This window comes from Phyllobates terribilis, unplaced genomic scaffold (genome assembly GCF_046119375.1).
Source record: "Phyllobates terribilis strain yellow unplaced genomic scaffold, ASM4611937v1 Scaffold_36__1_contigs__length_13169755, whole genome shotgun sequence".
In the NCBI taxonomy this organism is placed as follows: Eukaryota; Metazoa; Chordata; class Amphibia; order Anura; family Dendrobatidae; genus Phyllobates; species Phyllobates terribilis.
In genome coordinates, this window is record NW_027362796.1 from 7,876,512 (window position 1) to 7,948,600 (window position 72,089).

The 72,089-nt window shown below is 48.5% G+C and overlaps 1 protein-coding gene across 1 annotated transcript; it reads right to left on the reverse strand.

Moving 5' to 3' along the window:
* Window positions 1-15,241: 15,241 nt before the first annotated feature.
* On the reverse strand, window positions 15,242-52,485 carry LOC141182820 (uncharacterized). The gene is made up of 11 exons (XM_073660942.1): window positions 52,430-52,485; window positions 27,566-27,715; window positions 27,257-27,436; window positions 27,051-27,174; window positions 26,871-26,968; window positions 24,379-24,528; window positions 24,070-24,249; window positions 23,863-23,986; window positions 23,682-23,779; window positions 22,028-22,118; window positions 15,242-16,576 (listed from the first exon to the last, which is right to left on the reverse strand). Exons 2-11 carry the CDS (start codon window positions 27,641-27,643, stop codon window positions 15,300-15,302), a joined length of 2,400 nt encoding a protein of 799 aa, XP_073517043.1. The 5' UTR covers window positions 27,644-27,715; window positions 52,430-52,485; the 3' UTR covers window positions 15,242-15,299.
* Window positions 52,486-72,089: the final 19,604 nt, after the last annotated feature.

The following is a 72,089-nucleotide window of genomic DNA, read 5'->3' on the forward strand; positions in this document are numbered from 1 at the left end:
GCGGACACCACAGAGCTGAGGGGTTAGATGGAGAACGGAAGAAGGAAAGAGGGCGAGGGAGGTAAGGGAGTACGGTGGAAGGCCGACCTGAGCAGGCAGTTAGTATACTCTCTATGATGTGGGGGGCACAGGGAGGCAGATCGTTCACATCCATGGAGGGCCTCGACGCGCGTTTCGCGTCGGCTTTATCAAGAGGCCCTCCGTGGATGTGAACGATCTGCCTCCCTCTGCCCCCCACATCATAGAGAGTATACTAACTGCCTGGGTGAGTTTGTCTAATGATTTACTGAATAGTACTATTTCTTTACTTGTGACAATGGCTCACTCGCCTTGGCTGCACTGACATTTGGTATTCTCCCTATGTCCCCATTTTTCCTACGGATTTATGTCTTCCCTCTTCCTCTCTTTTTCTTCCCTTAACCTTTAACTCTTTATGAATTGTATCTGTATCCATTTTGGATTGGAAGGTATATCTATGAGGGGTTTCAAGCCGTAGCGGGATGCTCCCATGTCCTATGATCACCCAATGTTTTTGTATGTACCCTTTTGGTATTACTATTTATATATCTAACATTTGAATTATAAAATATTGTCCTTTTATGCCATCTTTACTCGTGTTCGCTTCTTCTATCCTACTTTCCGAGTAGGCATTCTCTTCCTGCGGTTATGGATGGTGAGCAGGTTCTTTCCTGTCACCACTTTCCCGTAAGTTGCTATTATGCTGGCCATAGTGTTTCTTATTAGCCCAAAATGCTTGGCTGGGTTAGATGTAGTAAAAAATTATTAGATACACAGGCGGTGTAGCTTGCTTCACAGCTGGGCTACTACGCTGACTAGCAGACACTGAAGCTTTGGAGCAGACCTCTGATTCCCAGGCTATAGTATGAGTAAACAGCTCTGCAGACTCAACCATCTGTGTTACCCCAAGCCATAGTGTATGTAGTTTCTTACGGTTAAAAGGGGGGGGGGGGGGGACCTGAAATTGACGATGCCAACGTCATGTAAAACACAGCAAGGGGACTCCAAAAAGAGTCTCCAATTTTTCCAAAAATTGTGGCTCAGACACCACTTAAGTGGTTGGTGAGGTGATTTTCCAAAATCCTCAAGCTTTTAGTCTCCCCAGAATGACACAGGGATAGAAAAGTCCTTGCAGATCCATGATTTGTTCATCTTTATGAACGTGAGTCTGTCTACATTCTCAGTGGACAGCTGCGTGCGCTTATCTGTCAGCACACCACCAGCAGCGCTGAACACACGTTCTGAGAGAACGCTGGCTGTGGGGCACGACAAGATCTCCAAGGAGTGAGTGGTGAGCTCAGGCCATTTTTCCAGATTGGAAGCCCAAAATGAGCATGGGTCCAGTGACACAGTCATGGGTTCGATGTTCACTTGGAGATACTCCTGTACCATTCTCTCTAGGCGTTGACTATGTGTCAGACTTCTTGTCTCCTGTGGCCTTGCAAAGGATGGTCTAAAAAATTGGTGAAACGATTCCACAAAATTGCTGTTACCAGCAGATACGGTGTTACTGTTACGGTTTGAGTGATGAAGACTCGACAGTCCCACGGTTGGCAAGTTAGAACTGTGAGATTCACTACGTGCACCACTGGTGTTTTGTGGAAAAGCAGATGTAAGATTCTGTAACAGCCTCTGCTGATACTCCTGCATGCGTGAATCCCTTTCTATGGCAGGAATTATTTCGGCAAATTTACTTTTGTAACGGGGATCTAAGAGTGTGGCAACCCAGTAGTCGGGATTACTTCGAATTCTGTCAATCCGAGGGTCATGTTGCAGGTAGTGTTGCAAGAAGGCACTCATGTGTTTTGCGCATCCAGGAGGACCAAGTCCTTGTTGTGTTGGTGGCGAGGTAAGAATCATGCTTCCTTCCGCTGCCCTCTCCCCCCAACCTCGCACAACAGAAATGTGATCAAGGTCTCCCTCATCTGATGAGTCTTCCATGCCCATTGCCAGTTCGTCCTCCACTTCTTCCTCGGCTCCTGCACCTTCCTCAACAGTTTGGCTGCTACCATGCGCTCTCGTTAATCCCTCTCCCCCACCCTCCCATGCCTGCCGCCTTGGTGCTGCCGACCGTCTGGACCTTGGAGATGTTATCCCTTCCGCATACGACTCCTCCTGTACTTCCTCCCCCATGCAGTAAAAAATTAGAATTAGATACACAGGCGGTGTAGCTTCCTTCACAGGTGGGCTACTCCGCTGACTACGAGACACTGCTACTAGGCCCAAAAAGATTTCCTGGGTTAGATGCAGTAAAAAATTAGAATTAGATACACAGGCGGTGTAGCTTCCTTCACAGGTGGGCTACTCCGCTGACTATCAGACACTGCTACTAGGCCCAAAAAGATTTCCTGGGTTAGATGCAGTAAAAAAATTGTTATTAGATACACAGGTGGTGTAGCTTGCTTCAGATGGGCTACTCCACTGACTACCAGACACTGCTACAGGCCCAAAAGGATTGGCTGAGCTACATTTCGCCAAATGCTGTGAAAAACACTTGCACAGCACTGGCACAGACCTGCATGGCAAAAAGTGCTATGAACTGCTGAAACCTAGTCCTCAAAAGGGCTGCAATTAGAACTAGTCCCTACTTCCTAAACCTATCTCTCTATGTAACTGGAAATTCGCTCGCAATTCACAGTTATACTGTTTAGCGCCCACAGCAGCAGCAGTGCAGTCTAACATTCAGCTGCAGCAGTGAGAAAATGGTGACGGGGAAAATGGCTGGGTCTTATAGGACAAGGACATGTGACATACACAGCCAATGACACATGCCCTTGTGTGAAAAAAAAGCACTTCGCTCCATGTGTGCGCTGCTGATAGGCTGACAGACTGCACCGCCCCACTGTAAATGTGGGAAAGAAAAAAAAAATGGAGATCGGCATTATTTCTGCAGAGATCCATCCCCTGCCCCTCTCCCCGCCCACTCTACACTGAAACTGTCTATTAACATTGATTAACAGTATTACTGTGAAAAAATCTAGTTACTCTTTTGGTGCATGAACAGTTATCGAACATAACCTCGAGCAGCCGAATTTTTTGCAAATCGTTCGAGTTCGTTGAACACCGCTCATCTCTAATCCTGACTGACGAACCATTGCTACCAATGCAGCAGACATGGCTGACAATGTAACTGAATGCTGCAACTTGGCCGCAGGTGAGTGGAATGAATGTGAATAATTGTAAAACAACAAAAGCCAACGATCCAATGGACCGGCCGTCTACACTACTGCGATAGACACAGATGGAAATATATACAAAGTCCATAAGGGAGTTTTTCGTCTCTTGCTAAACACATTACCAAATAATTATTAGGAGAAAAAACAAGTGTGAATATTATATCAGATAGTGATTCACAGGAAGCAGATACATCATTTACAAACGAAAACTGAATGTGTGCACAGGGTCCAACTGGGAAATATATATAGTGAATCACAACTGATCATTAGACATGATATAGATTAAATGTCCACATTCCTCAATAAGGAAACACATTATTTTGATGTAAAATTGAAATTAAATATACATTGCCAAGCCGAAAAACGAGGAAAATGTTCATAGATGAAAAACCAATCATTTTTGAAGTTCACGCCATGGTGGTACTTTGTGTTTAAAGTCAAGATCCAATACGCTTTCCTCAGGGCCGGCTGCTTTTTCCAGCTGCCACCACAGGCCGCAAAATTGACCTTTTCGAGTCCGAAAAATGATGAACACGAGGAGCCCCCTTTATGTATTATGGTAAAGTGTTTGGCCGCACCAGAATACCCCGAGTTGTTGTTGGTGATATTGTTGATGTGTTCAGCCACCCTCTTCTTCAGTTTGCGTGTGGTATAGCCAATATACTGAAGCTGACGCTACAGCAGAATATACCGTATACCATGTGGCTGGACTCACTATTTATAAAGAATTTGATTGGATAGGATAAATGAGATGAAGTGCTCATAGAGGGGAATTCCTGTTCTCTATTGTCAGTAAAGCCACATACGCTGCATCTATTTAATGCACAACCGGAAGCCGAGAGCCATGTAGAAGGTGTTCTGGTATTACGCTGCATACTGGGGGACAACATATTCCCAAGGGTTCTTCCTCTCTTAGCATCTACCTGACACCTCCTTTCCAAAATAGTTCGGGGACATTTGTCCTGGTTAATAACCGGCAAGTATTTCAGAATAATATTCTTTATAGTGTTAAACTGTCTACTGTACGGAATGGAAAATACAATATTCTGAGGAGAGGACTGTTTCAAATTATTATTGGTGCCATACAATAAATCCCTGCGTGGAGTGTTCCTCACCTGTATGACGGATGTTAGATTTATCATCGCCTCTATCTAATAACCTGTCAGTTATGATTTTTCCTTCATTGGTAAAAGTGTCATCATTGGAGCAGATTCTCCTGGCCCTGGTATATTCTCTACTGGGGATTGCATTGGTCGTGTGCCTGGGTTGAGAACTGGATGCCAACAGAATGGAGTTACCGGCAGTGTCTTTACGGTGTAAAGAAGTATCAACCCTACCGGTGACTGTGTTACCATGTAATTCAATATCCAAGAACGGGACATGGATGGACAGCTGGCTAGAAGGAAAACGGATGTTACAATTGTTTGAATTGATGTAAGAAACAAACTCAGAATATGTGGATGTGTCTCCCTGCCAGACAAGGAGTACATCATCCACATATCTGGAAAACCAAACCAAATGAGTAGAGAATGTATTATTAATAGAAAAAAAATAAAAATTTCTTCCCACCAGGCCATAAAACATATTGCTAAAGATGGAGAGAACTTGGGACCCATCGGTGCCCCCAATGTCTGTAAATAAAATTTAGTACCAAACATGAAAAAATTATGTTTTAACAGATAATCCAATGATAATAAAATAAAATGTTTGAGGGCTGGCGAATAGGCACTATACTTCTCCAAATGGTATGCAATAGCCACCATAGCTCTATTGTAAGGTATGGATGAGTATCAGTTGACCATATCACATGTAGCAAAAGAATAGTTAGGATGGCATTTGAAATTATCGAAAACCTTAAGGACAGTAGAAGTGTCCTTCAAAAAAACGGGAGTTCTAATAATGAGTAGTTGGAGATGACCATCCACCCACTCACTAAGGTTCTCGTTCAGGAATCCAATACCAGAAATTATTGGTCTGAGCGGAGGGAGGAAAACCCCTTTGTAAACCTTAGGGAGCCCGTGGAAAATAGGAATAATGGGGTATTCAGGAATCAACCGTTTTCATAATTTAGGGTTCAAAATACCAAGTCTGCTATATCCAGACTGTCAGGAAATATTAAAAATCTCTCAAATCTCTCCCTCCTAACTTTTCAGCTGTCCGCCCTCCCCTATCCCATTTAGAGTAAGAAGAGCTAGCAATCTAAAAATCTGCTTCTATGCAAAATAGTAGTGTACAAAACAAGTGAAAAACTTAATTATCCAGGCTAATTACCATACGAAATGGAGCTCCTGGTAATGGAGACATATGTGACAAATAGACACCTTTGAACATATGGGCCAGAGACTGAATGAGTTGTTTACTAGATCAGAAATAACAAGTATGACACCTGAAAGAGATAGATTCCCTTTGAAGCCTTAACGAAATGTTTACTATCACACTCCGTACAATAGCCGGGACAGTCCCAGCTGCACATGAGTTAGATCTCCAGACTCTGAGGCGCCGAAATGAAATATGGAATAGCGGCATTTCTTTATTTCCGATTGTGATAGGACATATATTTTTAGTGGCGGGGCTAAATAAGGAACAGTATGCATATTTTTCCATATCTGTGAGTCCTGCCGGTGAGCTGTAACGCAACAGTGCAGAGATAACTGACAGCATCATGTTTGATCTCTAAGAAAAGGTAAGATCGCAATAAAAAATGGCATCATTTGCTAACTTCTGCGATCATCGAGTGAGGAGATATCACAGAAATTAGAGATTTAATAAAAGCATGAAAGGCGGCAACCAGCCGACGTGAGGTCATCACAGGGGAGTGTGTGGGCAGGGCCCACTTCGGCATAAAAGATCAAGCCGAATATTGATCTATGCTCATGCTGGGAGATACATATTTTCATGTAAGCAGGGGTCACGTTCACTGAAAAGGCCAAATCAATCGAAGTGCTCTCCTTTGGCTAAACTGAATCGTCTCTGTGATTGGTATAGTAAGTTCTTCTATTAATCCCTTTTATTTTGTGTAACTGTATATGCTGTATGGTTTTGTCCCCCTTTGTAAAATCTTTTGTAGATTTTTTTCATAAACATTGCTTCCCTTTGGATTAAAGGGGTTGTCCACTACTTTCACATAGAATAGGGCATCAATGTATGATCAGCCGGGGTCCCGCACCCGGCACCCCCGCCAATCAGCTGTGATCGGTGCCGACGGCAGGAAGTGCTTACCTGCGGTGCTTGGCCGTCAAGCTGTAGTGGCCGGCGCTTGTTACTGCACATCCGCCTCTTATTCAATTCATTGGGAGGCGGATGTGCAGTACCCCGTGGTGGGCACTACAGATGGACGGCCAAGCACCGCAGGCAAGCACTTCTGGCCGACCAATAACAGCTGATCGGTGGGGGTGCCAGGTGCGGGACCGTGGCCAATCATACATTGATGCCCTATCCTATGGATAGAGCATCAATGTGAAAGTAGTGGACTCCTTTAAATATAAAATGTAATAATTCTGTTTCTTTTGCTCTGTAATTGTTCCTCCTCTGAAGCCACACGCTACCTATAAGGCGTCCAATCGGCTGGAAAAACAGATGGGTGGTGGCAAAGAATAATCTCTCTTGGGTTATTGTCAAGTGACAGTGATCGTACAAGGGTGCATACATATATTCCATGTGTTGGAAGGTGGTGTGTACGCCGTACGCTCACTGCTAGCTTGCCGATACCTACGTAGTGAGAACAGCCAGCAGCCGCCTATATTGATTGCCGGCCAATCGTGCAATTGTCCGGACAATAGGGGGCAGCAGAGAACTGTTCACTCCAGAGATCACAGTGGGTGGTCTCTATAAATAAACGGGATCTTGTGGAATCCTTGACACAGACATTCTGGTATCTCAGATGTAAATGCATTAGTAGGATCAGACCTTAAGGTGGTGTAGGTGTTTGTGTCACTGAGGGTGGAAAGAGCCATGTTACAATACAATTCAGTGTCCAATACCACAACACATCCACCTTTGTCTGATTGCTGGATGGTTATACTAACATTTTGTTGTTCTCTGACCGCTTCAAAATGGAGCATATCAATATTACTATTATACTTCATATTACAGATACCACCATGTAATTTTATAAGGTTGTTTTCAGCTAGAGTTTGAAATAAAACTAAAGATGGAACCCTGGATTGCAGAGGATAGTATGCAGGGTTAGATGGGATGATGTTAATTCCTCGGTCTTGTAGTTTATTCAAAGCAAAAACTGGATCCTGTAACGAAGACAAAGTTAGTAAGGCAGTCTGTTCAACGACTGTAAGGCCCACTATGCGTTTTTGCCGCGGAATTTCCATTTATTTCCATTTATCATTGTGGGAATATCCGCAGCATGTTCATTAATTTTGCGGACACACAACGTAATTGCCGCCATTGACTTGCATTGAAACGCTTAATATCAGCATGACTACATGTGCACATGAGGATATTAAGCGATTCAATGTGCGGATTGTAACCGGGTCTGGAGAAGAGGAGACTCTGGTACCATAGTACCTGTTATAAAAAGAATTTAAAATAAAAATGCTGACGTCGGAGGTCGAGTGACCAGTCACATGACTAAATGACATCATGGAAGGTCCTTTTACACGACCGCAAGCTGTACAAGAGACCGGACACACTGGAAAGAAGACCTCGGGCCATCAGAAGGTAAGTATAATGTTTTTTTTTATTATTTTTTACCATTTTTATTCTTTTTTTAACTATTAACTTGGTCACACTATATAAATCCATGCCGGTTACATGGAATTATATAGTGTGACCAAGTTGTCAAGCACTTTTCCAAGTGATGCTAAAATCGCTTGGAAAAGCGCTTGATAACCCGCATGCAAAAATGCATGTGAAGAACGCTTGACAAACGCTTCTACCTGACTGGAAAAACGCATGTAAAATCCGCATGCGTTTTTCCTGCCAGGGAGATGCAGAAAAAATCTGCAGCATTTCTGCATCGTGGGCACATAGCCTAAGTGTAGCATCATTATGCTCCATAATCTCTGCCGTCATGTTATTAGGAGTGGAAGACTCTTCGGACTCATTGAAGAAATGTTTTGTAACTGTTAATAACCGCGTAAAGTGATTTACATCTCTTATTGTTTGAAAAAGGTAAAAATCTTGCAGGGGACATAAATTGTGAGACCAGCCACGAGATATATGGTATATATCTGCAGTAGCCGTCAGCTTCAGTAGATTGGCTATACCACATGAAGAAGAGGATCGCCGAACACATCAACAATATCACTAACAACTCGGGGTATTCTGGTGCGGCCAAACATGTTACCATAATACATAAACAGGATACTTCATGTTAATCATTTTTCAAACTCTAAAAGATCAATTTTGCGGCCCGTGGTGGCAGCTGGCAAAAGCAGCCGGCCCTGAGGGAAGCCTATTGGATCCTGACTCTAAACACAAAGTACCACCATGGCGTGAACTTCAAAAATGATTTGTTTTTCATCTACTAATATTTCCTTGTTTTTCGGCTTGGCAATGCATGTTTTTTTTTTAAATCAGATATTTTTTATTAAAAAACTTTTTATAACATTATACATAAACAACAGTGAGGCATCACTAAACTAGCAGTGCCTCTCAAGACCCACCCGTTCCCCTTCCCCCCACCCATAACAGCCCCAAGAACCATATGGCAAAAGCAAATTTTTGTTACAGACCGTATACCATCACATAGCCTATCCGACTGTTAAAGCATTAATAATTTGATCCATGGGTACAGAGCTTAATATCTGATAATCAGTAATTAGTTATACAGAACATGAGAGACCACAACATTTCAAACTCAAGTGATATTTAAAATAGATGTAATATGATAACCATGAAACATATTCCATTTACCCCAGATTTTATCAAATTTACTTTTAGCCTTCCGCTTTTTGTACACTCCCTCTTCTAATCTCAATAAAAGACGCATTCTATCCAAAAATTCCTGGAGCCTGAGAGGGGAGGGATCCAACCAATGTGCAGCTATAAGCTTTCTGACCTGGTATAGAGTCCTCTTAACAGCTATTATTTCATCCTCTTCACATCCTATTATTTCTACAAGGCCTAATGCACACACTTTAGAATATAGGGGTAAATTACACTCAAACACATCATTAATGCATTGTGCACACTCATTCCAGAATACAGCGACCTTTCTACACGTCCACATCATATGCATAAGATCTGCTCCTTCCTCTCCATATTTTGGACACATACTGTCATTCCTTACCCAATGCGCTGTAGGAATTTGGGGGTTCTATATACCCTATGTAATCAGTACAACTGTGAAAGTCTATGTGCCTCACATGTAGATAGAATCGGAACGCTCCCCACCACATCTTCCCATTCTTCCGAGGTTATAGTACCAATGTCGCGTTCCCACCTCTCCTTAACATTTAAGGGTCTGTCCCACTGAAATTGCTGCATAAGTATCCCGTAAATTCTGGAAATCAATCCCTTCCCACCTCTATGGCATAATAATGTGTTAAACAGTAGATGATGTTGGATTTTACTTTGCATATGTCGCGGCTGTACAAACCATGCATGCCTCAATTGGAGATAAAAGTAAAAACTAGTTTGTGGAATACAATATTCTTCTTTTATCTGTTGGAACGATTTAAATATTTCCCCCTCTAATATTTGCGCCACATTAGTTATTCCCAATTTTTCCCATATTCCGAATCCTTTCAATTTATGGATCTCTGGATGGCCCGCATTATGCCACAACGGGGTAAACGGGGTAAAGCCTTTTATTCCCAACAACAATTTGATTTTCTGCCACGTTTTCCCCATAAGTGTTAGGGTCGGGAGGTGTCGCCTAGCATCCCACCCCGAAATTCCTGTTTCTAGAAAGGAGGTAATTGGCAGATTGTGTGAGAGTAGACGTATCAGTTTATCTAGGTTCCCCTGGATTAACCAGAGCTGTTGCATTTGAGAAGCTAAAAAATATATCCATGGATTAGGTGCGGCTAGTCCCCCCTGATCTTTGGGCCTTTGAAGTGTATCCAAACTGATTCTGGCCACCCCTTTTTTCCAGATCAATTCCCGAAACAGTGCCTGAAATGTATAAAATATTCTCATGGGGATCCAAACCGGTGAATTATGAAGGATATATAATAATTGGGGCATTAACACCATTTTAATTAAGTTAGTTCGACCTACCATTGATAGGGGAAGTTTGCTCCAAGTATTGGCCTTTTGTTGAAATTTAGTAAGCAGTTCAAGTAAATTTAAAGGAATATAATCTCCGATAGATGCGGTCACTCTAACTCCCAGATATTTAAATTCTCGCACCACCTTCAAGCAAGTACTCCCTACCTTCGTATTCTGAGACAAACCATCAACCGGCATAAGAACTGATTTGTCCCAATTAATCCGTAAGCCAGAATGATCTCCAAACTCCATTATTAAATTCATAGCTGTCATCAGAGATTGCTCCGTGTCACCCAAAAACAACAGAAGGTAGTCAGCGTATAGGGTCACCCGCTCCGCCAGTGTTTTGTAGCGGAAACCCTGAATTTCACTGCTGGAACGAAGCTTAACAGCCAATGGCTCCATAGCCAAGGCAAACAGTAGGGGAGACAACGGGCAGCCCTGACGCGTGCCCCTGCCCATTTCAATGCTACCAGAAAGATTACCATTAATTCTAATCCGAGCTACCGGATTGTTATATAGAAGCCGTACCCAGGCCCGAAATACAGTACAAAACCACATCTTTCGCAAAACAGCCCATAAATACTCCCATTCGACACTATCAAAAGCCTTAGCGGCATCAAGTGATAGTACTGCCCTACCACCCGCATTTTGTGACTGCATTTGTAGATTAAGAAAAAGCCGACGCAAGTTAATTGCCGTCAACTTGGCCGGTATAAACCCAGTCTGGTCTTCTGCAACCAGATGTGTAATAACCACCACCAATCTGGTAGCCAAGACCTTAGCTAAAATTTTAACATCTACCGAGAGTAAGGATATTGGCCTATATGATTCGGGGTTTAGTGCATCCTTTCCAGGTTTTGGCAAAAGAACTATGTTAGCCTCCCTCATTGAAGTCGGCAAGGCCCCCCCCTCCCTCGCTTCCTTAAACGCTTCCAGTAACCTGGGAAGTAAAACCCCCCCAGCCTCCTTATAAATTTCCGCAGGGATCCCATCCGCACCAGGGGCCTTGTTATTTTGAAAATCTTTTAAAGCTTCCTGCATCTCCTCCAGGGTGATTGGTGCATCTAGTTGCTCTCTCTGGCTATCTGTCAGACATGGTATTTGCATACCATGAAGGTATAGATCTATGTCCCTTTGCGCCTTAGTCAGTTTGGAAGCATATAATTGTCTGTAGAACTGAAAAAAATCTTCCATTATAGCCTTTGAATCAGTAATTACCACACCCTTAGTATCCCTGATAGCTGCAATCATAGGAGCCCCAGTCTGGGCCAGCAAGTGTCCTGCACTTTCTCCCTCCACATAAAATTGCTGTTTAAGAAAAAACTGTTTATGCTCTGCTTGTTTCAATATATGGTCATTTAGTGTATCCTATGCCCGTATCCAGTGCTCCCTATTCTCTATGATTGGAGACCCAACATACCTCTGTTCCAATATGTCTACTTCCCTCCGCAACTCCTGAGTACGAGCCCTATTTTTGGATTTGATCACGGAAATTTCCTTAATCAGGATCCCCCTTAAGAACGCCTTCATGGCTTCCCATACCGTATCTAAAGGAGCAGAGCCTATATTGTCTTTAAAGAAATGAGCCAATTTACCTGCTAAATCTAACTGTTCCCCGAATACGTCCAGCCAGTAGGGATTAAACCTCCACAGTGCCCTTCTGTTTATGATGCCAGGATCTATCCCCAGAACAACCAATAATGGAGAATGATCAGATAACAATCTTGTGCAGTATTCTACTTTAGTGACTAGAGGGACCAGATGACTATTTCCCAGAGCCAGGTCAATTCTGGACAGAGAGGAATAGGATGCTGAATAACACGAATACTATTTAACATTAGGGAAACGAACCCGCCACACATCCACCAGATTGATTTCCTGTAGGACCCTTGCCAACGATGTCTCTTGAGCAGCCCCTCCCTTCACATTACCCCTATACTTATCAAGCTCAGCGTGTAGATACATATTAAAATCACCGATAACTAACAGGGGTATAGTAGCAAATTCCGTTATCCACGGGAATAGTTGTCGCAGAGTCTGTATAGAGAAAGGTGGAGGAACATATAGAGCAATTAGGCAAATTCTAAGTCCAGCCACTCTGCACACTAGACATACATACCTACCCTCTCTGTCACAAATACTTCTTTCACATTCAAAGGGTAAATTCGGATGAATCAATATACTAACCCCCCTAGAATAAGTACTATGTGTAGAATGATAGGTCGGCCCTCTCCAAAGCTTGCTCAGTGCCGCAGCGGCCTCCGTATTGCAATGCGTTTCTTGCAGACAGATTATTGACTCCCGATATTCCTTAAGATATTTAAGTGCCGCAAATCTTTTGTTGTGATCTCCCATACCTCTAATATTCCAGGATACTACATTAATCTGCTTAACCATGTTTTAACGATTGAAGATGAACTGTCACATGCCCCCCTCTGTACACACTCGTGTGTCTGATCATCAAGATTATGGTATTGTAATAATACACAGTCTACACCAATCAAAGTAAATTCTGTTCTTTAACCCCCCCTCACTACCTCATTTAACATCCCCCCCCCCTTGATCAAATGAATACCAACAGCCGTAACATGAAGAGTCTGGTGTTTAGCCTCATGCAGCCTAGTAGGCCTTAAGCACACGAGGCGCCGCAGCATGAGTTGCATCACAGACTCCCTCACTCCCCCCCCTTACACAACGTTCCCAGAACATTCAAACGGCAGAGTGTCTTATCCCTGCCTATACATTGTAGGTGAAACCAGCACCTCAACAACCATATAAGTATATTGGCCTGCCCGAGGTATATATGAGAGCCAGGTTATAAGCAGTATACAAAAACTGGAAAAATAATAATCATAACATTTATAAACAGAGATTCATTAGCCAACAGCGGAGTATTATCCACTAGAATTCAAATTTCTTGAATTATATTATAATCTGTCAAGAATCTTCTCAAAATTGGTGTCAGCCCGCCTGGATTTGTCTCTCTTTTAAGTCCAGCCATTTTACAGCCTCCTTTGGTGAATCAAAGAAATGAGTTTCACCCAGTGCTGTGACCCGCAGCCGTGCAGGATATAGCATTGCATAGGGTACTTGAAGTGCTCTCAATCTGCGCTTGATATCTTGAAATTGGGCGCGTCTCCTTTGAACCTCCACAGAAAAATCAGGATAGAAGGACACTCTCGCCCCCTCTATACATAAGTCATTAGCCGACCACACCAATTGTAGGATTTTATCTCTGTCACGAAAATGCAGCATTTTGATTAGAACTGTATGCGGCAGTGCGCCAGAGGTCTGGTGGGGACCCTGTGTCCCCTCTCAATAGCGAACATTCTAGAGAATTTATCCTTTCCAAAGGATTGCAGCAGCCATTTCTCAAAAAAGTCCACCACCTCTCTGCCCTCTGCTTTCTCAGGCACCCCCACAATACGCACGTTATTTCTTCTCAGACGATTTTCAAGATCATCCGCTTTATTGAGTAAATAGTTAATAGAGTCAGTAGCTGTTTTAAGCGTTTTAGTCATAGGAGTCACAGTATCCTCCAAATCCCCCACTCTGCCTTCTGTTGCAGTGAGGCGCTCCCTCATTTTCTGCATGTCATGGCGTATATGAGATATGTCCACTTTCACAGACCCTATGTGTTCAGTAAGATCTGCCTTACTATGTGAGATGGCCAGCAGCACGTCTTTTAAAGTAGGCTCATCATCCTTGGCCAGTGAGTCAGCACCACTGGTAACCTGAGCCTCTCTGCTGGGGGGAGTTGTTGTTTTAGCAGCCTGCACATTCCTCTCATGTGTCTCCCCCGCTGCCCTCTCTACATCCCCTTCAGTTACCGTGCTCTTCAATGTCTGCACATTCCGGTCGGGTGTAAGCTCCTCAGCTCCTCCGCCATGCGCATATTTGGAGAGCCTGTTCACCACCTCCATGCGCTTCTCCCGCTGTCTTGGAGTTTCAGCTCCCGCCTCAGAGGCCATGGCTCCATTTTAGCCCTCGTGCTGTGATGAGCCAGCCGCCTGCCTCTGCTTGCTATCTCGCCGGGTCATCTCGTTCTGCACCATCGACTGCTCCCCCCCCCCGCACTCCTGAGACCCCAGGCCACCTGGTGAGATCTTTTAGAAGCAATGATTCCCTCGGGCAGGAAGGATTATAGGACAGGGTTATAGGAGCTCTTCTGCCTCACATGTCTTCTCACATGCCCGGCCAGGCCACGCCCCCACAAAAGGTCTTTAACCCTAGAACGCATACCTGGGGCCTCGCAAGCCCTGTTAATTGTTTTCTATTTTCTGCAAGATTACTTTAGTTAGAATTTTGAAACTCTAGGTATTCCTCAGGTATATAGTTGTTTGTCATTTTTGTTTGAGTTATTCCATGTTATTTGCACACGGGCCTAAAAGGCCCCAGGTATGTGAAAGTGTAGATTTTTATGGTCATGCGTTCTAGGGTTAATAAGCTACCTTATACAGGCTGCTAAGAATATCATTCCTCGTCACTGGAAAAGTACTTCTCCACCTACTCTGGAGGAGTGGTTCTGTGAAATAGCCCTTCTAAATAGGATGGAACATTTGATTGCCCGATCCCCCACTGGTTGTGATAGATACTGTGAGACTTGGAGAGACTGTATTGAACTCCAGGAATCCGATGCCTACCGTCTTACATAAGAATGATGTGACCCACCCTTTCCTCTGGTGTGTTTCCTCTCTGTCCGGATTGTGCTCCGCAGTGGTTCGTGCCTGGCTGCACTATGTATGGTTTCCATTGAATTTTAGTAACTTCATCATTGTAATACTGATGGCCTAAAATGTTCCCTGCCTTCCTTCTTCTTCCTATAACTTGATGTTTTATTGGACGTTATACTTATATTCTATGATATACTGATATTGTCCTGGTTATTCTTTTTTTTTTTTTTTTTTTTGTAATTGAAAATTATTTAACCTTTCAATAAAAATAGAATTTTGAAAAAGGCTTCTCCCCTGTGTGACTTCTCTGATGTTTATTAAGAGTTGCTTTCCGTGTAAAATATTTCCCACATTCTGAACATGAAAAAGGCTTCTCCTCTGTATGAGTTCTCTGGTGTATAACAAGACCGTATTTCTGTTTAAAATGTTTACCACATTCTGAACATGAAAAAGGCTTCTCCCCTGTGTGACTTCTCTGATGTTTATTAAGAGTTGCTTTCCGTGTAAAATATTTCCCACATTCTGAACATGAAAAAGGCTTCTCCTCTGTATGAGTTATCTGGTGTATAACAAGACCGTATTTCTGTTTAAAAGGTTTACCACATTCTGAACATGAAAAAGGCTTCTCCCCTGTGTGAGTTCTGTGGTGTTTAACAAGATTGCATTTCTGTTCAAAATGTTTACCACATTCTGAACATGAAAAAGGCTTCACCCCTGTGTGAGTTCTGTGGTGTTTAACAAGACTTGATTTCTGGTTAAAACGTTTCCCACATTCTGAACATGAAAAAGGCTTCTCCCCTGTGTGACTTCTCTGGTGCCTAACAAAGTTTGATTTGTGGTTAAAACATTTCTCACATTCTGAACATGAAAAAGGCTTCTTCCCAGTGTGAATTCTCTGGTGAATAACTAAATCTGATTTTTGGTAAAAACATTTCTCACATTCTGAACATGAAAATGGCTTCTCCCCTGTGTGAATTCTCTGGTGACTAACTAAATATGATTTCTGGTAAAAACATTTCTCACATTCTGAACATGAAAATGGCTTCTCCCCTGTGTGAGTTTTCTGGTGCTTAACAACATTGGATTTTTTTGTAAAACATTTCCCACATTCTGAACATGAAAAAGGCTTCTCCCCTGTGTGAGTTCCCTGGTGTCTAACAAGATCTGATTTCTTGTTAAAATATTTCCCACACTTGGAACAAGAAAATCTATTCTCGGCTGTATGAATTTTTTGATGTTTAGGAAAAGATTTTTCGAGAGGAAAACTATTTCCATATTCTAAAAATGTCTTCTTTGCTTTAGGAGCAGTTTGTTTTTTAATGCTTAATTTGTGACTATGATTTTCCTTAGTAGTCGGTAATGAATCAGAAGGCAGGACCTGTTTCAAAGGATCAGGTGACAGATCTTTGCTGTGAAGGGATGATGGTATATCTGGAGTAATGGCATTCACTTTAATTGTATCCTGTGGGATCTCAAGATCTTCTGATTTAAAAATTGAAGATGTCAGCTGTCCCTCTGATCTCCAGGTACAGTCATCTGCTAAGATAAAAATCTTGAATTTTATATTCTTTTAAATTTCTACTTAAGCTGTCTATAATAATGGCAAGTTATGTAAATATATTGAATTAATTATTCACCAAGACACTGACATTTCACAATCTAATAGAAAACCTCATAGGATGAACCAGTAGAGCGTGGTGTTCAACTGTTTGTTCATTCTGTCTCCCAAATATGGAATAAAAAGCCACCAAGTTATGTAGGCAACAATAATACCAATAAAAACTTCTACTCATCTCACAAACAACAAGCCCCACTCAGGTCCATCGTCTGTAAATGGAAAAAAATCACAGTTACCGGTAACAGGATTGATAGCACCACCTGAGAGACGGTATCCGCCCACCAAGGACAGGAAATCTGCTGAATAAAAAAGGCGGTACCTCTCCTCAGCATCAGTTTTGTTTTAGAGCATGAGAGGACCTCCAGACAGTATGTTAGTACACACCTACCACCAATAAAACATTTCTCACTATACACCCATATATAGAGAACACCATAAGTGATCAAAAAAGGACGGGGCATATAAGGGTGCTGTCATGGGCTCTGTAAAATCCCATTACCGGTAGGTAACTATGATTTTTTTCCCCCTTCTCCTATGACAGCACCACCTGAGAGATTTATATAGAACAGACACCTTAGGGATGGATCACCGCTTGCAACACCTTTCTCCCAAAGGATAGATCAGCAGATGAAGAAAGATCAAGCCGGTAATGGTTATAGAAGGTAGAAGGAGATTACCATGTTGCTGCCTTACATATATGTTATCAATGGACACTTCCGCCTTCTCAGCCCAGGAGGCTGCACCAGCTCTGTGGAATGGCCCTTCAGGTTCTCTGAAACTGACACATCACTAGGGGAATATGCTAAGCTAACGGCGTCCCTGATCCATCTAGCTATAGTTCCCCTTGTAACTTTAAGTCCCTTACTAGCTTCCTGGAAGGAGACAAATAAGGCATCACTTCTCCTCCAAGGCCTTGTTACCTCCAAATACTGAACCAAAACCAATCTAACATTTAGAGTTTGAAGCCTCTGTTCCTTTAAATCTTTGGGGTTAGGATACAATTATTTAATCTGTCCAATTACTTTTGGTCCCTTTAAAAACAGGGTGGCACATGTTAAGCAGCTGAAAGTCCTAAACCCTTCATCCAATTTTAATGTGGATACCCTTAAATGAAAGCTGAAAGTCTGAACTTCAACTGCATCTGAATTGTTTTGTTTAAAATTCATTGTGGTAATGTCTAGAACCAAAATTAGAAAAATGTTGTCTCTGTCCAAATATATATGGACCTGATACGACCAAAGAACTCTCTGTGATAGGTTCTCCCGATCCAGCCACCATGCGATTGAGATGATGGCTGTATTGGAAAGTGTCATCTTCCTGTCCAAGTGTCCCCTGAGTCTAGGGACATAATTCTGTTTTTCTTGTCTTCCGGTAGCAGACAAGTCTATCCCTCTGAGTCCAAGATAAGCCCTAAAAAAAGACGGAACCTTCCGAGGCTCCAGGCTTGACTTCTCAAGATTCAGTATCCATAAAAGATTGATCAGGCTGGCTCTGACTCTTGTCAATGCTCTCTTGATCTGCATACTACCAGGAAGTCGTCAAGGTAAGGGACAACTAGAGTATCTTGTTCTCTCAATGCGCCATTACCTCCAGAATGATCTTCGTAAAGATTCCTGGAGCTATGGAGAGGCCGAAGGGCAGAGCTGTGAACTGAAATTGCCTCACACCATTGATGATATACACAGCTACTCTCAGATACTGCTGGTATCCTGTATGGATTGGGACGTGGTAATAGGCGTCCTTCAAATCGAGGACACTCATATAACAACCCGGGAATAACACCTTTATGGCTGATATTATACAGTACAGACCAAAAGTTTGGACACACCTTCTCATTTAAAGATTTTTCTGTATTTTCATGACTATGAAAATTGTGCATTCACACTGAAGGCATCAAAACTATGAATTAACACATGCGGAATTATATACTTAACAAAAAAGTGTGAAACAACTGAAAATATGTCTTATATTCTAGGTTCTTCAAAGTAGGCACCTTTTGCTTTGATGACTGCTTTACACACTCTTGGCATTCTCTTGATGAGCTTCAAGTGGTAGTCACCGGAAATGGTCTTCCAACAATCTTGAATTAACACATGTGTTAATTCATAGTTTTGATGCCTTCAGTGTGAATGTACAATTTTCATAGTCATGAAAATACAGAAAAATCTTTAAATGAGAAGGTGTGTCCAAACTTTTGGTCTGTACTGTAGATTCTATCTTGAAGGGTCTGTAGATTAGAAAGTTGTTTAGGCCCTTCAAGTTGATTTAGGCCCTTCAAGCCGTCCGGTTTCTTTATCAGAAACAGGGGCGAATAGAATCCTTTCCCCTGCTCGCTTATTAGTCTCTATTAGAACCTTCTTTTCCACTAGGTTTACTATCTCTTGCTCCAGGGCTGTTTGCTCTCCCGGCCTCCTGGGAGACGAAATCCTGAAGGTCTGCAGGGGAATGGATCTGAATTCCAGTCTCAGTCCTGTCTTTATAATCCCTAATATCCAGGCACTGTATGTAATTTTTTCCCAGGTAGGCAGGAAGTGGAACAGTCTTCCTCCTACCTGGGGAGGCCCATCACTTAGGGGTTTTTCTGTTCTCAGAGGAAGGGCCTCCGAACATGAAGCCTCCACTCCTTGTCTTTCTATCTGCCCTGGTCTCTGGAAAGTTTACCTATGCTATACTTCCTTTTACAAAAGGAAGTCTTGTACTGAGGCATCAACACACTGGAAAACCTGTGTTTCTTATCTGCGGCTTTATCCAGTATGTCATCCAGAGCTTTGCCAAAAAGAAACTCCCCTTCACACGGATTGAACACAGTTTCATCTTAGACTGTACATCACCTGACAAGCTCTTGAGCCACAGAGCTCTGCGAGCTGCGTTGGATAAATTCGCTGATCTGGCGGCCAGCCTTACTGAATCTGCCGACGCGTCCGCGAGGAAGGCAGCCGCCCCCTGCATTAGCGGAACACTGGCCAGGATTTTTTCCCTTGGAATGTCCCCTTTAATCTGGTCTTCTAGCTGCTGCAACCAGACCATCATTGACCTGGCTGTGCAAGTGGCTGCGACTGCCGGTTTCAATGCTCCCGCTGGTCACTCCCAGGTTTGTTTTAATAAGGTTTCCGCTTTTTTATCAAGAGGATCCTTGAAAGCTCCTAAATCCTCAAACGGCAGGGTGGATTTTTTTTTTTAGAGAATTTTGACACTGTCACGTCAATTTTTGGGGTTTGATCTCACCTGGTTGATTCTTCTTCCTCAAACGGGTATCTTCTCTTTGAAGGTGATGGTAACTGCCCTCTCCTATCAGGTCTTTTCCATTCCCTGTCGATGAACAATCGTCTCATTGACGGGGAATGTGCGCCTCTTCTTCTGATCCAGACCCCCAAACATGATGTCCTGAACAGTCCTAGAGGTCTTGGTATCGGCTATGCCCATAGTTGTTCTGATGGCTTTACTCAGCTTATCTGTATTTTGCGCTGGAAAACACAGCCTACCTCCTGTATCGCTATCTGAGGAAGATGATGATGATGAGGATAACGAGTAGGTAGGAGAGGAAATAGACTTCCCCTTGCCCTGGAATACTACAGATTCCTCTGAGTCTGATGTATGACGTTTCAGCGTCCTACTCTTTTTACGTGTAGCCAACGTCTTTAGGGAGTCCCTAACCTCCATCTGGATTAAAGATTTTAAATCCATAGCAAAATTAGGTGTTTCCTCTGATATGGTTTCTTGGATACAACTCGAGCAAAGCTTTTTAGTATAAGTGCTGGGAAAATTAACACCGCACAGCGCATACTCCTTGTTATTCCTCTCGGCACTAGACTTTTTGGGTTTTTCCTAGTAGAAAAAATATGGTGAACTTTCACGTAGATCACTCACTACTCTGCCGTTCAGGGTACCGGAGATTGAGGCTGGATCAATTCATATGATTGCTCCTGGCTGGAGGTTGTGGACTCGCAACCTGCCCTGCTCCTCTGGCTGGTCTTGCTGCTGCTTGTCCGACTGCCACTGCTGCGGCCTTGATGATGGAGCTGCTGAGGCTGCTTTGGTGGTTTCTGCTGCTGCTGATCTGGTGATCGCACCCTACTAAAGCTGGAAGCATATTGCTGGAAGCTGCCAGATACAGCCTTGTTCTCCTCTGGTTCAGTCCTCTGTGATCAGCTCCCGGCTTGTGTATTTGTTTCTGCTGGAACCCCGGCCCGTTTACTGGCTACTCTTGTGTCTTCTGATTTTGTATGTTCTCTACTCTCCTGGTTCTGACCCGGCTACCTGACTATTTTTCTTCCCATCTCACACTATAGAACAGCAGGTAACACCGTGGCCCAAGCCTAGGGGTCTCTGTGTAACTCCAGATCCATGTAGAAGGGTTAAAGAATAATGAGCAAAGCAATCCCTGGGATCTGGAAAACAGAGTAGATAGTGCCAAACCTGTTCGTGGTGGCCATCTTTTGAGCTGCCAAGTGACCACGATACATTGTGTCTGCAAACTAATCCACCAAGATCAGCATTCAAACAGCTAAATGGCGCTCCTTCCCTTCTTAACCTGCCATGTGCCCAGACAAAAGTGTACAACCGTATATAGGGTATTGCCAGGTTAAAGAGAAGTTGGAAAATAATTTGTATGGTCCATTCATTTCCTATTATCCTTTGTGAAGAATTCCAAAATTATTCCCGCATAAAGAGACACACATCAGATTTGAAAAAATGGGGCCTGATTAGGAACACAAATGTGTCTGCGGGAAGAGGTTAAATCAGAGTATGTTGAGCACTAACTACTGTAGTCAAAAACTGACTATAGACAAGAACACATCTACTGAAATGATCAAACGCAACAGTCTCCATCAAAAAATGACTAATGGAGTTTGGCCAGAAAGACTGGACCTTGGCTTGTAGGGACCATATGAGAACATTCAGCAGCACAGAAGGGAGAGAAGGTAGATTCATTCAATAAGATATCAGGGATCTAGGAAGCAAACAGCATCATTACCCTCCGCTTTCTCTTACAGGCCCATCATAATATTTTTCTTCAAGTGATTTTCTAACTTGTCAGCACATTCTACGTACGCTGTCATTTGGCTTTGTAGTTAATAATAATAATCTTTTTATTTATTTATTTTTTGTAGTTTACAGATCTGGGCAGGTAACGGTCAGCGTCTCCTAATTCCAGGGGGTAGGTGGATTGCCGAGGTTGTAAATTCTATAGAAAAGGCCTTTCAATGTCCAAAATGATTTGAACAGTTTTGGGTGGAAGAGAATGTTGTGGTCTAGCGGCAAAATGGTGATCACACGATTGTGATATGGCTGGACAACACCACCGATAAAGCACAGCCGGTGACTGAGAAGAATCTGTGACTTCTCAGCATTTAGTGGTTACTACTCACCTGAGTAGTCATATGTAGGAATCTCCTCTTTACTCCACTCATCACCCCTCACATATGTCTCTGTAGTATTAATATGGGTCAGATCTTCACCCTGAAACAAATATTGTAAAAGTCACAGACAGATGGAGAAGTCACATCTATGATCAGCTCTAATCCGGCCATCTCCACCGTTCTCATTACAATAGTCTATAATATAATGCTGCAAGCATCCCTCTGTCTGAATCCTTTATAGACTGCGCATGCTCCAGACAGAATCACTCATGGAGCCGTTACAGGTAAGAGGAGTGTATGGCGCCGGAGATCGCGGTATGCGTAGGCACTGAACGCATACCGCAATCTCAGGCGCCATACTTACATACTTACCTGACCGGGAGGAGCGTTGCCGCGGTGCCTCTCTTTGCCGGAGACCGGGGCAGGAGTGAGGTGTCGGATAGGCGCATGCGCATATCGCTATCCGGCGCCATTGTACTGAAGACACATTTGCAGTGTGTCTTCAGCAAAATGGCGCCGGACAGCGTGGTGCTCCGGCGCCGCACTCCTCCCTCGACCTCCGGCAGAACAGGACACCGCAGCGCTGTAGCACAGAGAAGAAAGGTGAGTGTAACTGTTTATTTTTTTGTATGTGTGTACAGTGTGAAAGGGATGCGGGGGCCACACATACCAGGATTGGGGGGCCACACATACCAGGATTGGGGGCGAGGGGGCCACGCATACCAGGATTGTGGGGTGAGGGGATCATGCATACCAGGATGAGGGGTACCACACAACAGGATTGGGGGGTGAGGGGACCATGCATACTAGGATTGGGGGGTCAGGGGACCATGCATACCAGGATTGGAGGGGTGTGGGAACCATGCATACCCAGGATTGGGGGGTGTGGGAACCATGCATACCCAGGATTGGGGGGTGAGGGGACCATGCATACCAGAATAGGGATGTAAGGGGTACCATACATACCAGAATAGGAATGCGGGGTACCATACATACCAGGATAGGGATGAGGGGTACCATGTATTCCAGGATTGGGGATGAGGGGTACCATGTATACCAGGATTGGGGATGAGGGGTACCATGTATACCAGGATTGGGGTCGAGGGGCCCATGCATACCAGGATAGGGATGAGGAGTGCCATGCATACCAGGATGGGGATGAGGGGTGCCATGCATACCAGGATGTGGGTGAGGGGCCCATACATACCAGGATGAGGGATAATATACATACCAGGATAGGGATGAGGGATGTGATACCACACATACCAGGATTGGGGATGAGGGGTGCCACGCATACCAGGATTGGGGATGAGGGGTGCCACGCATACCAGGATTGGGGATGAGGGGTGCCATGCATACCAGGATTGGGGATGAGGGGTGCCATGCATACCAGGATTGGGGGTGAGGGGTGCCATGCATACCAGGATTGGGGGTGAGGGGTGCCATGCATACCAGGATAGGATGGTGGGGACAGGAGGGGGGCAGCACATACCAGCATGGGAGACCATATACCAATAAAAATGCTCGCCACCCGGGCGTAGAATGGGTTCAATAGCTAGTATAAAACATATAATACTGGTGGATAAAACAAGACTGAGCACAAGACCTTCACAGCTGTCTACACATCATAGGGGAGATCTCATGACACCTTCTCTCCATCTACCTGAGGATCCTGAGGAACATTGGGATCTTCTTGTTTACAGTCCTGTGGAAGAAGAGAACGGGGACATCTCTCTGGTGTTGTCCTCTTACTGGATAGATCTGGAGGAAACACATACAGAGACTGAATTCATTCTTTACATACAGATAATTATAGGCCGTGAGTATAGAGTCCTGTCTACTACCTGGTGATGTGAGAGGCTGGGGAACCTCCATCATGACGTCTTTGTACAGATCTTTGTGTCCTTCTAAATACGCCCACTCCTCCATGGAAAAATAGACAGCGACATCCTGACATCTTATAGGAACCTGACACATACAATGATACCGTCATCCCCCCGATCCCTTCATAGCGTTACTGTATAATGTCTCAGCATTCCCAGCAGTGTCACCTCTCCAGACAGAAGCTCAATCATCTTGTAGGTAAGTTCTATGATCTTCTGGTCATTGATGTCCTCATGTATCAGGGGGTGAGGTGGAGGCCCTGTGATTGGGCTCAGGGGTCTTTCCCATTGCTCAGACACAGAGGCCTGACGGCGCTCTCTAGAGGTCTTCTTCACTACTGTATAATCCTGGTTATGGAGAGACACATTAATAAATCTCACTACAGACATTTCCAGAGTCCTCACCTCTCCAGTTCTGTCCATCTGTTATTCCCATAGATAAGAATGATGTAATGTGACATCATCAGAATCTCTCACCTCTCCAGTAAGCCGGAAGAGGATCTCTAGGGAATGGTGTAATATCCGCTCTGCCATCTTGTCTCTGTCCATATCCATCTTTGATGGGTCAATAAGAATAACTCTCTTATATAGAAAATCTTCACTGAGAGGATCCGATATTGTAGGTACCTGAATGAGAAGATGATGTAACATCATAAAAATCCTGTGTAATAATACAATTATTGGAGATAATAAAGGGAAATGTGGTGGGCCACTGGGGAGGCGCCAGATGTTGCAGAAGGGCCAGCTGGGGTATGTAGTCTCAAAGGCAACAGGTAATGATGTCACAGTAGTTGAAGTGGGTCGCTGGACCCCTAAACACTTCCCTAGTGTCCATAACAATTGTCAAAAGCAGGAGGTGGCACTTGTGGATGGTATAGGACCTCCAGGGGGCACTCCTGTAGTTGTGGTGTCTGGGTGCAAGTTTGGAGTGCCCGTGATGTTTGTGCAATCACAAGCAGCCAGACACAGAGGTGAACTTGCAAACATAACAATTTTACTGAAGGAGGTAACGGGGTACAGTCTCTCAAAGGCAACGTTTACAGTACTTTGTGCATATGAAAGTAATGGTTCTCTCCTCATGAGACAAGCGAGGTTATGGCCTCTCAGGGCGGCTGGAGCAGAGTTCTCTTCACTTGCTGGTAGAGGAAATGCTATGCGCAGTCCAAGAAATATTACACTGATGGAGGGACCTTCACAGATTGGCTCTCCGTGGAAACACACTAAAGTGTGGGTGTGCTCACAGTTTTTAGCCCACCGTTCCCTTTTGCAGGGGGTAGGTTTAAAAAAGTCGATGGTGTGGCAGCCATGTGGATCTCGTCCCGGCTAGAAGCAAACAGGATAACCAGCGTGCAGGAGAGCACACGAACAGCGTTATCTCTCCTGACTGGAAGAGGCTTGTCTTTCTGTGAAGGAGATTATGTGGAGAAAAATGTCCCCCCAGCGTGGACTGGCATGGAAACTCTTCTGTGAGAAATAGTGTCTGTCTCCTGTATCTTCATTAGACAGCTTGGCACTGAACGCATACCGCGATCTCCAGCGCCATACTTACCTCACCGGGAGGAGCGTTGCCGCAGCGCCTCTCTTCGCCGGAGACCGGGGCAGGAGTGAGGCGTCGGATCGGCGCATGCGCATAGCGCTATCCGGCGCCATTTTACTGAAGACACATTTGCAGTGTGTCTTCAGCAAAATGGCGCCGGACAGCACGGTTCTCCGGCACCGCACTCCTCCCCCGGCTTCCAGCAGAACAGGACGCAGCAGCGCTGTAGCACAGAGAGGAAAGGTGAGTGTAACGGTTTATTTTTTTTTATGTGTGTACAGTGAGAAAGGGATGACGGGGCAACACATACCAGGATTGGGGGGTGAGGGGGCCACGCATACCAGGATTGTGGGGTGAGGGGATCATGCATACCAGGATTGGGGCGGTGAGGGGACCATGCATACCAGGATTGGGGGGTGAGGGGTACCACACATACCAGGATTGGGGGGTGAGGGGACCATGCATACCAGGATTGGAGGGGTGAGGGGACCATGCATACCAGGATTGGAGGGGTGAGGGGACCATGCATACCAGGATTGGAGGGGTGAGGGGACCATGCATACCAGGATTGGGGGATGAGGGGAACATGCATACCAGGATTGGGGGATGAGGGGAACATGCATACCAGGATAGGAATGCGGGGTACCATACATACCAGAATAGGGATGTGAGGTACCATACATACCAGGATAGGAATGCGGGGTACCATACATACCAGGATGAGGGGAACCATACATGCCAGGATAGGGATGAGGGGTACCATGTATGCCAGGATAGGGATGAGGGGTACCATGTATACCAGGATTGGGGATGAGGGGCCCATGCATACCAGGATTGGGGATGAGGGGCCCATGCATACCAGGATTGGGGATGAGGGGCCCATGCATACCAGGATTGGGGATGAGGGGCCCATGCATACCAGGATAGGGATGAGGAGTGCCATGCATACCAGAATAGGGATGAGGATGAGGGGTGCCATGCATACCAGGATGTGGGTGAAGGGCCCATACATACCAAGATGAGGGATAGCATACATACCAGGATAGGGATGAGGGATGGGGTACCACACATACCAGGATTGGGGATGAGGGGTGCCACGCATACCAGGATTGGGGATGACGGGTGCCACGCATACCAGGATTGGGGATGACGGGTGCCACGCATACCAGGATTGGGGATGACGGGTGAAATGCATACCAGGATAGGATGGTGGGGACAGGATAGGGGCAGCACAAATACCAGGAGGGGGGGCAACACATACCAACATGGGAGACCATATACCAATAAAAATGCTCACCATCTGGGCGTAGAATGGGTTCAATAGCTAGTATAAAACATATAATATTGGTGGATAAAACAAGACTGAGCACAAGACCTTCACAGCCGTCTACACATCATAGGGGAGATCTCATGATACCTTCTCTCCATCTACCTGATGATCCTGAGGAACATAGGGATCTTCTTGTTTACAGTCCTGTGGAAGAAGAGAATGGGGACATCTCTCTGGTGTTGTCCTCTTACTGGATAGATCTGTAGGAAACACATAAGGGACTGGATTCATTCTTTACATACAGATACTTATAGGCCGTGTGTATTTTGTCCTGTTTATTACCTGGTGATGTGAGGGTCTGGGGAACCTCCATCATGACGTCCTTGTACAGATCTTTGTGTCCTTCTAAATACTCCCACTCCTCCATGGAGAAATAGACGGCGACATTCTGACACCTTACAGGAACCTGACACATACAATGATACCGTCATCCCCCAATCCCTTCACAGCGTTACTGTATAATGTCCCAGCATTCCCAGCAGTGTCACCTCTCCAGTCAGCAGCTCAATCATCTTGTAGGTGAGTTCTAGGATCTTCTGGTCATTGATGTTCTCATGTATCAGGGGGTGAGGGGGAGGTCCTGTGATTGGGCTCAGGGGTCTTCCCCATCCCTCAGACACAGGGTCCTGACAGCGCTCACTAGAGGTCTTCTTCACTACTGTGTAATCCTGGTTATGGAGAGACACATTAATAAATCTCATTACAGACATTTCCAGAGTCCTCACCTCTCCAGTTCTGTCCATCTTTTATTCCCATAGATAAGAATGATGTAATGTGACGTCATCAGAATCTCTCACCTCTCCAGTAAGCCGGAAGAGGATCTCTAGGGTGAGGTGTAATATCCTCTCCGCCATCTTGTCTCTGTCCATATCCATCTTTGATTGGTAAATAAAGAAAATTCTCTTATATAGAAGATCTTCACTGAGAGGATCCGATATTGTAGAGACCTGAATGAGAAGATGATGAGCCATTGTAACATCATAAAAATCCAATACAATTACTGGAGATAATAAGGGGAAATGTGGTGGGCCACTGGGGAGGCCCCAGATGTTGCAGAAGGGCCAGCTGGGGTATGTAGTCTCAAAGGCAGCAGATAATCATGTCACAGTAGTTGAAGTGGGTCTCTGGACCCCTAAACACTTCCTTAGTGTCCACAACAATTGTCGGAAGGTGGCACTTGTGGATAGTATAGGACCCCCAGGGGGCACGCCTGTAGTTGTGGTGTCTGGGTGCAAGTTTGGAGTCCCCGTGAAGTTTGTGCAATCACAAGCAGCCAGACACGCAGGTGAACTTGTAAACATGACAATTTTACTGAAGGAGGTAACGGGGTACAGTCTCTCAAAGGCAAAGTTTACAGTATTTTGTGCATATGAAAGTAATGTTTCTCTCCTCATGAGACAAGCGAGGTTATGGCCTCTCAGGGCGGCTGGAGCAGAGTTCTCTTCACTTGCTGGTAGAGGAAATGCTATGCGCAGTCCAAGAAATATTACACTGATGGAGGGACCTTCACAGATTGGCTCTCCATGGAAACCCACTAAAGTCTGGGTGTGTCACAGTTTTTAGCCCACCATTGCCTTTCGCAGGGGGTAGTCGATGGTGTGGCAGCCACGTGGATCTGGCCCCGGCTAGAAGCAAACAGGATAACCAGCGTGCAGGAGAGCACACGAACAGCGTTATCTCTCCTGACCGGAAGACGCTTGTCTTTCTGTGAAGGAGATTATGTGGAGAAAAATGTCCCCCCAGCGTGGACTGGCATGGAAACTCTTCTGTGAGAAATAGTGTCTGTCTCCTGTATCTTCATTAGGCAGCTTGAACCCCCCACTACTGATTTGTACCAGTGCTCAGTCAGTGTGCGAGCCCTGAGCTGGGAGACTCCTCAGGGCAGCTTATTGTGAGGAGAATAATCACTTACCTTTCATATACACACACACATTGGCCAGTAGATGGCAGGAAAGTCCAATTTACAATGCAATGTATTATATCTCCTAACTCACAGTGCCCACACTGGAACAAGTCTACTATCACACTACAACTGTCTCATTTAGCAGCAGTAGAACGGGTACCGCGATGCCACAGAAACATATGAGGAGATATATTATTTTATAGTACCATATTTTTCGGACTATAAGATGCACCTAGGTTTTAGAGGAAGAAAATATAAAAAAAAATTTAAGCAAAAAATGTGTTGACATTGCTGACACTGGTATAGGGGTAATGTCCCCCAATTCTAACAATATCCCCCATCTTGGTTTATATGCCCCCCTTCCTTTTATACGTGACCCCCATCCCCATCCTGGTATGCCTGGCATCCCTCCATCCTGGTATGCATGGCACCCCTCCATCCTGGTATGCATGGCACCCCTCCATCCCTATCCTGGCATGCATGGCACCCCCCATCCCTATCCTGGTATGCATGGCACCCCCCATCCCTATCCTGGCCTGCATGGCACCCTCCCATCCCTATCCTGGTATGCATGGCACCCCCTCATCCCTGTCCTGGCATGCATGGCACCGCCAATCCCTGTCCGGGCATGCATGGCACCCCCCATCCCTGTCCTGGCATGCATGGCACCCCCCATCCCTGTCCTGGCATGCATGGCACCCCCCATCCCTATCCTGGTATGCATGGCACCCCCCTCATCCCTATCCTGGTATGCATGGCACCCCCCTCATCCCTGTCCTGGTATGCATGGCACCCCCCTCATCCCTGTCCTGGTATGTATGGCACCCCCCTCATCCCTATCCTGGTATGCATGGCACCCCCCTCATCCCTATCCTGGTATGCATGGCACCCCCCTCATCCCTGTCCTGGTATGCATGGCACCCCCCTCATCCCTGTCCTGGTATGCATGGCACCCCCCCATCCCTGTCTTGGTATGCATGGCACCCCCCTCATCCCTGTCCTGATATGCATGGCACCCCCTCATCCCTGTCCTGATATGCATGGCACCCCCCTCATCCCTGTCCTGGTATGCATGGCACCCCTCATCCCTGTCCTGGTATGCATGGCACCCCTCATCCCAGTCCTGATATGCATGGCACCCCTCATGCCTGTCCTGATATGCATGGCACCCCTCATCCCTGTCCTGATATGCATGGCACCCATCATTCCTTTCCTGCCATACATTGCACCCCTCATCCTTATCCTGGAATGTATAGTCCCTCATCCTTATCCTGGAATGTATAGCCCCTCATCCCTATCCTGGTATGTATGGCCCCCTCATCCTTATCCTGGTATGTATGGCCCCCTCATCCTTATCCTGGTATGTATGGCTCCCTCATCCTTATCCTGGTATGTATGGCCCCCTCATCCTTATCCTGGTATTTATGGTCCCCCTCATCCCCATCATGCTGCACATAAAAAAATAAAAATAAACACTCCTACTCACCTTTCTTCTCTCCTCCAGCGCTGCGTCCTGTCTGCCTCACTGATCTTGCCATGTGAGCCACGCCTGGCGTCACTACCATGCACGGCTCACAAGGAGAGATCAGCTTCTGGAAGTCACAGTGACTTCATGCTGCTTAATAGCCGGCACACAGCTGCAGAATGGCTCCTGCTGGGAGATCGCGTGTGCAAGCTATTAAAGGGCATGAATATTCACCCCCTCTCCACGACCATGAGCATAGAGAGAGGTTAAATATTCATTCACGCTCCCATGGGCGTGGGGAGCACTGAATATTAATTTTCTTTAGCAGCGGGGACAGTGTAGGCTGCTGCCTCCTGTGCCCCACTCCTCCGCCGCTAATGCCCCCCCCCACACATCATATATATACCCCCTCATCCCTCAACATTCGGACTATAAGACGCATCTCCTATTTTCCTCCAAAACTTTGGAGGAAAAAAGTGCGTCTTAAAGTCCGAAAAATACGGTATTTAGTTTTGTTCTTTACATCTAGTAATAAAACATATATATTTTAGGCCACAGACAACAAGCAGTTTCTTCCTTGGAGTCTGCAACTGAACACGTTTCTCAAAGACTCATCTTCCATAAAGCTAATTCTCGTCTCATTTACCGACACTGGAATGGACATTATCAATACTGCAGGAGATATTCATTACACGTGACATGAGGAATAACTGCTTCATCATGAGGAAGACATCTTCATCTTCTACTACGGCTCTAGAAACATATTTGGCCAGAGTCCGTCACTGACTACATCTCCACCGGCCGTTTATATGAATGTTTCCGGTCTTCCCTGCACTGTAATCTTCTATCACATTATATCTCACGTCTGATTCACACACAGAAGTTTGAGGCTTTGACACATGGTAAAGTTTTTAATATTAGACAGAGTAGGACTATCCCGAATAGGTTCACCTTGCCATGGTAGCTTTCATGTTATTTTTGATCAAAAACAGTGTTACTAAGAACCCCATTTTATTTAAATGCACTTTTGCTTTTTATTTATTTACAGAAGGGTTTATGATCATTTTTCTTCTTGTAGTTTTTTTCTGATTAATGGCCATAGTAAACATGCATTTATGTGCTGCATGGATACCAATTTAAACCAAGCTCAAATTCTTGTTTTTCTCATGGGCACAATAGTGGCCGGGTGGGCTGCCGCTATGGATAATACGCCTCTAACTATCCAACTATGATGTAGTAAAAATCTCATAGGTTCTGGATTTATTAGTATCTGCACCAACAATGGGGCTAAGTGAGTATTTATTAATCAGCACTGGGGTAGTCGGTGGAGTGGATGAAACCATATTGTGGGTGTAGGGGGCAGTACTGTGGGAAAACCTCCCTAAAGTAAAATCTTAAACATTTATTAAATATATGCATTAAAAACTGGACTAACAACACATATGTTCTTAAAACTAGCAAAATTACAAGCTGAATGGCTTGTTGTGGATGTATATAAACAGATCTAAACAATGATGCTGCTAAATAATTGACACAGTCACTACCTTACCCTATCCTGTACCTAAACAAAGCTTATACTGCCTAGCCGACGAGGTTGGCACCCTCAACAATGGTGACCCCGCTCACTGGTGACTGTACCTCAGAAGCCCTTGTGATCCCTTGCTGTTTTTGTAAGTTTGCCCACTGACAAAGACATGAACAGTAGAGATGAGCGTTGTTCTACTCGAACTGTTCGCCAATCTCAAATTCGAGCTGTTTTGGGCGGTGTTCGAGCCGTTCGGCGAACACGTACAATTTGAGAAAAATTCGGCTGTTCGAGGTTATGTTCGATAACTGTTCGTGCACCAAAATCATAACTGGATTTTTTCTCAGTAATGATGAAAATTAATGTTAATACGCAGTTTGAGTGTACAGCGGGGTGGGGGGAGGGGCAGGGGATGGATCTCTGCAGGAACAATGAAGATCTCCATTTTTTTTTTCTCTTTCCCGCATTTACAGTGGGGAGGTGCAATCTGTCAGCCTATCAGCAGCGCACACACGGAGCGAAGTGCTTTTTTTCACACAAGCAAGGGCATGTGTCATTGGCAGTGTATGTCACATGTCCTTGCCCTATAAGACCAAGCCATTTTCCCCGTCGCCACCATTTTCTCACTGCTGCAGCTGCGTGTTAGACGGCACCGCTGTTGCTGTGTGCGCTATACCTTGTTAATTTCAAGCCAATTTTCGCACAAATCTACAGATAGCTTGGGAGTAGGGAATAGTTGTGATTGCAGTCCTTTTAAGGACTAGGTTACAGCATTTCCTACGACTTTTATCAGGCAGGTCTGTGCTCTTAAATAGATAGATTGTGGGAGTAAAGACTAATTGTAATTGGAGTCCTTTTCAGGACTAGGTTACATCAGTTCCTATCAGTTTTTGCCAGGCAGGTCTGTGCAAGTTTTTTTCACAGCATTTGGCTGAATCTAGCAAAGCTAATCCTTTTTGGCCTATTGCAGAGTGTGTTAGTCAGTGGAGTAGCCTATCTGTGTTGCAAGATATACCACCTGTGTATAGAATACCAATTTTTTTACTGCACCTAGTGAAGTAAAATCTTTTGGGCATAGCATCATTCTATTAGTCCATCTATACTGACCTCCATCAGGTTGCAAACTGAATATAATTTTATCTGCATCTAGCTCTGAAAAAATATTTGGCCTTCTAGCAGTGTGTGGGACTTGTTCTATTAATCCATCTATACAGACCTCCATCAGGTTGCAAACTGAATATATTTTTTTCTGCATCTACCTCTGAAAAAATATTGGGCTTCTAGCTGTGTGTGGGACTTTCTCTATTAGTCCATCTATACTGACCTCCATCAGGTTGCAAACTGAATATAATTTTATCTGCATCTAGCTCTGAAAAAATATTTGGCCTTCTAGCAGTGTGTGGGACTTTCTCTATTAGTCCATCTATACTGACCTCCATCAGGTTGCAAATTGAATATAATTTTTTTTTGCATCTAGCTCTGAAAAAATATTGGGCTTCAAGCTGTGTGTGGGACTTGTTGTATTAGTCCATCTATACTGACCTCCATCAGGTTGCAAACTGCATATATTTTTTTCTGCATCTACCTCTGAAAAAATATTGGGCTTCTAGCTGTGTGTGGGACTTGTTGTATTAGTCCATCTATACTGACCTCCATCAGGTTGCAAACTGAATATAATTTTATCTGCATCTAGCTCTGAAAAAATATTTGGCCTTCTAGCAGTGTGTGGGACTTTCTCTATTAGTCCATCTATACTGACCTCCATCAGGTTGCAAATTGAATATAATTTTTTTCTGCATCTAACCCAGCCAATAGTTTTGGCCTAATACCACAGTTTGGCCACTCAGCTCTGCTCGGTTCCCATCCATTGTTTTTTTGTGCAAACAACTCCAGAGTTGTTAATTAGTTAACCACCAAAATGAGTGGAAAAAGGCCTGCTGCTGGTGGAAAGCGGAATAGGCGTGTTGGGAAGGGGAAAAAAGGTTGTGTCCGTGGGGTAGGTGTTAAAGCAACAGTAACATCTGCAGAAGAAAGACCATCTTCCAGCCAAACTAAAATGTCTACTTCTTTTAGCGGACAATGTGATAAGATCCCTTTCTTACGGCCACGCCAATCGCTACAAATTCCAGATGAGGCACAAAAACAGCAGGTGCTTCAACGGATATCAAGTGCTCCTTTAAGTGGGCTCTCCTCCACATCAACTTCAAAATCACAAATACTCCAGTCCTCAAAGGTGTCACCCAAATCGCACTTGCTTCCTCACAGCTCCCAAATCTCCAGCTGCCCGTCTGAGTATGAGGTAGAACAGATGGTTGAGTCTGCAGAGCTGTTTACTCATACTATAGCCTGGGAATCAGAGGTCGACTCCAGCGCTTCTGTGAATCCAGACGAGGAAATGATCTGCACTGATGCCCAGAATCTTTATGAGTCGGATCCAGGACCAGACGCAGAAGGTTCTGACCATAATGTAGACCCTCATTCCCAAACTGTAACTCCTGTTGGTGGAGACAATGAGGAAGACGATGATAAGACTCAAATACCTGATTGGAGCGACAACTTTAGTTTTTTGTCAGGGCAGGAACAGGTTGGCTCTGAGGACGACAGGTGTGATAACGCACAGGGTGATGATGATGAGGTTGGAGATCCCACTTACTGTCAACCCACAGTCAGCCAAGAGATGAGGTCAGCAGAGGAGGTGGAGGAAGATGCTAGTGACGACGAGGTCAGGTTGCGCCTTCCTGGACAGAGACGTAGTACTGGAAGCACGTCAACAACTGCATCCTCAAACTCAACTCTGCCTCTCACCACAAGTCGTGGTGGCTCTTCAGGTCGCATGGGTGCTAAGCCTTGCATAGCCTGGGCATTTTTTCAGATCGATAAAGATGACCCAACTCGTGTTATCTGTAACATTTGTCAGCAAAAGCTAAGTAGAGGCCAAAAAATACATAGTTTGAGTACTTCATGCATGAACCGGCACATGGACATGAAGCATAAGTTGCAGTGGGAAGCTCAGTGTGCTACAATGCGGCCTAGCCGGCCGGGCCAACCACTGTCTGCCATATGTTGTGCATCCGCGGCCTCTTCATCCTCTGTGACTGGGGGGACAGCAGTCACACCTGTTTTGGGGCGCAGACCTGCCACCTCTTTACCCGCAACAGCCAGCGTGATTGGCAGGTCATCATTTTCTTTGGAGGTGGTAACACCAGCTGGTGTTGAGCGCTGTCCGACATCGATAGCACCACCTTTGGATCAAGGCAACCTAACATGTCCGCCTGCATCTTCCTCACAGACCGGAGGTTTGCCGGGGACACCCTTATCAACCCCGTCTAAGCACAATAGCCAGCCCTCGGTCCCTCAGATGTGGACAAGTAAAAGACCATTTCCTCCTAGCCATGAGAAAGCTAAGAGGTTGAATTTCACCATCTGCAAGTTCTTGGCTACAGAAATGCTGCCTTTCCGCCTGGTGGACACAGAGGATTTTCGAGATCTTATGTCCGTCGCAGTGCCCCAGTACCAGATGCCCAGTCGGCACTACTTCTCAAAGAAAGGTGTGCCTGCGCTCCACCAGCATGTCGCACACAACATCACCGCTTCTTTGAGAAACTCTGTGTGTGACAGGGTGCATTTCACCACAGACACTTGGACGAGTAGGCATGGACAGGGGCGTTACATGTCGCTGACTGGGCACTGGGTAACTATGGTGACAGCAGGACAAGGGGCTGCTGTCCAAGTCTTGCCGTCCCCACGAGTTGTGCGTCAATCCTCTTTATGTCAAAGTTCCTCCACTGCTTCTGCCTCCTCAACCTCCTCTCGGTCTTCCACCTGCACCCAAAGCCTGTCTGGTCATGCCACAAGCTTTCTAACTGCGCAGAAGGGATCCTGCACACCTCCTTACTATGCTGGCAGTAGGGCTCAACGTCATCAGGCGGTTTTTACATTGAAATGTCTGGGAAATGTGAGTCACACAGCTGAGGAGTTGTGGTCAGCTCTGGAGAACCAATTTCATGAATGGTTGTCTCCACTGGACCTGAAACCAGGGAAGGCCGTGTGCGACAATGCTGCAAACCTGGGTGCGGCCCTTCGCTGGGGCAATGTCACACACGTGCCTTGTATGGCTCACGTGTTGAACCTGGTTGTCCAGCAATTTTTAGCCCACTATCCCAGACTAGATGGCCTTCTGCAGAGGGCACGGTCGCTGTGTGCTCACTTCCGCCGTTCGCATCCCGCAGCTCAGCGACTTACATCTCTACAGAAGTCGTTGGGCCTGCCACTTCACCGGCTAAAATGCGATGTGCCTACCCGGTGGAATTCAACTCTGCACATGTTGCAGCGACTGTGGCAGCACCGACAAGCCCTGGTGCAATACGTTCTGACGTATAGCCTGGGCCAACGAGATCCAGAGGTGGGGCAAATCACGCTGGAGGAGTGGTCTCAGATCAGGGACCTATGCACCCTTCTGCACAGTTTTGAAATGGCGACGAAGATGTTTAGTGCTGACGATGCCATTATCAGCATGACTATTCCGGTGATTTACATGTTGGAGCACATGTTAAACAGAATTCGGAGTCAGGTGGTGGCACAAGAGGAGGTGGAGGAAGTAGAGGAGGAGGAGTTGTATGCGGAAGGGCTAACATCTGCAAGGTCCAGAAGGTCGGCAGCACCAAGGCGGCAGGCATGTGAGGGTGGGGGAGATGGTTTTACCAGGGCGCATGGTAGCAGCCAAACTAGTGAGGAAGGTGCAGGAGCCCAGGAAGAAGTGGAGGACGAACTGATGGAAGACTCATCAGATGAGGGAGACCTTGATCACATTTCTGTTGTGCGAGGTTGGGGGGAGAGGACAGAGGAAGGAAGCATGATTGTTACCTCGCCACCAACACAACAGGGACTTGGTGCTCCTGGATGCGCAACACACATGAGTGCCTTCTTGCTGCACTACCTGCAACATGACCCTCGAATTGTGAGAATTAGAAATAATCCTGACTACTGGGTTGCCACACTGTTAGATCCCCGGTACAAAAGTAAATTTGCAGAAATTATTCCTGCCATAGAAAGGGATGCACGCATGCAGGAGTATCAGCAGAGACTGTTGCAGAATCTTACATGTGCTTTTCCACAAAATACCAGTGGTGCACGTAGTGAATCTCACAGTTCCAACTTGCCAACCGTGGGACCGTCAAGTGTTCAGCACTCAAACCGTAACAGAACCACAGTATCTGCTGGTAACATCAATTTTGTGGAATCATTTCACCACTTTTTTAGCCCATCCTTTGCAAGGCCACAGGAGACAAGAAGTCTGACACATAGTCAACGCCTAGAGACGATGGTACAGGAGTATCTCCAAGTAAACATTGAAGCCACGACTGTGTCACTGGACCCTTGCTCTTTTTGGGCTTCCAATCTGGATAAATGGCCGGAGCTAGCCACTTACGCCTTGGAGATCTTGTCATGCCCCGCAGCCAGCGTTCTGTCTGAACGTGTGTTCAGCGCTGCTGGTGGTGTGCTGACAGATAAGCGCACGCGGCTCTCCACTGATAATGTAGACAGACTCACGTTCATAAAGATGAACAAATCATGGATCCGAAACGACTTTTCTACCCCTGTGTCATCCTGGGGAGAGTAAAAGCTTGATGATTGGTTAAAATCACCCTACCAACCGTTTTAAGCTTTCAAATTACTAATCATGTTTATCTGTATCTTGGCTGGAAAATAATTTGGGCTTTGTAGCAGTGTGCAGCACTGATCCTATTAGGCCATCTATACTAAAGCTTCACCAGATTTAAAATTAAAAATAATTTTTAGCTGCATCTAGCCCGGAAAATAATTTTGGGGCTCCGAGATGCGCAAGACACATAAGTGCCTTCTTGCTGCACTACCTGCAGCATGACCCTCATATTGTCAGAATTCGAAGTAATCATGACTACTGGGTTGCCACACTCTTAGATCCCCCAAACTTTTCGATCAACATTTTCATTTTAATAAAGACCAAAAAAATGGTCATTTTTGAAATTATAAGCATTAGCAGGTTGTTAGAAACTGAAGTCAAACAGTTTTCAACTCAAAACTTTATTCTAGGTGATGTTACATTTTCACATAGGACCCCTTGTTCGAAAGGAGCTTCTGAACTCTCTCGTCCATTGAATTTGTCAGGTTTTGGATGGTTTCTGCTTCAATTGTTTTGCATGAGGACAGAATACCCTCCCAGAGCTGTTGCTTAGATGTGAACTGCCTCCCGCCATCATAGACACTCCTTTAAATGATGCTCCAAAGGTTCTGAATGGGGTAGAGGTCAGGGGAGCATGGGGGTCACACCATAAGTTTGTCCCCTTTTATGCCCATATCAGCCAGAGATGCAGATGTTTTATGTGCAGCATGAGATGGTGCATTATCATGCAGAAAAATGATCTTGCTGTGAAATACACGGTTCTTCTTCTTGAACCATGGCAGGAAGTGCTGTTTGAGAAAATCCACATACATTATGGAGTTTATCTTTAGCGCCTTCAGGGATCCTAAAGGGGCCGACAATCTCTCTCCCCATGATTCCAGCCCAAAACATTACTCCACCTCCTCCTTGTTGGCGCTGTAGCCGTGTTTGCGTGGGGTGTCCATCAACCAGCCATCCTCCACTCCATCCATCTGGACCATCGAGCGCTACACGGCACTCATCCGTGAACAAAACAGTTTTGAAATCAGTCTTCATGTAATGTTTGGCCCACTGGAGCCGTTTCTGCTTGTGTGAAGTGGATAGAGGAGGTCGACAGGATGGCGTATGCACAGCTGCAAACCTCTGAAGGACCCTGCATCTTGTTGTTCGGGGGACGTTGGAGGCACCAGCAGCTTCAAAAACTTGTCTGCTGCTATGACAAGGCTTTTTTGCCGCTGCTCTTTCAACCTGACGTAATTGCCTGTAGGAAAGAGTCCTCAATTTTCCATTATCAGCACGCACACGTGTGTACTGTGAATCAGCTACATACTTCTTGATTGCCAAGACACTTCATCCTGATCATCGCACAATGTTGATTGTAGTCATGCCTTGACCTAAACACTCCACAATTTGTTGCTTCTCAGCAGCCGACACATCCTTTTTCTTTCCCATTTTGGCAGAAAATGTAGGCTGCTTAATAATGTGAGACAGCCTTCTTAAGTAGTCTTGCCTTTCATTGGACACACCTGCCAAACTAATTAGCACAGGTGTCTGCAATTGCTTACAGTGATATAAAGAGCCCTGACACACATCACCATCAATGAGTTTAACTGACAAACAAACAAATTCTTCCCTTATCACTCCTAAACACTTTTTGCATAATAATTTGGAACACAGTGTACATGTGCTTTTCCACAAAACACCAGTGGTTCACGTAGTGAATCTTACAGTTCTAACTTGCCAACCGTGGTCTGTATGGAGTTGTTCAATAAAGGGCCCAAAATTAAGATAACATAGATGGGAGAGGTCTCTATGAATAGGAATTCCTAAGTATTTGATACCCTGTGAGGGCCAGGCAAAGGGAAAGTTGGACTGGATGGAATCCTATATGGATTTGGGGAGGGAGACATCGAGGGCCTCAGACTTCGCTGCATTGATTTTAAAATTTGACCATGTAACAAAGTGATCTATTTCAGCCATAACAGCATGGATGGATATATGTGATTGAGTGATATATACTAGGACATCATCAGCAAATAGAGAGCACTTGTACTTGGTGCCTCCCACCTCAATCCACCTAATATTGGGGTTATGGCGAATTGATGAGAGCAGGTGCTCCGTCACTAGGATGTATAAGAGAGGGGACAGAGAACATCCCTGCCTTGTCCCATTGGTGATTGTGAAAGGTGATGAAAATGTTCTGACGCGCCCCCTGGGCCTTGGGACACCCGGAGCCGGACCCTTTTTGGTGGATGCTGGTGGTTGTAGTCTCCGTGGCGGCAACCCGGTTCCGTGGCTCAGGGCGGTCAAACCAGTGGCGGAACTATTTATGTGGTTTTGATGTTTAAATGTCAGACTACGCCACCCGTGGATTGCGGTCAGAGTGAACCGCCGCTCCAGGGCAGACCGCTGAGGCTGGTGTTGTGGGTGCAGCAGAGCGTAGCATAACTCCCCACGGGAGGAGTATAGCCTCAGGGCAGTGTATGCGGAGGATGGGGGTGATGTTGTAGGGCAGCAGCAGTAACGACACGGAGTCAGTGATGCAGTCCAGGGCCTTTACTCACAGTTCTTATTATCCAGACCACGTCTGCAGGGAACGGCTGCCCACGTCGTACTGTGCTCACCAGGTGAGGGGCTCAGACAACTCCCAGATAACTTTGGAGTGCTTCACAGGACCCCCTTTGTGTGTCCTTTGTCTGGCCTTTCTTACCAACCCTTCTGTCCGGCTGCCTCGGGCCTCCTCTTGGTAAACTTGGCGCCAGTTTCCCTGACCCTATGTGGTGCCTTCCTAGCGGGTGTAGCGAGGGGCTGCGCCACATAAAATGTCACAGCCTCCTGTTTCTAGCTGAGGGTCGTTTCCTGCCTCCACTAGTTTCGGGGACCGGTCTCCCCCTTTGGCCTGACCCCTCCACGCAGGTGGATTCGGGCGTGCGGTGGCGACTTGCCCGTCCGCACCCCTGAGATCCCTTCGTTCCTCGTTCCTGGAGCCTTCTCCGCTCCTCTTCCTTCCTTCTCCCTCTTCCAGGCCTGGGCCTCTGTTACTAGGCCCGCCTCCGGAGCAGAGCTCATGCAGAGCCCCTGCTCCCTGCCACTTCTGCTCAGACTTCTCTGCACTGAACTAAGATGGTGCCCACCTTTTATACTCCCTTCTCAATGCACCCAGGAACTGCTTCCTCCCTGCTCCTGCACTACAGGGTTCCCCTTCCTCAGTGTTCCCTCCCCCCACTCCAGCCAGGGACAGGGACTGTCGTGCCCATCTCAGGGGCATATTGGTCGCCCTGCCCCACGGCAATGTGGTGTAATGCATGCAGGTGTCGGGTCCTGATCCACACTACATCCTTACCTGAGAGTGAGATATCACACCTCTGGGTGAGGTGCAATACCTCTGTAGCAACCGAGCCCTCAGGGTGCTACAGTTCCATTTATCTTCAGCCTAGGTGACGTATTGCGATACAGGGCCGTGATTTTGGCTATAAAAGGGTCCCCTAGACCCCTACCCCAAGCTTTTTAAGAGAATCATATATGGCGTGCCAGGAGACTCTATGGAATGCTTTCTCAGCATCCAACGAGAGTATCTAATTACAAATTTTTAACTGCATCTAGCCCAGGAAATACTTTGTGCCTAGTAGCAGGGTCTGCTAGTCAGCGGATTATCCCGGCTGTTAAGCAAGCTACACCACCTGTAGTTTGGACACTTCATTTTTTCAAAGGAAATGCTTCGGGACCACGGGATACTCAGTGCAGAGCATCAGGAGGCACCCCAAGGCATAGGGGCACGGACTGGCAGTAGGATGCCTTGCGGTGGACAGCCGAGCTCGATCCTTATAAAAGCTTTTTAACTGCAGCAGCTTTAGTGGACGCTACTGGAGCTGGAATTACGCGGCTGCTGGCACGAGACTTGCCCTCCAATAGATCCTTGTAAATGGATTTAAAGTATATTTATTCAAATTAGAGAGACAATTTAAATTAAAAAGCTTAGAGCTGCCTCCACCACAGGGGGGCTCGCTCGACCCACCAGCGGACAGGCACCAGTATTGGGAGAGGGGGGCTGGCCGTCAGGGTTCACCGCGGCTCTGGCACAAACCCGGCGACACGGAGGTGGCACGGGCAGGAGCGGACTGAACGTGTCAGCTTCTCACTTTTTGGATTTTAGAAGGGCATGACATGCCTATATCTGTGTCTCCCCCTCCTTTTACTCCTCCACCTCTTTTCTTTTCGCATGACTATATGTACTTGTCACTTTTCCATGTGTTAGTTGTGTCTTCTGAGCAGTTTGTCAGCTTTTGGACACCTTTGAAGGTGTTTTCTATGTGTTTCTATGTGTTTTTGTTTGCCTGCCATTGGTTTTAACGGTGTTCGAAGGTGTTCGACGAACAGTTCGACGAACAGTTCGGCGAACACACGGGTGTTCGACGAACCGAACTCGAACACTACGGGGGTGGCTCAACACTAATGAACAGTCTATAATTTTAAGGGTAGGTTAATTTTAACATTGAGAGATAGAATATCCAAAAAAAAAAGTCAAGAAAATCACATTGTATAAATTAGATAAATTCATTTGCATTTTGCAGTGAGAAATAAGTATTTGATCCCCTACAAATCATTACGAGTTCTGGCTCCTACAGGCCAGTTAGACGCTCCTAATCAACTCGTTACCTGCATTAAAGACAGCGGCCTTACATAGTCACCTGTATAAAAGACTCCTGTCCACGGACTCAATTAATCAGTCAGACTCTAAACTCTACAACATGGGCAAGACCAACGAGCTTTCTAACGATGTCAGTGACAAGATCATAGACCTGCAGAAAGCTGGAATGGGCTACAAAACCGTAAGTAAGATGCTGGGTGAGAAGGAGACAACTGTTGGTGCAATAGTAAGAAAATCGAAGAAATACAAAATGACTGTCAATCGACATCTATCTGGGGCACCATTCAAAATCTCACCTTGTGGGGTATCCCTGATCATGAGGAAGGTGAGAAATCAGCCTAAAACTACACAGGTGAACTTGTTAATGATCTCCAAGAAAATCATTGGTAACACATTACGCCTTAAAGGTTTAAAATCTAGCAGTGCCCGCAAGGTCCCCCTGCTCAAGGAGGCACATGGCAAACTTCAGACGAACCGGCACAATGAACACCTGGATGATTCTGTGAGTTATTGGGAGAAGGTGCTGTGGTCAGATGAGACAAAAATTGAGCTCTTTGGCATTAACTCAACTCGGTGTGTTTGGAGGAAGAGAAATGCAACCTATGACCCAAAGAACACCGTCCCCACTGTCAAGCATGGAGGTGGAAACATTATGTTCTGGGGGTGTTTCTCTGCTAAGGGCACAGGACGACTTCACCGCATCAATGGGAGAATGGATGGAGCCATGTGCCATAAAATCCTGAGTGACAACCTCTTTCCCTCTGCCAGGACATTAAAAATGGGTCGTGGCTGGGTCTTCCATCAAGACAATGACCCAAAACATACAGCCAAGGCAACAAAGGAGTGGCTTAAAAAGAAGCACATTAAGGCCATGGAGTGGCCTAGCCAGTCTCCAGACCTTAATCTCATTGAGAACTTATGGAGGGAGTTGACGCTCCGAGTTGCCAAGTGACAGCCTCAAAATCTGAATGATTTAGAGATGATCTGCAAAGAGGAGTGGACCAAAATTCCTCCTTACATATGAGCAAACCTCATCATCAACTACAAAAAAAGTCTGACTGCTGTGCTTGCCAACAAGGGTTTTGCCACCAAGTACTAAGTGTTGTTTGCAAGAGGAATCAAATACTTATTTGTCACTACAAAATGAAAATAAATTTATCTAATTTATACAATGTGATTTTTTTGGATATTCTATCTCTCAATGTTAAAATTAACCTACCCTTAAAATTACAGACTGTTCATGTCTTTGTCAGTGGGCAAACTTACAAAAACAGCAAGGGATCAAATAATTATTTCCTTCACTGTATGCATGTTTTTCTCAATATCTGAAATTAAATCAGAATAAACCTTTCCTGTTTTAGGTCAATTAGGATTACCATAATTTTTAATATTTGTCAAATGCCAGAATAATGAGAGAGAGAATGTTTTAAGGCATATTTATTACTTATTGCAAAATCAAAAGTTTACATACACTAAGATTACTATGCCTTTAAACAATTTTGGACTGCCCATATGATCATATTGTTACGGGTCCGGGTGGTGGAACCTCTGTGCTGAGATATGAGGAGGGACCAGAGGGGCGTAACTAAGTGTCTACCCGGACGGACCCTGGCTACACGGCGGCTTAATCGACTCCGTGAACCAAGGAGGGGCCGCGAAGGTGGACCAGGTGCCACACTGGGACAGACCTCCAGTGAGAGCAGGCGACGCCCACGGGACTGATGGCCAAAGCCAAGAGGCACGACAGATGAGCACGGCTGATAGACAATGCAGGTAAAAGGGCAGGCTTGGCTGGCAGACTGACAGGCGGACACGGCTGATAGACAGGCAGGCAGCACTGGGACCTGAGGGCTGGAAAGAGTGTTTAGAACACCAACCACAACTTTGCACAGGCACCTCCATTTTTGAGGAGGTGCTTTAAATAGGGGCAGTCCTCCGGCCATTGGCCGGGGACATTTTAAGACGGAAAGCGCGGCCCCTTTAAGAGTACAGTGCCCGGGGATCTGCGAGCGGTGCACGCACCCTGGGAAGACGCTGCGGTGAGACCAGAGGAAATAGCGGGGGACGCCGAACCATAGCCGCGGTGATGAGTGGATCGACGTCTCTGCCGCGCAGGAGGCAGAGACGCTTACACTACACATATCACGTGTTTGGAAGCTTCCGATAGGTTTTTTGGCAACATTTTAGTTATTTAGAGACACACGTATGGATGTATTTTAATGCACACCTAACACACACTGCTTCTTTGTGTAGCATCATGGGAAAGTCTAAAGAAATCAGCCAAGATACCAGGAAGAGAATTGTGGACTTGCACAAGTCCAGCTCATCCTTGGGTCCAATTTCAAGATACCTGAAGGTGCCTCATTCATCTGTACAAACAATTATACGCAAGTACAAACAAGATGGGAATGTCCAGCAATCATACCGCTCAGAAAGGAGACGGGATCTGTGTCCCAGAGATGAACGTGCTTTTGGTCCAACATGTGCATATCAACCCAAGAACAAAAGCAAGAGACCTTGTGAAGATGATGGTGGAAGCTGGTAAGATTGTGTCAATATCCACAGTGAAATGAGTGCTGTATCAACATGGGCTGAAAGGCCACTCTGCCAAGAAGAAGCCATTACTCCAAAAGAAACATAAAAAAAACAGATTAATGTTGGCAAATGCACACAGGAACAAAGACCTTAATTTTTGGAGGCATGTCCTGTGGTTTGATTAAACTAAAATTTTGGGCATAATTACCATTGTTACATTTGGAGGAAAAAGGGAGAAGCTTGGAAGCCTAAGAACACCATCTCAACTGTAAAACATGGGGGTGACAGCATCATGTTGTGGAGTTGTCTTGCTGCAGGAGGGACTGATGCACTTCACAAAATAGATGGCATAATGAGAAAAGAATATTATTTGGCAATACTGAAGCAACATCTCAAGACATTAGCCAGGAAGTTAAAGCTTGGGCGAAAAAGGGTCTTCCAAATGGACAATGACCCGAAGCATACTGCCAAAATGGTAACAAAGTGGATTAAGGATAACAAAGTCAATGTTTTGGAGTGGCCATCACAAAGCCCTGATCTCAGTCCTATAGAAAATTTATGGGCAAAGCTGAAAAGCCTGCGAGCAAGGTGACCTACAAACCTGGATCAGTTACACCAGTTTTGTCAGGAGGAATGGGCCCAAATTCTGACAGATATATTGTGAGAAGCTTGTGGAAGGATATCCCAAATGCTTGACCCAAATCATTCAGTTTAACCCCTTTACCCCCCACGTTAATGACCAGGACAATTTTTACAATTCTGACCACTGTCACTTTATGAGGTAAGAACTCTGGAACGCTTCAAAGGATCCCCCTGATTCCGAGAATGTTTATTCGTGACATATTCTACTTCATGACAGTGGTAAAATTTCTTCGATATCACTTGCGTTTATTTGTGAAAAAAAAATGGAAATTTGGGGAAAGTTTTGAAAATTTCAAACTTTGAATTTCATGCCTTTACATCAGAGAGATATGTCACATAAAATAGTTAATAAATAACATTTCCCATATGTCTACTTTACATCAGCACAATTTTGGAAACAAATTTTTTTTTTTTTTTTTTTTAGGGAGCTATAAGGGTTAAAAGTTGACCAGCGATTTCTCATTTTTACAACAAAGTTTACAAACCATTTTTTGGGGGTCCCTGTCACATCTGAAGTCACTGTGAGGGGTCTTTATGACAGAAAATATCCAAAAGTGACACCATTCTAAAAACTGCACCCCTCAAGGTGCTCAAAACCACATTCAAGAAGTTTATTAACCCTTTATGTGCTTCACAGCAATTAATTGAACGTGAAAGGAAAAAAATGAACATTTAACTTTTTTTCACTAAAATTTTACTTTAACCAATTTTTTTATTTTTACAAGCGTACCAGGAGAAATTGGAAACCAAAAGTTGTTATGCAATTTCTCCTGAGTACGCTGATACCCCATATGTGGGGGAAAGCCATTGTTTGGGAGCACGGCAGGGCTTGGAAGGGAAGGAGAGCCATTTGACGTTTTCAATGCAAAATTATCTGAAATTAACAGCGGACCCCATGTGCCTAAACAGTGGAAACCCCCCACAAGTGACCCCATTTTGGAAACTAGACCCCTTAAGGAACTTATTTAGAAGTGTGGTGAGCACTTTGGACCCCCAAGCGTTTCGCAAAAGTTTATGACGTAGAGTCATGAAAAAAAAATAATTTTTTTTTCCACAAAAACGATCTTTTAGCCTAAATTTTTTAATTTTTCCAAGGGTACCAGGAGAAAGTGGACCTCAAAATCTGTTGTCCAATTCCTCCTGAGTACGCTGATATCCCATGTGTTGGAGAAAACTACTGTTTGGGTGCACGTCAGGGCTAGGAAGGGAAGGAGTGATGCTTTGGAATGCAGACTTTGATGGAATGGTCTGTGGGCATCATGTCACATTCTCAGAGCCCCTGATGTGCCTAAACAGTGGAAATGGCCAACAAGTGCCCCCTTTTTGGAACGGATACCCGATTTGTGAATCTTATAATGTAGTGTCATACGTCAGTTGTGTAGTGTTCGTCAGGTTGTCATACGTCAGAAATTAATTTAGCAGTCATGGCAGTATGGTACCTTTTGAAGCATTCCTTCATGCACAGGCCAGGTTTGTCGGGGCAGGTGTCACATTGATAAATGGTGTCCTTGCGTATTCACCTTTTATAAACACACTCGGCACTTCTTTTGTGACCTTTTTTTCCGCTGTGAGGCATCTGCCCTAGGAAATGCTGGTCTGGTACAATTCGAGGACCTTCAGTTCCGGAAGTACTGGGGCCCGCTCCGTCACCACTGCAAAATATCAGGGCCTTGATAACTACCTCCTGGAACTGAAGGTACAACGTAGAAGTCTGGCCTGCACATTGTGATAGAAGGAAAGCGTTGTGCATTGCCATCTGTACAATGTGCACGGCCAACTTCTTGTACCACACCTTGGCCTTTCTCAAAGCACTGTACGGCAGGAGGACTTGATCAGAGAGATCAACTCCCCCCATGTACTTGGTGTACCCCGCTACACAGTCTGGTTTGACGACCTGTGTAGTGGAACCTTGTACAGTGCTGAGGGTGCTGCCATCACCATGTATAGTGGTCAAGAAAAGGACATCCCTCTTGTCCTTGACTACCAGAAGGTGGTCACTACATTGGGCTCTGCTCTCACCCCTTCTGAGCAGCTACCCAATTAGCGTCTTTGGGAGGCCTCTCTATTTTTGCGGACAGTATTGCAGGCTGCGGTACGTCGCGCAGAGAGGGACTTGAAGAGAGGGACACTGGTATAAAAAAGTTATCCAAGTACAAGTGATAACCTTTATCCAGCGGTGTGTGCAACAAGTCCCACACAATTTTCCCACTCACTTCCAGAACAGGGGGGCATTCAGGGGATTTAATCCGGGAGTCCTTCCCTTCATAAACTAAACTCGTGAGTGTACCCTGAGGTACTCTCACAAAGTTTATACAGCTTGATTCCGTACCTGGCCTTCTTATTGGGCAGGCACTGCCGGAATCCAAGCCGCACCATAAAAGCCATTAAGGACTCATCCATGCAGATATCCCTTTGGAGCACGTACACTTCAGCAAACTTGTTGTTGAAGTGGTCGATGACCGGCCGAACTTTGAAAGGATGATCAAAGTTCGGGTCATCGCGTTCAGGACACCTTGCATTATCGTTGTAATGCAAGAACTTGTGGATGGCCTGAAAACATTTCCGGGTCATGACCATTTGGAACACTGGAGTGTTATGCAAAACGTCAACACTCCAATATTGCCAAAGTTCTGGCTTCTTCAGGATCCCATATGAAGGACCAGGCCCCAAAACTTCATTATTTCTACTGCGTGTACAGGAGACCAGTTAGAAAATGATGAAGAGGGGTTTTGTTCCAAAAATTGATGAGTGTATAAATTAGTTTGGCCCACCATGAGGTTTACAAGATCCTCAGAGAAAAAGACTTTGAAAAAGTCTAGTTCTGTGAGGCCGGTGATGTCAAACTTGATTCCTGATTCTGCGAAAAAATCAGGAATCAGTGGCTCATAATTTTGGGGGGGGCGAGGTCCACACGGGGTCAGTAGTGGGGGGAGGGTGCTGGTTCATCTTTTCTCCTGGGGCGTCTGAGTGGCGGTTCAGCAGCACCTGAAGGACTCCCGCTTTCCCGGCTCCATGTTTTAAAATTGTAAAGCATAAAAGGATCTTCATATTCAATCGCTTGCTGGAGTGCCACCTTCTATCTGCTAACAGGATATCAAAGGAAAAATCTTTCTTTGGGCAGAGCACCTGCTGATTAGTGATCCTTGGCTATTTGTGACTGACACTCACTGGACTGCAAAAAGGTATGCGAATGGAATAAGATCTGTGGTCACTGATCAGCGCTCGGCCGCTGCACAAAGCGCAAAAAAAAAGAAAAACGGACAACAGTCGAGCGATGAAGTGATGATCAGCACTTGGAGGCAGAAAGGGATATGGGAAGGGGGAGAGGGGTGGATGAGGAGGGATCAAAAAATCCTACTTACAGTTGTTGTCTTTCAGATGTCGTCTATCAGATGTCTTCTGTAAGATGTCTTCTGGAGCAGGAGAATCGATTGTAGTGTCACAGGCTTCTATGGCCCAGCACAGCGCACAATCGGAGAGCGTGACCGCCCTCTAGAAAAAAAAAAGGTTCGTTGAAAAAAAAGGTAAAGTAGCAAGCACGAGTGCTGATCGGTGATTTGCGTCACCGATAAACTCTCGGTGGCTGCTGGATGTACGCACAGAGGTGGTGCAAAGAGAGGGGGGAGGAGAAAGAATTGACAGGAATGAAATAAAGTCGTGAAATGCAGCGAGCTTGGACGTTGATCAGTGACGTAGTCACTGGTCAGCGCTCGGCCGCTGCAGGACGCACAAAAAAAACAAACTGGGGGCAGGGTGGGTAAAAAGGAGGGGTTTGGGGTGGATGAGGGGAGAACAGAGATGGACTTACCAAAGTCTTCTCTGTTCTTCTTTCAGCAGCAGGTCCACGAGTAAGATCTGCAGCAGCAGGACACGGAGCAGGAGACCCAGGAGACCGCAGCAGGACGCCAGAGCAGCAGCGACTGGAGCAGGTGAGAAGGTCTTGTGGTGTCACAGGTGCTTCTGTGGCAACACAAGGCCCAGCACAGAGGTGATCAAACGTAACCGCTCCTTAGAAATCCTCACCAAGTGTGAGGAACTGCAGGGCGGTCACAGGGGGAATGATAGGGTGGTGGCAGCCAGGTCACAGGCCAGTCACCTCCCGATCAGGAACTCTGATTGGTGCGATCGATGATGACATCGATCACACCAATCAGAGATGGCTGGGGCCTGGGCAGCATCACATGGGGTCACAGGGAGGTGGCAGGCAGATGACAAGTCGGTCACCGCCCTGTGACCGCCTTGTCACCTGTGTTCAGGTACTCTGATTGGAGCGATCGATGTCATCATCGATCGCTCCAATCAGAGCTGTCTGAGGCCTCTGCTGACATCACAAGGGGTCATGGGGCGGTGACAGGTTGTTCACAAGCCAGTCACCGCGTGGTGGCGCTATGATCGGTGCGATCAATGTGATTGGCGATCACATCGATCATAGCGGATTGGGGAGAGGGCTGGGGTCTCTTAGCAACAGCCTAGGATTGATGCTCTTATGAGCACCGATCCCAGGCGGCACATCACTGTTTCCGACAATCTGATTGCCAGAAACAGTGAGAAATGCTGTGATTGGCTGCTCAGAATTGTAAACTAAACGGTCCCTAATTGACCGACTCTTTCTGAAAGTTATTGTGGGAGTAGATCACACGGCACTCCCAGATCCGGGTTGACTACAAGAACACCCTAGTGTTTTCTGAGGATATTAAAGATATGGTCACTCCGATTGTCCTAAGATCCTATTACTCGTGTTATCCCATCTTTTTCTTGGTCTCTTGGTTAGGTATGAAGGAGTGTCTGTACCCTTGTTCCATGAATCTGGTGTTCATGTCTATTGCCCGTATATTAAAATCTGTGACAGAGCAGTTTCTTCTCAACCATAAAAATTGGCCCATGGATATTGTTGGCTTTGATTTTTTTTTTTTTTTTTTTTTTTTTAGGGGGGTGGGGTGGTGGCTATCCCACTTCAATAGTTTACTAGTGCTTGTAAGTTTTTTGTAGATAAGTGTCCCATCCCGCTATATCTTATTTAGAACATCCAGGAAAGGCAACTGGTAAAAATTAACCTCTGATGTAAATCTAAGGCCCACTCTATTGATGTTGAGTTCCCTGACAAATTCAAGAAACTTTTCACTCGTCCCCGAGCAAGAATGTCATCAATATATCTATACTATGTCCCAGTATATGGATGCCACCACTTATGATCATTATGAATATTGTGGTTTCCGCACACTAGCCCAGGAATAGGTTAGCATATGAGGGGGCACAGAGGCTCCCCATCACAGTACCGCTGAACTCGGGGGAAGTACTTCATGTCAAAAAAGAAGAAGTTATGAGTAAAAGTGAATTTTAGAAGATCCTCTATGAAGTCATTATGTCTGCTACACTCTATTGATCTCGATTTCAAGAAACGTCTTACTCCTCTGATACCATCCTCATGCGGTATATTACTGTACAAAGCCTCGTTATCTAGTAAGGCCTGCTCCCCTACATGCAAGTATACATGCTTGAGGGTCTACATGTAGGGGAGCAGGCAAAGGGAAGATCATTTTCCAGAAAGTTTATTCCAACCTCAGGTGGTACTGTGGGAACATTATCCTGCATAAGAGGCATAATGGGGACATTACACTGTGGGGGGCATCATACATCCAGCATAAGAGGCATAATGGGGGCATTACACTGTGGGAGCATCATACATCCTGCATAAGGGGCAAAATGGGGGCATTACACTGTGTGGGGGCATCATACATCCTGCATAAGGGGCATAATGGGGGCATTACACTGTGTGGGGGCATCATACATCCTGCATAAGAGGCATAATGGGGGCATTACACTGTGTGGGGGCATCATACATACTGCATAAGGGGCATAATAGGGGCATTACACTGTGTGGGGGCATCATACATCCTGCATAAGGGGCATAATGGGGGCATCATACATATTGCATAAGGGGCATTATGGGGGCATTACACTGTGTGGGGGCATCATACATACTGCATAAGGGGCATAGTGGGGGCATTACACTGTGTGGGGCATCATACATCCTGCATAAGAGGCATAATGAGGGCATCATACATCCTGCATAAGGGGCATAATGGGGGCATTACACTGTGTGGGGGCATCATACATCCTGCATAAGGGGCATAATGGGGGCATTACACTGTGTGGGGGCATCATACATCCTGCATAAGGGGCATAATGGGGGCATTACACTGTGTGGGGGCATCATACATCCTGCATAAGGGGCATAATGGGGGCATTACACTGTGTGGGGGCATCATACATCCTGCATAAGGGGCATAATGGGAGCATTACACTGTGTGGGGGCATCATGCATCCTGCATAAGGGGCATAATGGGAGCATTACACTGTGTGGGGGCATCATACATCCTGCATAAGAGGCATAATGGGGGCATCATACATCCTGCATAAGAGGCATAATGGGGGCATTACACTGTGTGGGGGCATCATACATCCTGCATAAGGGGCATTACACTGTGTGGGGGCATCATACATCCTGCATTAGGGGTATAATGGGGGCATTACACTGTGGGGGGCATCATACATCCTGCATAAGAGGCATAATGGGGGCATTACACTGTGTGGGGGCATCATACATCCTGCATAAGGGGCATTACACTGTGTGGGGGCATCATACATCCTGCATTAGGGGTATAATGGGGGCATCATACATCCTGCATAAGGGGTATAATGGGGGCATTACACTGTGGGGGCATCATACATCCTGCATAAGGGGCATAATGGGGGCATTACACTGTGTGGGGGCATCATACATCCTGCATAAGGGGCATAATGGGGGCATCATACATCCTGCATAAGGGGCATTACACTGTGTGGGGGCATCATACATCCTGCATTAGGGGTATAATGGGGGCATTACACTGTGTGGGGGCATCATACATCCTGCATAAGGGGTATAATGGGGGCATTACACTGTGGGGGCATCATACATCCTGCATAAGGGGCATAATGGGGGCATTACACTGTGTGGGGGCATCATACATCCTGCATAAGGGGCATAATGGGGGCATTACACTGTGTGGGGGCATCATACATCCTGCATAAGGGGCATAATGGGGGCATTACACTGTGGGGCCAGTAAAGGGGTCCTGTACTATGAGAACAATACGTTTCCTCCCTTCCTGTCTCCATAGTTGGGTCGTATGTATCTATTACAGGAAACAGAACAAAAACCTTATGATTCTTATAAAGGGGCAACACAAGACCCCAAAAGAGTCTCCGTGCTGAAGGGGTTAATGCCCCCTGCGCCCAGTAATGGGGGTCTCCACATACCTCCACCTGCAGAGCCGCCACCACATATATGGCTGCTCTGTGAGCACAGGAGCTGTGATGAGGTCACAGGAGGGGAGGAGTCAGGGGTCACATGATCAGGGGCCTCAGTGGATGCAGGACTCTGCTGTGCTGGTTGTCATGGTGCTGGATGAGCTGAAGTTTATGTGTGGGGTCAGGAGGGGTTTACAGTGTGGATGTAGCAGAGCCGCGTGTGTACGAGGTGTATGGAGCAGAGCCGCGTGTGTACGAGGTGTATGGAGCAGAGCCGCGTGTGTACGAGGTGTACGGAGCGGAGCCGCGCGCGTGTACGAGGTGTACGGAGCGGAGCCGCGCGCGTGTGTACGGAGCGAAGCCGTGTGTACGAGGCGTACGGAGCGAAGCCGTGTGTACGAGGCGTACGGAGCGAAGCCGTGTGTACGAGGCGTACGGAGCGAAGCCGCGTGTACGAGGCGTACGGAGCGAAGCCGCGTGTGTACGAGGCGTACGGAGCGAAGCCGCGTGTGTACGAGGCGTACGGAGCGGAGCCGCGCGCGTGTGTACGGAGCGAAGCCGTGTGTACGAGGCGTACGGAGCGAAGCCGTGTACGTACGGAGCGAAGCCGTGTGTACGAGGCGTACGGAGCGAAGCCGTGTGTACGAGGCGTACGGAGCGAAGCCGCGTGTGTACGAGGCGTACGGAGCGAAGCCGCGTGTGTACGAGGCGTACGGAGCGAAGCCGCGTGTGTACGAGGCGTACGGAGCGAAGCCGCGTGTGTACGAGGCGTACGGAGCGAAGCCGCGTGTGTACGAGGCGTACGGAGCGAAGCCGCGTGTGTACGAGGCGTACGGAGCGAAGCCGCGTGTGTACGAGGCGTACGGAGCGAAGCCGCGTGTGTACGAGGCGTACGGAGCGAAGCCGCGTGTGTACGAGGCGTACGGAGCGAAGCCGCGTGTGTACGAGGCGTACGGAGCGGAGCCGCGTGTGTACGAGGCGTACGGAGCGGAGCCGCGTGTGTACGAGGCGTACGGAGCGGGGCCGCGTGTGTACGAGGCGTACGGAGCGGAGCCGCGTGTGTACGAGGCGTACGGAGCGGAGCCGCGTGTGTACGAGGCGTACGGAGCGGAGCCGCGTGTGTACGAGGCGTACGGAGCGGGGCCGCGTGTGTACGAGGCGTACGGAGCGGAGCCGCGTGTGTACGAGGCGTACGGAGCGGAGCCGCGTGTGTACGAGGCGTACGGAGCGGAGCCGTGTGTGTGTGTACGATCACAATATCACGTATCTTTATAAATGTACACATACAGTACAGAATATATACATACTAACCCTATATACACACAGTACAGAATATATACATACTGACCCTATACACATACAGTACAGAAGATATACATATTGACCCTATACACATACAGTACAGAAGATATACATATTGACCCTATACACATACAGTACAGAATATATACATACTGACTCTATATACACACAGTACAGAATATATACATATTGTAAGGCAGCGCTCGTCATCATACTGGGGGTAACTCGCTTCGCTGCGTCAATCAATGCACATGTGCAATGTCTTTACGTTTTTCACACAGTGTTGCAGTTTATTATGGCACTTCATAAACCGCTGTTCACACACAGTTCATCTTAGTCCGCCACCGGCAGGTTTACACACATAAACAATTCATGAGCCAAGTGGCACACCGGCCCACTTGCTCCAGGGTACAGCTTACGGCAAGGTAATAAAGTAGCAATGTTCATATCACAATGTCCATATAGCACCGGGTATTACCTTTGCCGGGTATAGCTGTCTCAGTCCGTTACTCTGCCACCACTGTGGCTCTGCGGCTTCCCAGGTAGGGGTGTCCAGCCGTCGTTCCCTCAAAGGCCACTGACATCCACACAGGATCCAGGCTCTGCCTTTCAGGACTCTTACTCAAGCCGGCTCTCCCTCAAAGGCCACTGACATCCGCACAGGATCCAGGCTCGACCTTTCAGGTACCAGGCTTCACTTCAAAGCCGCTGCCTTCCAAGGCCACTAGCATCCACACAGGATCAAGTCTTGACCTTTCAGGCTGCCAGGCTTCACGGTATCCCGGTATCCCACACACATGGGGAACAGGTCTCACACCGAACACACCTGTCTCAAATTAAGCAGGGTTTATATATGCTGTGCACAGACAGCCACATACTGACAGGACCTTGCTGATGTCACAGTCATGTGATCAGTCAGCTGTGTGTATAGGTCCTGTGTGCTGTCCCAGTCACGTGTACAGAGCTTTACTGTGCATACAGGACCTGTGTGATGTCACAGTCATGTGACCAGTCAGTTAAAGGGGAAGATACATGGTCCGGTAAACACATTCTGGACCATTTACAGTAATGCTAGCAAGCTGCTGCATTACATATCCCCCCCCCCCCCCTGTTCAAACTTGTAGGGGGTTGAACACATAATATACACAATAACATTATAACCCCCAGCTCACAGAGACCATGAACTTTACAATTGTGCTACTCAGCCCCTGGAACCTTAGTCAATGACATTAGCCCATTCTTTAGGGACCTACCATTTGTCACTGTCACTGACTTCGTCAGGTCACCTTTCCGGGTCGTAACTTTGTCAGGTCTCCCCAGCTCTCAGCGGTCAGTTGTAACCTTGTCAGGTCTTCCCCGCTCCCAGCGGTCAATACAGCAGTGCGACTCATATGCCCTGGTATCTAAGGTCCGGTTCGACTCCGTACTGTCCTGTCCTCTATTGGGTCGTTTGTACGGGCTGCTCAAACCTGAGTTACTGGAGGTCTCACTACCTCTAAACCCACGCCCACTACTCTCAGGACATCTTGAAAGGTCCCTAACTTCAGCTGTAGCTGTTCTGTTATTTAGGGGGCCCTTTCTCTGTCGGGTCTCACTATTTCTAGACGGCTTCCATCTTCTGCTGCTCAGATGATGCTGTCTATCTACTCGCAGTCTAGCGAGATTCAATTGTTCTACCTCCTGCAGGTAGGTCACTCGGTACTCAATCAGCATGCGTATATATTCTAGGCTTTCTTCTGTTCCTACAGTGGAGAAGGACACCATGCCGTCTTCGTCTGGTATCCAGTCCTGATGATCACGTGGACTGCTTACTTCCACCACACCAGACTTCTTGACCATCATCTGCATGGCTCGACCGCTTCTCCCAATGAGCTTTCTCACCAGAACATGAGGCACCCGGATGACTTCTTCACGCATACTGTGAGCTTTTCTCCTAAGCTCCAGTTGCCTAACGGCTTGTTCCGTCTTCAACCGGAGAAACCGCTTCGTGCGAATATGTAGCACCCTGAGGATTCGGCTGCTACAGGGGTATTGCACCTCAACCCAGAGGTGTGATATTCCACTCCCGGGTAAGGATGGAGTGTGGAACTGAGCTCGGTAGGCTGCATGCACTACATACATCCCATTTCCGAGGAGCAGACCAACGGTACTCCCACTTAGAAATGTGCAGGTACGACCGAGTCTGTTCCTGGCTGGAGTGGGAGGGGGGTGGTACATCCCATGTAGTGTAGGGGCAGATAGGGGGTGCAGTCTGGGTAGTGATAGGAGCTCATTGGGTGCTGGTCACCTGAGCTCACACATAGAGGGTGTATATAAGGTGGGTACCAACTAAGATCAGGGTCAGATGCAGAGAACAAGTCAGTTGGAGACAGCAAGACAGCTGCAGAGGAGCAGACAGCAAGCAGAGAGAGGAAGTCAGCCTGCAGCAAGGGAGAAGAGTGACCCTGAGTGAGAGAGGAGCAGAGAAGGAGTACCCAGAGGGGAAAACAGAGAGGACCCAAGAACCCAAATTAAAGCACCGGGTGAGGAGTCGGCACAGGGTACCGGAACCCAAGCTGGTGGGGGTAAAAACATTCCCCAGCCAGAGACCGGAGACCGTGGGCAGCGTCTGCCACGGTCACCCATCACATCCACCCCGAAGGCACACCACATGAAGGGTCAGGGAACCCAGGGCCAAGGGTGTCCCAACAGAAGGCCCGAGGGAGCTGGACCTAGGTGGATTACTGGTGGGGACGGCCAGAGAACGGGACAGAGGGAGAGCTCAGGGCCACGCTCCGGACTTGTTTGGGGGTTGGCTGGATCCAGGACCTGGTGGACGCAGCACGGCTCGGGTGGTCACTAGCAGCTGGAGTGACCAGTACAACATCTGCAGTAAGTAAACACCCTTGACTGCACAACCCGACTCTGTCTTCATTGCCGTCTGCACTGCACCACCACAACCCCCATCCTCTGCACCTGTCCCCCCTGAGGCTATACCCCTCCCGTTGGGGGTTATCCCACCAAGCTGCGCACCCACCATCAGCCTCAGCGGACCCTGCTGCAGCGGCGGCCACAGTGACCGCATCACAACGGGTGGCGTAGTCGACACAAAAGAACTTTAGTAACATCTGTAGAACTGCCACATCACACTGAGCTTGACGCCCTGGGCACGGGACCGGGTCACAGCCGCTCGGAGACTACAAACCCCCCCCATCTGATCCGGTGCCGGGTATTCCCCTCGAAAAGGAATATGTCCCAGGGGGCGCGTCAACTTTGGCGTAGTCGGCAGGATTACGTGCCCGCAACACCCGGGTACTGCGTGCCTGAAGAAAAGTGCAAGTTTACCTCAGAAAGAAGTCTCCCGCCGGTTCCGGAGGGTCCACGCCATCGGACTCCATCACCAGTCGTTTCCCGCCGATTGTCCGCCATTTCCAGCTTGTTCCCGCCATCTGCAGAGTTTCCCGCCACTGGGCGAAGCTTCCCGCCAAAACCGCAGATTTCCCGCCTTGGAAGAGCAGCGGACGCCATTATGGGCGTGCCAAAGGAGGGCAAGAGGCCACCTCCCATCGTGGGCCGGGACAGAAAATGGCGCCAAAAGTGGAAACCGCCCCCACCAACAGAGACTGTGATGTTGGAGGTGTCTGTCAGCGTGAAAGAACTACCCCTGGAGCTGACAGTCACCGAGTTGCCCCGGGACCGCCCTCGAGGTGGGAGGAGACGAAAGGAGAGAACAAAGATGGGTGTCGCTTGGAGCAGTCTAGAGCGAGTGCACCCGGAGGCAAGAGGTCTAACGAGGAGTAGCGGAGGAGCTCACCCGGAGATGGAGAGAAAGCAGAACAGCACCGGCCCGCTGGCCAGGAGTCTGCTAGAGACCGAGGAAGGAGGGCAGAGCAGCACCGGCCCGTTGGCCAGGAGCCTGCCGGAAGAAGAGCAGAGCAGCACCGACCCGATGGTCAGGAGCCTGCTAGAGTCCACAACCCCGCTAGGTCTAGCGGAGATCTTAGCGCAGCTCCCCCGAGACCGGGAGTGTGCACAAACTGCCTTGGAGGGCCTCGCAAGGAGGATGGCCCGGGTACAGCGTGAGATACTGGCGGAGTGGAGCCGGGAGATGGCCCAGCAAGCTGGAACCCGTCCACGGAGCATGCTCCCCTGGGAGAGGATACCAACTGCCTCTACGGATGACGCGGGAGGACCCAAGGTCGGAGACGGCGCTGAGAAGGGAGCCGAACGTATGAAGGCAGGTAAAGGGGACGCTAGTACCCCATACCGAGAGACCGCCCACCTGCCCCGGTTCCCCGTCGCAGAGCCCGAAAGTCCCCCGTCCGTGCCCGTAACCGCCATGTCACCGACGCAGACTAGGCCCCAACCGGAAGCCGCCGCCGCGACCCCTGTGACGTCACACGCCTCGACCCCGAGCGTGACCAAGCAGGAAGTACCACCAGCCTGGTCGCAAGGCCTAGTACCCCCGGGCGCCGCAATACCAACAGCGCCCCCTACCTCCGCGGAGCCCCCGGCCTGGTCGCAGGGCCAAGTAGCCCAGGGCGCCGCCGTCCTTACGGTGCCCTTTACCTTCCAGATACCCCAGGCCTGGCCGCAAGGCCCGGGCAACCCGGGCGCCACCACCACCGCGCCCATAAGACCAAGAGTGCCGCATCTGGGAAGAGCCAGAGGACCCGGACGGGTCTGAAGCAACACCATATCACCAAGAAAAAGCAGGAGGGAGCCGTCGTTGAGGACGGGAGTAGAGACTGTATATAGTTGCCCGTCGGGGCACAGTGAACCGTTGCTGCTAAAATAGTCCCCGTTGGGACCAGTGAACTGTTTACCCGTTAACCCCTTCATCCTACAGGCTGAGGACTGTGAGCAGCCATTCCCTTTCCCTCCTTAACTGGCCGAGGACTGAGAGCGGCCATATTCCCTGTATATAGTTGCGCTTCCTAAAGCGCCCCCCTACCGGTTTTATAGAAAACCAGTTTTTCTAAGAGACTGTCGTACTTTTCCCGGACACACGTTGCACAGTGTCCGGAGGAGGAACCTGAAACAAGAGACGACGAGAACGTTATATGAAAAGTTTTATATATATAATGTTTTATATGTTTTATTATGTTTATATGAAAAATTTTGTATGTTTTGGTGTTTTTGTCTTTACAGCCCGAGGACGTGCTGTGATTTACCAGGGGGGAATGTAGCACCCTGAGGATTCGGCTGCTACAGGGGTATTGCACCTCAACCCAGAGGTGTGATATTCCACTCCCGGGTAAGGATGGAGTGTGGAACTGAGCTCGGTAGGCTGCATGCACTACATACATCCCATTTCCGAGGAGCAGACCAACGGTACTCCCACTTAGAAATGTGCAGGTACGACCGAGTCTGTTCCTGGCTGGAGTGGGAGGGGGGTGGTACATCCCATGTAGTGTAGGGGCAGATAGGGGGTGCAGTCTGGGTAGTGATAGGAGCTCATTGGGTGCTGGTCACCTGAGCTCACACATAGAGGGTGTATATAAGGTGGGTACCAACTAAGATCAGGGTCAGATGCAGAGAACAAGTCAGTTGGAGACAGCAAGACAGCTGCAGAGGAGCAGACAGCAAGCAGAGAGAGGAAGTCAGCCTGCAGCAAGGGAGAAGAGTGACCCTGAGTGAGAGAGGAGCAGAGAAGGAGTACCCAGAGGGGAAAACAGAGAGGACCCAAGAACCCAAATTAAAGCACCGGGTGAGGAGTCGGCACAGGGTACCGGAACCCAAGCTGGTGGGGGTAAAAACATTCCCCAGCCAGAGACCGGAGACCGTGGGCAGCGTCTGCCACGGTCACCCATCACATCCACCCCGAAGGCACACCACATGAAGGGTCAGGGAACCCAGGGCCAAGGGTGTCCCAACAGAAGGCCCGAGGGAGCTGGACCTAGGTGGATTACTGGTGGGGACGGCCAGAGAACGGGACAGAGGGAGAGCTCAGGGCCACGCTCCGGACTTGTTTGGGGGTTGGCTGGATCCAGGACCTGGTGGACGCAGCATGGCTCGGGTGGTCACTAGCAGCTGGAGTGACCAGTACAACATCTGCAGTAAGTAAACACCCTTGACTGCACAACCCGACTCTGTCTTCATTGCCGTCTGCACTGCACCACCACAACCCCCATCCTCTGCACCTGTCCCCCCTGAGGCTATACCCCTCCCGTTGGGGGTTATCCCACCAAGCTGCGCACCCACCATCAGCCTCAGCGGACCCTGCTGCAGCGGCGGCCACAGTGACCGCATCACAACGGGTGGCGTAGTCGACACAAAAGAACTTTAGTAACATCTGTAGAACTGCCACATCACACTGAGCTTGACGCCCTGGGCACGGGACCGGGTCACAGCCGCTCGGAGACTACAAACCCCCCCCATCTGATCCGGTGCCGGGTATTCCCCTCGAAAAGGAATATGTCCCAGAGGGCGCGTCAACTTTGGCGTAGTCGGCAGGATTACGTGCCCCAACACCCGGGTACTGCGTGCCTGAAGAAAAGTGCAAGTTTACCTCAGAAAGAAGTCTCCCGCCGGTTCCGGAGGGTCCACGCCATCGGACTCCATCACCAGTCGTTTCCCGCCGATTGTCCGCCATTTCCAGCTTGTTCCCGCCATCTGCAGAGTTTCCCGCCACTGGGCGAAGCTTCCCGCCAAAACCGCAGATTTCCCGCCTTGGAAGAGCAGCGGACGCCATTATGGGCGTGCCAAAGGAGGGCAAGAGGCCACCTCCCATCGTGGGCCGGGACAGAAAATGGCGCCAAAAGTGGAAACCGCCCCCACCAACAGAGACTGTGATGTTGGAGGTGTCTGTCAGCGTGAAAGAACTACCCCTGGAGCTGACAGTCACCGAGTTGCCCCGGGACCGCCCTCGAGGTGGGAGGAGACGAAAGGAGAGAACAAAGATGGGTGTCGCTTGGAGCAGTCTAGAGCGAGTGCACCCGGAGGCAAGAGGTCTAACGAGGAGTAGCGGAGGAGCTCACCCGAAGATGGAGAGAAAGCAGAACAGCACCGGCCCGCTGGCCAGGAGTCTGCTAGAGACCGAGGAAGGAGGGCAGAGCAGCACCGGCCCGTTGGCCAGGAGCCTGCCGGAAGAAGAGCAGAGCAGCACCGACCCGATGGTCAGGAGCCTGCTAGAGTCCACAACCCCGCTAGGTCTAGCGGAGATCTTAGCGCAGCTCCCCCGAGACCGGGAGTGTGCACAAACTGCCTTGGAGGGCCTCGCAAGGAGGATGGCCCGGGTACAGCGTGAGATACTGGCGGAGTGGAGCCGGGAGATGGCCCAGCAAGCTGGAACCCGTCCACGGAGCATGCTCCCCTGGGAGAGGATACCAACTGCCTCTACGGATGACGCGGGAGGACCCAAGGTCGGAGACGGCGCTGAGAAGGGAGCCGAACGTATGAAGGCAGGTAAAGGGGACGCTAGTACCCCATACCGAGAGACCGCCCACCTGCCCCGGTTCCCCGTCGCAGAGCCCGAAAGTCCCCCGTCCGTGCCCGTAACCGCCATGTCACCGACGCAGACTAGGCCCCAACCGGAAGCCGCCGCCGCGACCCCTGTGACGTCACACGCCTCGACCCCGAGCGTGACCAAGCAGGAAGTACCACCAGCCTGGTCGCAAGGCCTAGTACCCCCGGGCGCCGCAATACCAACAGCGCCCCCTACCTCCGCGGAGCCCCCGGCCTGGTCGCAGGGCCAAGTAGCCCAGGGCGCCGCCGTCCTTACGGTGCCCTTTACCTTCCAGATACCCCAGGCCTGGCCGCAAGGCCCGGGCAACCCGGGCGCCACCACCACCGCGCCCATAAGACCAAGAGTGCCGCATCTGGGAAGAGCCAGAGGACCCGGACGGGTCTGAAGCAACACCATATCACCAAGAAAAAGCAGGAGGGAGCCGTCGTTGAGGACGGGAGTAGAGACTGTATATAGTTGCCCGTCGGGGCACAGTGAACCGTTGCTGCTAAAATAGTCCCCGTTGGGACCAGTGAACTGTTTACCCGTTAACCCCTTCATCCTACAGGCTGAGGACTGTGAGCAGCCATTCCCTTTCCCTCCTTAACTGGCCGAGGACTGAGAGCGGCCATATTCCCTGTATATAGTTGCGCTTCCTAAAGCGCCCCCCTACCGGTTTTATAGAAAACCAGTTTTTCTAAGAGACTGTCGTACTTTTCCCGGACACACGTTGCACAGTGTCCGGAGGAGGAACCTGAAACAAGAGACGACGAGAACGTTATATGAAAAGTTTTATATATATAATGTTTTATATGTTTTATTATGTTTATATGAAAAATTTTGTATGTTTTGGTGTTTTTGTCTTTACAGCCCGAGGACGTGCTGTGATTTACCAGGGGGGAATGTAGCACCCTGAGGATTCGGCTGCTACAGGGGTATTGCACCTCAACCCAGAGGTGTGATATTCCACTCCCGGGTAAGGATGGAGTGTGGAACTGAGCTCGGTAGGCTGCATGCACTACATACATCCCATTTCCGAGGAGCAGACCAACGGTACTCCCACTTAGAAATGTGCAGGTACGACCGAGTCTGTTCCTGGCTGGAGTGGGAGGGGGGTGGTACATCCCATGTAGTGTAGGGGCAGATAGGGGGTGCAGTCTGGGTAGTGATAGGAGCTCATTGGGTGCTGGTCACCTGAGCTCACACATAGAGGGTGTATATAAGGTGGGTACCAACTAAGATCAGGGTCAGATGCAGAGAACAAGTCAGTTGGAGACAGCAAGACAGCTGCAGAGGAGCAGACAGCAAGCAGAGAGAGGAAGTCAGCCTGCAGCAAGGGAGAAGAGTGACCCTGAGTGAGAGAGGAGCAGAGAAGGAGTACCCAGAGGGGAAAACAGAGAGGACCCAAGAACCCAAATTAAAGCACCGGGTGAGGAGTCGGCACAGGGTACCGGAACCCAAGCTGGTGGGGGTAAAAACATTCCCCAGCCAGAGACCGGAGACCGTGGGCAGCGTCTGCCACGGTCACCCATCACATCCACCCCGAAGGCACACCACATGAAGGGTCAGGGAACCCAGGGCCAAGGGTGTCCCAACAGAAGGCCCGAGGGAGCTGGACCTAGGTGGATTACTGGTGGGGACGGCCAGAGAACGGGACAGAGGGAGAGCTCAGGGCCACGCTCCGGACTTGTTTGGGGGTTGGCTGGATCCAGGACCTGGTGGACGCAGCACGGCTCGGGTGGTCACTAGCAGCTGGAGTGACCAGTACAACATCTGCAGTAAGTAAACACCCTTGACTGCACAACCCGACTCTGTCTTCATTGCCGTCTGCACTGCACCACCACAACCCCCATCCTCTGCACCTGTCCCCCCTGAGGCTATACCCCTCCCGTTGGGGGTTATCCCACCAAGCTGCGCACCCACCATCAGCCTCAGCGGACCCTGCTGCAGCGGCGGCCACAGTGACCGCATCACAACGGGTGGCGTAGTCGACACAAAAGAACTTTAGTAACATCTGTAGAACTGCCACATCACACTGAGCTTGACGCCCTGGGCACGGGACCGGGTCACAGCCGCTCGGAGACTACAAACCCCCCCCATCTGATCCGGTGCCGGGTATTCCCCTCGAAAAGGAATATGTCCCAGGGGGCGCGTCAACTTTGGCGTAGTCGGCAGGATTACGTGCCCGCAACACCCGGGTACTGCGTGCCTGAAGAAAAGTGCAAGTTTACCTCAGAAAGAAGTCTCCCGCCGGTTCCGGAGGGTCCACGCCATCGGACTCCATCACCAGTCGTTTCCCGCCGATTGTCCGCCATTTCCAGCTTGTTCCCGCCATCTGCAGAGTTTCCCGCCACTGGGCGAAGCTTCCCGCCAAAACCGCAGATTTCCCGCCTTGGAAGAGCAGCGGACGCCATTATGGGCGTGCCAAAGGAGGGCAAGAGGCCACCTCCCATCGTGGGCCGGGACAGAAAATGGCGCCAAAAGTGGAAACCGCCCCCACCAACAGAGACTGTGATGTTGGAGGTGTCTGTCAGCGTGAAAGAACTACCCCTGGAGCTGACAGTCACCGAGTTGCCCCGGGACCGCCCTCGAGGTGGGAGGAGACAAAAGGAGAGAACAAAGATGGGTGTCGCTTGGAGCAGTCTAGAGCGAGTGCACCCGGAGGCAAGAGGTCTAACGAGGAGTAGCGGAGGAGCTCACCCGGAGATGGAGAGAAAGCAGAACAGCACCGGCCCGCTGGCCAGGAGTCTGCTAGAGACCGAGGAAGGAGGGCAGAGCAGCACCGGCCCGTTGGCCAGGAGCCTGCCGGAAGAAGAGCAGAGCAGCACCGACCCGATGGTCAGGAGCCTGCTAGAGTCCACAACCCCGCTAGGTCTAGCGGAGATCTTAGCGCAGCTCCCCCGAGACCGGGAGTGTGCACAAACTGCCTTGGAGGGCCTCGCAAGGAGGATGGCCCGGGTACAGCGTGAGATACTGGCGGAGTGGAGCCGGGAGATGGCCCAGCAAGCTGGAACCCGTCCACGGAGCATGCTCCCCTGGGAGAGGATACCAACTGCCTCTACGGATGACGCGGGAGGACCCAAGGTCGGAGACGGCGCTGAGAAGGGAGCCGAACGTATGAAGGCAGGTAAAGGGGACGCTAGTACCCCATACCGAGAGACCGCCCACCTGCCCCGGTTCCCCGTCGCAGAGCCCGAAAGTCCCCCGTCCGTGCCCGTAACCGCCATGTCACCGACGCAGACTAGGCCCCAACCGGAAGCCGCCGCCGCGACCCCTGTGACGTCACACGCCTCGACCCCGAGCGTGACCAAGCAGGAAGTACCACCAGCCTGGTCGCAAGGCCTAGTACCCCCGGGCGCCGCAATACCAACAGCGCCCCCTACCTCCGCGGAGCCCCCGGCCTGGTCGCAGGGCCAAGTAGCCCAGGGCGCCGCCGTCCTTACGGTGCCCTTTACCTTCCAGATACCCCAGGCCTGGCCGCAAGGCCCGGGCAACCCGGGCGCCACCACCACCGCGCCCATAAGACCAAGAGTGCCGCATCTGGGAAGAGCCAGAGGACCCGGACGGGTCTGAAGCAACACCATATCACCAAGAAAAAGCAGGAGGGAGCCGTCGTTGAGGACGGGAGTAGAGACTGTATATAGTTGCCCGTCGGGGCACAGTGAACCGTTGCTGCTAAAATAGTCCCCGTTGGGACCAGTGAACTGTTTACCCGTTAACCCCTTCATCCTACAGGCTGAGGACTGTGAGCAGCCATTCCCTTTCCCTCCTTAACTGGCCGAGGACTGAGAGCGGCCATATTCCCTGTATATAGTTGCGCTTCCTAAAGCGCCCCCCTACCGGTTTTATAGAAAACCAGTTTTTCTAAGAGACTGTCGTACTTTTCCCGGACACACGTTGCACAGTGTCCGGAGGAGGAACCTGAAACAAGAGACGACGAGAACGTTATATGAAAAGTTTTATATATATAATGTTTTATATGTTTTATTATGTTTATATGAAAAATTTTGTATGTTTTGGTGTTTTTGTCTTTACAGCCCGAGGACGTGCTGTGATTTACCAGGGGGGAATGTAGCACCCTGAGGATTCGGCTGCTACAGGGGTATTGCACCTCAACCCAGAGGTGTGATATTCCACTCCCGGGTAAGGATGGAGTGTGGAACTGAGCTCGGTAGGCTGCATGCACTACATACATCCCATTTCCGAGGAGCAGACCAACGGTACTCCCACTTAGAAATGTGCAGGTACGACCGAGTCTGTTCCTGGCTGGAGTGGGAGGGGGGTGGTACATCCCATGTAGTGTAGGGGCAGATAGGGGGTGCAGTCTGGGTAGTGATAGGAGCTCATTGGGTGCTGGTCACCTGAGCTCACACATAGAGGGTGTATATAAGGTGGGTACCAACTAAGATCAGGGTCAGATGCAGAGAACAAGTCAGTTGGAGACAGCAAGACAGCTGCAGAGGAGCAGACAGCAAGCAGAGAGAGGAAGTCAGCCTGCAGCAAGGGAGAAGAGTGACCCTGAGTGAGAGAGGAGCAGAGAAGGAGTACCCAGAGGGGAAAACAGAGAGGACCCAAGAACCCAAATTAAAGCACCGGGTGAGGAGTCGGCACAGGGTACCGGAACCCAAGCTGGTGGGGGTAAAAACATTCCCCAGCCAGAGACCGGAGACCGTGGGCAGCGTCTGCCACGGTCACCCATCACATCCACCCCGAAGGCACACCACATGAAGGGTCAGGGAACCCAGGGCCAAGGGTGTCCCAACAGAAGGCCCGAGGGAGCTGGACCTAGGTGGATTACTGGTGGGGACGGCCAGAGAACGGGACAGAGGGAGAGCTCAGGGCCACGCTCCGGACTTGTTTGGGGGTTGGCTGGATCCAGGACCTGGTGGACGCAGCACGGCTCGGGTGGTCACTAGCAGCTGGAGTGACCAGTACAACATCTGCAGTAAGTAAACACCCTTGACTGCACAACCCGACTCTGTCTTCATTGCCGTCTGCACTGCACCACCACAACCCCCATCCTCTGCACCTGTCCCCCCTGAGGCTATACCCCTCCCGTTGGGGGTTATCCCACCAAGCTGCGCACCCACCATCAGCCTCAGCGGACCCTGCTGCAGCGGCGGCCACAGTGACCGCATCACAACGGGTGGCGTAGTCGACACAAAAGAACTTTAGTAACATCTGTAGAACTGCCACATCACACTGAGCTTGACGCCCTGGGCACGGGACCGGGTCACAGCCGCTCGGAGACTACAAACCCCCCCCATCTGATCCGGTGCCGGGTATTCCCCTCGAAAAGGAATATGTCCCAGGGGGCGCGTCAAATACATCGCCAGTGCATGTCACTTAGGATAGCCACCCTCTTCACTGTGACTTCGGTCGTGGACAGGACCACCAGCTGTTTAGCTTCTGAGGTCAGGTACACCTTACAGGCTCCCACGGCTTTCTTAAACTCCTCATGCCCGAACTCACGGGTGCATTCTTCCCTCAAGTCCTCGGGTACATCTACGAGGCACTTGTACCGAGACGTTTCGGTCTCACCAGTGGTTTCCAGACGATCAACCAGCTCAGGTTTCAGGGACAACTGACTTCCAGCTTCTTCACCCTGGATGCTTCCCCTGAGCTGACTCACAGCTACCACTTCACAACTTTTCGTCTTGACCACCTCCACTTCACCTTTATCTTCCAACACCATACTCTTAGCTCTCCTCAGGTCTACCTTCTCATGGTCTAAGGGAGTAAGTGCAACTTGTTTGCCTTTTCCCTTCTCCAAGGAGACCTCGTTCACCACGTGACACTTTGCTAGGCGACCTTTGAGCTCCAAAACTTCTCCTTCCAGCTCAATTACTCGCCTCTCAGCGGCCCGTCTCTGAAGCTCTTCCTGCTTCAACTGCTCTTCCAGCAGCAGAGCTCTCTCAGACCTCTCCGTCTCCAATGTGCCCACTCGGCTCTCAATAGCCAGTCTCTCACGCTTCTCTTGCGTCCACTGGGTTTGTAGCAACTCCTTGAGCTCCCTGATCTCGGCTCTTACTTCCACCAAATCATCCAAGCTCGCATCACTCGAGGAGGTATCTGCTTCACACCTCCCCTCACCAGCGGCCAACTCCTGGCCCTGGTCTGTGGCTTCTCCGATGGACTCCTCCATCTTTTTCCGCTCACCTTCCATCTTGCTGACTATTTCTTTAAGGCACGTCTCTGCCCTCTGGAGAGTATCACAGGACATCTGTAGCTCCTTCACCTGAGCTTCCAGATCTAGGGTCTTTCCCCGGAGACCATCATTCTCCTCACGGGTGTCTTGCAGAGTGGTCTCAACCACTTGGCGCACTTGCTCTGCACCGGCCTTATCCTCCTCTAGTTTTTCCTTCACCTTGAGGAGATCCTCATAATCTCTCTTACTCTGTTGCAGTTCCCTACTGCGTTCACCACACTCCTTCTTGGAGTCACACAGCTCCTGGTTGAGCTGTTTGCGCAGTCGTTCTAGGATTTGTTCGCGTCCAGAAACACCATTCTGCCGCGCCTCCTTCTCAAGCTTCAACTGCAAAACCTCTTCCTGGATTTTGCGGCGGTCCTCCTTAATTGCGTAGAACATTTCCTTCCACTGGTTAATTTCCTCGTTGCTTCCCTTTAGATCTCGCTGTAAGTCCTTCACAAGCTGGTGTATTTTCTGCTGTTCAGACTCCAGGGTCAGCTGGTCTGAGGACACGTTCCCCAGGTTTCCACATAATTGCTGCCCATCACTCTGACCCTGCTGGCCGATAGGTTCCAGCTCTTGGTCACGACTGGCCGCCTCCCCTTTCAGGGCTGTCAGATCCTTCTGACTCGGTACCGTACCGGAGGTTGCTACTGGCAACGTCACCTCCTCTTCTACCTCTAATGGAGGATCCACACTTGAAGCAAAGGCACACAGTACTACCCTCTCTTTATTTTTATTTTCAGCTAAGTCTGCAGGAGCAACCTTTTTGTGGCCCTTGCGCCGTCTACGAGATGGGGACTCTCTCACCTCGTCTAGCCCCTCCTGACTGAACTCACTTTTTACTTTCATAGTGTCACAGTCAGCTACCGGGTCTGTGTCACTACCCATGGTGTTGTGGACTAACAGGTCACCTCCCACTTTGACGTCACCCCCTTCTTCTGGAGTTACCCCGTTATCAACGGTCACATTGTCATTTTTAGGAGGTACCAACCCACAACCAGTAACAATTTTCAGTTTTCTACACTCCACACTCTTGTGAAAATCCGCCCCTTTTTTAGACTCCGCCCCCTTTTTTAACAACCACACCGGCAGGGTAATTTTTACACAAAAAATCAGCAGTAGTCTTAGGACTCAGTTCACAACATCTCTTACCACCTCCCCGGGCACTCTGGGACAACACTGGCGCCCCCGGAGAGTCCATAGGATGGTCCACTGCCGCCATTCCATATGGTGCCCACAGCTCCTGCGGTTCCTGCACCATGTCCAGTAAAAGTTTCCCAAATACGTGCTCCGGTCCCAACCGGCCCTTCAACCGCACAACAGCTCCAGACAGATCTGCTGCTTTGCTCACAGCCATCGCGGTACGCTGTTCACACTAGCACTTCACCGCTCTCCTGGAAAAATTTTCGTGGCCCCACCAAGACCCCGCAAAACCGGATTTGAGTGCGATGAGAATCTTCGCAACCCTGCCGAGTTGCCGCAAGATGCTTTATACTTCGTGAGCCCCGCCGAGCCACAGCAAACCAGGTTTGAGTGCGACGCCAATCTTCACAACCCTGCCGAGTTGCCGCAAGATGCTTTATCCACACTCGTCCTGTGCCGTTGCCCCTAGCAACCGGGGTGTCGTTGCCGCTAGCAACCGGGCTGCCATTGCCCGCATCCTCGAACCATATGTAAGGCAGCGCTCGTCATCATACTGGGGGTAACTCGCTTCGTTGCGTCAATCAATGCACACGTGCAATGTCTTTACGTTTTTCACACAGTGTTGCAGTTTATTATGGCACTTCATAAACCGCTGTTCACACACAGTTCATCTTAGTCCGCCACCGGCAGGTTTACACACATAAACAATTCATGAGCCAAGTGGCACACCGGCCCACTTGCTCCAGGGTACAGCTTACGGCAAGGTAATAAAGTAGCAATGTTCATATCACAATGTCCATATAGCACCGGGTATTACCTTTGCCGGGTATAGCTGTCTCAGTCCGTTACTCTGCCACCACTGTGGCTCTGCGGCTTCCCAGGTAGGGGTGTACAGCCGTCGTTCCCTCAAAGGCCACTGACATCCACACAGGATCCAGGCTCTGCCTTTCAGGACTCTTACTCAAGCCGGCTCTCCCTCAAAGGCCACTGACATCCGCACAGGATCCAGGCTCGACCTTTCAGGTACCAGGCTTCACTTCAAAGCCGCTGCCTTCCAAGGCCACTAGCATCCACACAGGATCAAGTCTTGACCTTTCAGGCTGCCAGGCTTCACGGTATCCCGGTATCCCACACACATGGGGAACAGGTCTCACACCGAACACACCTGTCTCAAATTAAGCAGGGTTTATATATGCTGTGCACAGACAGCCACATACTGACAGGACCTTGCTGATGTCACAGTCATGTGATCAGTCAGCTGTGTGTATAGGTCCTGTGTGCTGTCCCAGTCACGTGTACAGAGCTTTACTGTGCATACAGGACCTGTGTGATGTCACAGTCATGTGACCAGTCAGTTAAAGGGGAAGATACATGGTTCGGTAAACACATTCTGGACCATTTACAGTAATGCTAGCAAGCTGCTGCATTACATATCCCCCCCCCCCCCCTTTTCAAACTTGTAGGGGGTTGAACACATAATATACACAATAACATTATAACCCCCAGCTCACAGAGACCATGAACTTTACAATTGTGCTACTCAGCCCCTGGAACCTTAGTCAATGACATTAGCCCATTCTTTAGGGACCTACCATTTGTCACTGTCACTGACTTCGTCAGGTCACCTTTCCGGGTCGTAACTTTGTCAGGTCTCCCCAGCTCTCAGCGGTCAGTTGTAACCTTGTCAAGTCTTCCCCGCTCCCAGCGGTCAATACAGCAGTGCGACTCATATGCCCTGGTATCTAAGGTCCGGTTCGACTCCGTACTGTCCTGTCCTCTATTGGGTCGTTTGTACGGGCTGCTCAAACCTGAGTTACTGGAGGTCTCACTACCTCTAAACCCACGCCCACTACTCTCAGGACATCTTGAAAGGTCCCTAACTTCAGCTGTAGCTGTTCTGTTATTTAGGGGGCCCTTTCTCTGTCGGGTCTCACTATTTCTAGACGGCTTCCATCTTCTGCTGCTCAGATGATGCTGTCTATCTACACGCAGTCTAGCGAGATTCAATTGTTCTACCTCCTGCAGGTAGGTCACTCGGTACTCAATCAGCATGCGTATATATTCTAGGCTTTCTTCTGTTCCTACAGTGGAGAAGGACACCATGCCGTCTTCGTCTGGTATCCAGTCCTGATGATCACGTGGACTGCTTACTTCCACCACACCAGACTTCTTGACCATCATCTGCATGGCTCGACCGCTTCTCCCAATGAGCTTTCTCACCAGAACATGAGGCACCCGGATGACTTCTTCACGCATACTGTGAGCTTTTCTCCTAAGCTCCAGTTGCCTAACGGCTTGTTCCGTCTTCAACCGGAGAAACCGCTTCGTGCGAATACATCGCCAGTGCATGTCACTTAGGATAGCCACCCTCTTCACTGTGACTTCGGTCGTGGACAGGACCACCAGCTGTTTAGCTTCTGAGGTCAGGTACACCTTACAGGCTCCCACGGCTTTCTTAAACTCCTCATGCCCGAACTCACGGGTGCATTCTTCCCTCAAGTCCTCGGGTACATCTACGAGGCACTTGTACCGAGACGTTTCGGTCTCACCAGTGGTTTCCAGACGATCAACCAGCTCAGGTTTCAGGGACAACTGACTTCCAGCTTCTTCACCCTGGATGCTTCCCCTGAGCTGACTCACAGCTACCACTTCACAACTTTTCGTCTTGACCACCTCCACTTCACCTTTATCTTCCAACACCATACTCTTAGCTCTCCTCAGGTCTACCTTCTCATGGTCTAAGGGAGTAAGTGCAACTTGTTTGCCTTTTCCCTTCTCCAAGGAGACCTCGTTCACCACGTGACACTTTGCTAGGCGACCTTTGAGCTCCAAAACTTCTCCTTCCAGCTCAATTACTCGCCTCTCAGCGGCCCGTCTCTGAAGCTCTTCCTGCTTCAACTGCTCTTCCAGCAGCAGAGCTCTCTCAGACCTCTCCGTCTCCAATGTGCCCACTCGGCTCTCAATAGCCAGTCTCTCACGCTTCTCTTGCGTCCACTGGGTTTGTAGCAACTCCTTGAGCTCCCTGATCTCGGCTCTTACTTCCACCAAATCATCCAAGCTCGCATCACTCGAGGAGGTATCTGCTTCACACCTCCCCTCACCAGCGGCCAACTCCTGGCCCTGGTCTGTGGCTTCTCCGATGGACTCCTCCATCTTTTTCCGCTCACCTTCCATCTTGCTGACTATTTCTTTAAGGCACGTCTCTGCCCTCTGGAGAGTATCACAGGACATCTGTAGCTCCTTCACCTGAGCTTCCAGATCTAGGGTCTTTCCCCGGAGACCATCATTCTCCTCACGGGTGTCTTGCAGAGTGGTCTCAACCACTTGGCGCACTTGCTCTGCACCGGCCTTATCCTCCTCTAGTTTTTCCTTCACCTTGAGGAGATCCTCATAATCTCTCTTACTCTGTTGCAGTTCCCTACTGCGTTCACCACACTCCTTCTTGGAGTCACACAGCTCCTGGTTGAGCTGTTTGCGCAGTCGTTCTAGGATTTGTTCGCGTCCAGAAACACCATTCTGCCGCGCCTCCTTCTCAAGCTTCAACTGCAAAACCTCTTCCTGGATTTTGCGGCGGTCCTCCTTAATTGCGTAGAACATTTCCTTCC

What these genes read in the sequence shown, in the direction of transcription:
- LOC141182820 (XM_073660942.1), bottom strand. Translation starts at nt 27,643, where the DNA reads ATGGATATGGACAGAGACAAGATGGCGGAGAGGATATTACACCTCACC. An exon ending in TCTTCCGGCTTACTGGAGAG is followed by an intron (nt 27,437 to 27,565) that starts GTGAGAGATTCT and finishes CTCCATAACCAG; the next exon opens with GATTACACAGTAGTGAAGAA. An exon ending in TTGAGCTTCTGTCTGGAGAG is followed by an intron (nt 23,987 to 24,069) that starts GTGACACTGCTG and finishes TGTATGTGTCAG; the next exon opens with GTTCCTATAAGATGTCAGGA.